Consider the following 72,089-nt stretch of genomic DNA (forward strand, 5'->3'; position numbering starts at 1 on the left):
ACTTCTTCTATCACACCGAGCTGATTGTTGGTTCGGACAAGCGGAAAAATGAAATCTAGAATTTGATGTAGTATGTAGTCGTGACGAGACACTCTGGATATGAGAGAGAAAATGGTGTTTCAGATAGGTTCGCTGGTAAGTGCTTCAGGTTCTTCGCCAAGAGGGCAATGTGGCGGATGGAAAGGATCACCTTCTTCTTGTCTCCAATGATTGAGGAGGCTACGAACCCATCCCCAATTCATCCAAAATAGATGATGGCTGATTGGTTGATCCATTCCGATCAAACTGCTCTCAGAGCTTAGAGTGAGATTCCATTTCGGAATCTGAGGGACTTGAACTAATGGCGAATTCCATTTCGTACGATTTGAACAAGTGATTGATTTTTGAATATTGGATGGTACTCTAACTATATAGAATATCTAGATATATAGAGCAAAAGGTTTCGTAGATTACGGCGGAATTTACGAGATATGTCAGGCAAAGTTTACAGTAATAGATACGATAAGATATGATTTAGTAGATACGCTAAGATATGAATTTTGTATATACACTATTCATGCAATCAATGCAGCAAGATGTGTCTAGACTAAGAATGATAAGCAGATAATTTTTGACACCAAATGATAAGCAAAACTTTTTGACATGCAGACCAGGTTCAAGTCCAGACTTATTAATATAACCTAACAACTACTAAGTCGAAGTCCAGACTCATTAATGCATCCTAACGACTTATAAGTTAGACACACTAATGCAGACCTGGTTCGCTAAGACCACCGCTCTGATACCAATTGAAGCGACCCGTCCTAATCCATCCAGACGAAGTCCATATCGATTATAAATGATTCACAACAGTTGATTACATAGCGAGGTACTTGACCTCTATATGATACATTTTACAAACATTGCATTCGTTTTTGAAAAGACAATCTTTCATTACATCGAAATTTGACGGCATGCATACCATTTCAAAATATATCTAATTATAATTGACTTAATAATAATCTTGATGAACTCAATTACTCGAATGCAACGTCTTTTGAAATATGTCATGAAGGACTCCAAGTAATATCCCTAAAATGAGCAAATGCACAGCGGAAGACTTCTTTCGTACTTGAGAATAAACATGCTTAAAAGTGTCAACCAAAAGGTTGGTGAGTTCATTAGTTTAACATAAACAATCATTTCCATCATTTTAATAGACCACAAGATTTTCATTTCTCATAAATATACGTCCCATGCATAGAGACAAAATAATCATTCATATGGATTGAACACCTGGTAACCGACATTAACAATATGCATATAAGAATATCCCCATCATTCCGGGATCCTCCTTCGGACATGATATAAATTTTGAAGTACTAAAGCATCCGGTACTTTGGATGGGGTTTGTTAGGCCCAATAGATCTATCTTTAGGATTCGCGTCAATTAGGGTATCTGTTCCCTAATTCTTAGATTACCAGACTAAAAAGGGGCATATTCGGTTTAATAATCCAGCCATAGAATGTAGTTTCATTTACTCGTGTCTATTTCGTAAAACAGTTATAAAAACAGCGCATGTATTCTCAGCCCAAAAATATAAAGGGTAAAAAGGCAAATGAAACTCACCATACAATATTTTGTAGTAAAAATATTCATACAACGAAATGGAACAATGCAGGGTTAGCCTCGGATTCATGAACCTATATTCAATTATGTATATTAATACACGTAATGGTAATCGAACAATTATGTATATTATTAGTGATGTCAATTTTATATTATTAACTTTTATTTTATTTATTTTTATTATTTATATATATATATATATATATATATATATATATATATATATATATATATATATATATATATATTAATAAATTAAGTATATTCATTTTATATATAAAAATATCAATATTGTTATGTATTAAGTTTAGTTTTATATATCTAATAGTTATTTGATAAGATAATGTTATTAATATTAACTAGAAAGTTATATTATTTTTATAATAATAATAATATTAGTTCATGCCATTAATAATAATAATAATAATAATAATAATAATAATAATAATAATAATAATAATAATAATAATAATAAATAACATTAACTCTTATCAATAATAAATCTTATACATATTAATAATAACAATGATGATATTCGTATTATTTGTCATACAATACATATAATAACAATAATTTTAATAATTATAATAACATTAATATTAATAATAATAATAATAATAATAATAAGAATTAGAATAATATAATATAATAGTTATAATAATAATTATAATTATAGTTATATTTATATTTATACCTAATAAAGGAGCAATTTGGGGATTTCTGTGTCGGCTACAAAACAGATCGAAGAAGCAGACTCCAAACCATAGGCAAACCTCACGGTTCTTGGCTTTTGATTCTTCAATCGATCAAGCAACAATCAATGGAATATAATCGGCCATCTATGCATCATCATCATCGTTTCATCATCTTCATAATTCATCACCATAACCGCGACAGAGAAGTAACCAGGGTTAGCAACTGATTAGTAGCAATCAACATCTTCAATCAACCTATGATTCGAGCATCAGGGAAAGAGATGATCCTGTTGGTGACGGGATTCGTTGATCAGGAACACAATTGCAGGTAATAGTCCGGTTATGATTATGGTTATGTTTATAGTTTAAGAACAGAAAGTAAAAAAATAGCACCTGACGATAATTTGATATTGTAAATTTTCAATTTTTAGCAATCTTAATGGTTTGGTTTTAAATGTTTACCGACTAGCCTGCAACAGGATCCAATGAATTGGATTTCGAGTGATTGATGATCGATGGGTGTTGTTTGAGAGCTAATGGTGATGATTGTTGATGAGATTGTGGTGGTTCAATGGTTGCAAACAGAATCGATAATAAGTACAGCAGGTTTGCAGCAGTAGTTTACGATCAACAAATTAGTACAAAGGCAGTTGCAGTGTCAAAGAACAAAAGCAAAAGGAGGATCAAAAAGGCGACAGGTTAGTGGTGATCAAAATAGAAAACACAATAGATATTGGAATAGTGAGTAGTATAATTAGATTCAAACAATAATATGGTTCGTGATTGGGTTTTATTTGCGGATATAATAGTTGTAACAGCAGAGACAAATCGATGGGTTATTGTGGTTTCGATGGCAATGGAACACGAGTAACAACTTTAACAGCTTTGAGTTCGGGCAAGAAGAAATATGCAGGTAACATGATGATTTTCTTGTGTTGAATCACGAATGAATGAAACAAAAGTGGTTGTTTGATTCATCTAAATATAATTAGAACTTGTATAGTTGTAGTAGTCATCATAAGATATTATTCTTGTTGTAGCTGTAGGTAATCGTTTGGAGTGATGGTGATTTCAATGGTCAGCTGGTACAGAACAGAATTTTAAAGCAGTTGCAGGTTTGGTAATAGTTTGATTTGAATATGTATATCAGTAGAGCTTTCAATTGGTGATATGTGTATGTAATTGTATATGTGTGCTGTTGATGGTACTTTAAGATGGTAGTTTGTGTGTATCTAACAAGAAAAAGGTTGGTGATGATTATCAGGGAGCAAAAGGAGAAGGGAAATAATACTCGTTGTTGTTAAGATGAAGTGGTGATGATGCAAACGTAACAAGAACTGTCACCAAAGGTGGTTTGGTTTGCTAGTTTTGTCAGAATCAAAGAGACAAGGTGATGGAAGATGGTGTTAAAAGATGGTGATTTGGTTACTGATAATGCTAAAAACGAACATATATTTCATAGCATTATTCCTCAAGAAAGACAAGCTTTTAGTTGCAATTGTTCTATTTACAAGTGATATTCGTTTAAATAATAAAAGGTGAAGACAAAAGACAGATTCGACGAATTGAAGACGCAAACGACCAAAAAGCTCAAAAGTACAAATCACAATCAAAAAGGTTCCAATTATTGATAAGAAACGTCTCGAAATCACAAGAGTACAAGATTCAAAACGCAAAGTACAAGATATTAAATTATACGCGAGGACGTTCGAAAATCCGGAACCGGGACCAGAGTCAACTCTTAACGCTCGACGCAACGGACTAAAAATTACAAGTTAACTATGTATATAAATATAATATAATATATAATTAATTATATTAATTATATATATATTATATTTATATATATAAAACCGTCGGCAGAGAAAACTCCAAGGACTGAGCTGTAAATACTATCTCCGCGACTCGCGGAGTTTAAAGGGGATTTTGCCGCGAGTCGCGGAGCCCCAAAATTCAACTCTGGCTATAAAGCAAACCGAATTCTGATCAAATTTCATATCTTATTTCTATCTCTCTCTCAATATATACGTAATATATATATATATATAATTTATATTTTAATTTTAATTTTAATTTTAAATCCTAATAATAAGGGTATGTTAGCGAATGTTGTAAGGGTGTAAGTCGAAATTCTGTCCGTGTAACGCTACGCTATTTTTAATCATTGTAAGTTATGTTCAACCTTTTTATATTAATGTCTCGTAGCTAAGTTATTATTATGCTTATTTAAAACGAAGTAATCATGATGTTGGGCTAATTACTAAAATTGGGTAATTGGGCTTTGTACCATAATTGGGGTTTGGACAAAAGAACGACACTTGTGGAAATTAGACTATGGGCTATTGATGGGCTTTATATTTGTTTAACTAAATAAAAGTTTGTTAATGTTAATATAAAGATTTACAATTGGGCGTCCCTATAAATTACCATATACACTCGATCGGACACGATGGGCGGGGTATTTATATGTACGAATAATCGTTCATTTAACCGGACACGAGAATGGATTAATAGCCACTAGAATAATTAAAACAGGGGTGAAATTACATTCAAGGGTAATTGGTGTAATTGTTAACAAAGTAGTAAAACCTTGGTTTACACGCAGTCTATAACCTGGTGTATTCATTAAACAAAGTATTAAAACCTTGTTACAATTCGAATCCCCAATTAGTTGGAATATTTAACTTCGGGTATAATAATAATTTGACAAGGACACTTGCAATTTATATTTATGACTGATGGACTGTTATGGACAAAAACCAGACGGACATATTGAATAATCCAGGACAAAGGACAATTAACCCATGGGCATAAAACTAAAATTAACACGTCAAACATCATGATTACGGAAGTTTAAATAAGCATAATTCTTTTATTTCTTATTTAATTTCCTTTATTTTATATTTAATTGCACTTCTAATTATCGCACTTTTATTTATTGTTATTTAATCGCATTTTTAATTATCGCAATTTTATTTTATCGCATTTTTATTATTCGCAATTTCATTATCGTTATTTACTTTACGCTTTAATTTAAGTCTTGTATTTATTTTATATTTTACATTAGGTTTTAACTGCGACTAAAATCTTAAAATCGACAAACCGGTCATTAAACGGTAAAAACCCCCCTTTATAATAATAATATTACTTATATATATGTTTGTATTTTTATAAAAGTAAACTAATATAGCGTTGAGCTTTGTTTAAAGATTTCCCTGTAGAACGAACCGGACTTACTAAAAACTACACTACTGTACGATTAGGTACACTGCCTATAAGTGTTGTAGCAAGGTCTAAGTATATCCATTCTATAAATAAATAAATATCTTGTGTAAAATTGTATCGTATTAAATAGTATTTTCTGCTAAAATTAATAACTATTTTATATACACCTCGCTTCACATCAAGTATTTTTGGCGCCGCTGCCGGGGACAAACTCTTAAACGCCGGAAGCGCAACGCTAATATATAAAAAAAAAAAAAAAAGATTTTTTAGTTTACTTTTATTAAAAGTCGTTTTTGTAAAAATACGTTTTAATTATTCAAAAATATAAAAAGAAAAAAACAAAAATATAAGCATTTTTAAGATTTTGTTAAATATTTAAGTTTTATAAGTTTCTTTATTTCTATTTTAGTTTATAAAAATATAAGTTTTATTTTAAAATCTTTTATTTATTTTAAAAAAACAGAAAACATAAAATAAAAAAAAATAAAATAAAGAAAAACGCGTAAAAATTGAAAGCTGTCAACTGAATTTCTGAACCCCGCGACTCGCGGGGTTTTCTTCTTTAATTGCCGCGACTCGCGGAGCTACTCTGACACGCGAACAGATGCCCTAATTCTGCATTAATTACGGGATATTATTAATTATAATTATTATTTAACCTAATTATTATTATTATTATTATTATTATTATTATTAGTTTTAGTTTTATTTTTACTTTTTATTTAATTTATGTATTTTGTTTAATTAGTTTTATTAATTTGTAAAATTAATAGTTTTATAAAATAAAAATAATATTTTTATAAAAATTGTACTTTTTACAACTTTTTGTATATTTTAATATTTTGTCCCTTTTTAATCGTTGTAGCGTAATATTTGTATTTTTTAGCTCATATTTAATTCTAAACTTAGTTTTTGCTATAGTTATTTTTACTCCTAGATTTTTAGGCTTTGCCGTAGAATTCCTTAAGTGCTTTTTCTTTAGACTAAGATTTAGGTGCTTTAGAATTTTGCGACGCCTTTTTAAGTTTTAGTTTCTTTTTAAGTTATTTCCATTTGGAATTTAGTTTTTCCTGTAAGCTTTAATATTTTTAGACCTTTTACTATGTATCAATTATCATTCCAATTAGTAATTTCAATTTGCGATTATAATTTTAAGTTAGTTGTAGTAATAAGGTTAGGTTAGTCAACTATTTTTAAGTTTTTATAAGTTTCTTTTATTTTTCCGTCACCTTTTATTTTTCAACCATTTTTTTTCTTTTTCGACCTTTTTCGACGAACTCTTTGTCTTTCTTATTTCTCGCTATTCTAGTTTTAGGACTTAGAATTTTTTCTACTTCTTATCTAAATTTCTTAAAATTACGAAAATTTATTTTGAGTGGTTAAATTGATAGACATCAAAATTTTCTGGTTCGTAGTAATAGTTGGATTTGTACGTAGACCGGGTTATTGGAGCCAAACAGTCCTCAATTATATTGAGACCAAACGAATCCTGCCCCTCTGCTGCATCTTTTGGCTATTCGAAACGTGGGCAAAATCAAAAAAGTCTATTGATTGGATAACTTATTGTAATTTTTCTTTCCTTTTAAAAACTAATAGGATATTCAGTGAATGCACCGAGCAAGACGTTCATCACCTTTTGTACGTTCACCACCTGTAACTCGATCAAGACATCGTTTAACAAATATAACCGCCGTTGATTTTTCTTTAGAATCGTCATCCAGTCGACTAAGTACTTCAGTTCAAATTTCCGATAATCCATTTTTTGAACCCAACCTCACAATTGAGAATCCAGAAAATATTCAGGAACGGTTCATAGATCCTGAACCATTAAACTTTCCTCCGGAACCACCAATCATTCAAACAGAGATTGTTGAGGAACGAACCATTAAATCAGAATCATCTAGTGATTCCGATTCAACAAATTCAATTATGGAGAATCTGGAACCTTTAAGTATGGAAGACCGAATGAGAGCTAAACACACTGGCCAAGGTCACGCAATTACTCATCCAGACATTAATGCGCCAGATTATGAAATCAAAGGACAAATTCTACACATGGTGACTAATCAATGCCAATTTAGTGGTGCGCCGAAGGAAGATCCAAATGAACATCTACGTACCTTTAATAGGATCTGCACACTATTTAAAATCCGAGAAGTGGAGGATGAACAGATATATCTCATGTTATTTCCCTGGACTTTAAAGGGAGAAGCCAAAGATTGGTTGGAATCGTTACCTGAAGGGGCGATCGATACATGGGATGTTTTAATTGACAAATTTCTTAAACAATTCTTTCCTGCATCTAAAGCCGTAAGACTTCAAGCAGAAATTGTTACGTTCACACAGAAGCCAAATGAAACTCTATATGAGGCGTGGACAAGATATGGAAAGTTATTAAGAGGATGTCCGCAACATGGTTTAGACACCTGTCAAATAGTACAAATATTCTACCGAGGATGTGACATCACTACAAGAAAAGACATAGATATAGCAGCTGGTGGTTCTATTATGAAGAAAACCGAAACTGATGCTTACAAAATTATTGATAATACTGCTTCCCACTCACATGAGTGGCACCAAGAAAAAGATATCATTAGATCATCTAAAGCAGCTAGAGCCGATTCTAGTCATGACTTAGATTCCATTTCCGCAAAGATAGATGCTTTCGAGAGACGAATGGAAAAGATGACTAAGGATATTCATGCTATACGAATTAGTTGTGAGCAGTGTGGAGGACCACATTTGACAAAAGATTGTCTCAGTATTGAATTAACAATGGAACAAAGAGAGAATATTTCATACATAAACCAAAGGCCTGGAAATAATTATCAGAATAATTATCAACCGCCAAGACCTATTTACAATCAAAACCAGAATTATAACCGAAATATTCCATACAACAACCAACAAGGTCCTAGCAATCAACAAGTATCCAATAATACTTACAATCAGCAAAGACCTAATTTTCAAAACAAACCACCACAACAAACCGATGATAAAAAGCCGAATTTAGAAGATATGATGACGAAGCTAGTTGAAACTCAAACACAGTTTTTCACATCTCAGAAACAAACCAATGAACAAAATGCTCAAACATTTAGAAATCAACAAGCTTCTATTCAAAATCTGGAACAAGAAGTAAGTAACCTAGCAAGGTTAATAGGTGAAAGAAAACCGGGAAGTCTACCTAGTGATACAAATGCTAACCCCAGGAATGAAACAGCTAAAGCAATTACCACAAGAAGTGGTACAACACTTAAACCACCTGAAATACCTGTAACTTCTGATGAAACTATTCCTACTCCACAAGAACCACAACCTGATCAAGATAAGGAAAAAGAACCGGTAGTTGAAAAGGTTAATGAAAATAACACAGTTAAGGATAAACCTTATGTTAAACCATACCAACCACCACTTCCTTACCCGAGTAAAATGAAGAAAGAGAAACTTGAAGCCGAGCAATCCAAATTCTTGGATATGTTTAAACAGATAAATGTAAATCTTCCTTTCATTGATGTGATTTCAGGAATGCCTAGATATGCTAAATTCTTGAAAGATCTAATCTCAAATAGAAAGAAAATGGAAGAACTCTCGGCTGTTACTATGAATGCTAATTGTTCAGCAGTGCTGTTGAATAAGATACCAGAAAAATTATCTGATCCAGGAAGTTTCACAATTCCATGTTTTCTGGGTAGTCTTAGTTCAATAGAAGCATTGGCAGACTTAGGTGCTAGTATAAATCTAATGCCGTATTCACTATACGCTAAACTAGACCTTGGAGAATTGAAACCAACCAGAATAAGCATACAACTAGCCGATAGATCAATAAAATATCCTAGAGGGATAATGGAGAACATGCTAGTTAAAGTTGGTACTTTAGTATTTCCAGTAGATTTTGTTGTTTTGGACATGGAAGAAGATTCTCAAGTTCCTCTCATATTAGGAAGACCATTCTTAAACACGGCTAAAGCAATGATAGACGTGTTCGGTAAGAAACTGACCCTAAGTATAGAGGAAGAGAGTGTTACCTTTTCAGTTGATAGAGCAATGCAACAACCACAATCTGCAGATGATACATGTTATTATATTCAAACTATAGATGCACATGCAGAATTATTAGAAGAATTTCCAGAATTACAAGGAACAGGAGAATGTTCTTTAGGAGAAGGTAATGAACCAATTGATGAAGCTGAAATGGTAGCTACACTTATAGCTAATGGATATGAACCAACAACAGAAGAAATTCAAATGCTAAAAGAAGAAGACAGATATCGATATAAATCATCGATAGAAGAACCTCCGAAATTAGAGTTAAAGCCACTTCCAAACCATTTGGAATACGCTTATTTACATGGTGAATCTGAATTACATGTAATAATATCGTCTTCTCTTACTGAAAATGAGAAATCACAACTCATTTCTGTGTTGAAAGCTCATAAACCAGCCATTGCATGGAAGATTCATGATATTAAAGGAATAAGTCCTTCGTATTGCACACATAAAATCCTTATGGAAGAAGGTCATAAAACGTATGTGCAACGCCAACGAAGACTAAATCCTAATATGCAAGATGTAGTTAAGAAAGAGATTATTAAACTGCTAGATGCAGATTTGATATATCCAATCTCTGATAGTCCATGGGTAAGCCCAGTTCAATGCGTACCAAAGAAGGGTGGCATGACTGTCATCACAAATGAGAAAAATGAGCTTATTCCTACTAGGACTGTAACAGGATGGCGTGTATGTATTGATTATAGAAAATTAAATGACGCCACCAGAAAAGATCACTTTCCCTTACCTTTCATAGATCAAATGTTGGAAAGATTAGCCGGAAATAGTTACTATTGTTTTCTAGATGGATTTTCCGGATATTTTCAAATTCCAATAGCACCCGAGGACCAAGAGAAAACCACATTCACGTGCCCTTATGGTACTTTTGCTTACAAACGCATGCCATTTGGACTTTGTAACGCCCCTGCAACCTTTCAAAGGTGTATGATGGCAATTTTTCACGACATGATAGAAGAATGCATGGAAGTATTCATGGATGACTTTTCAGTCTTCGGTGATACATTTAAATCATGTCTAGTAAATCTGGAACGAATGCTAATTAGATGCGAAAAATCAAATCTAGTACTTAATTGGGAGAAATGCCATTTCATGGTTAAAGAAGGCATCGTTCTTGGACATAAAATTTCAAAAGAAGGAATTGAAGTGGATAGAGCTAAAGTAGATGTAATTGCTAAACTTCCACATCCCACCAATGTTAGAGGAGTTAGGAGTTTTCTAGGGCATGCCGGTTTTTACCGACGTTTCATAAAAGATTTTTCTAAAATTGCCACTCCTATGAATAAACTCCTAGAAAAGGATGCTCCATTCATCTTTTCAGATGAATGTATCAAATCTTTTAATATTCTTAAAGAAAAACTCACTAATGCACCGATCATGATAACACCAAATTGGAATTTACCATTTGAACTAATGTGCGATGCAAGTGATTTTGCAATGGGAACCGTTTTAGGACAAAGGATTGAAAAACGATTTCAACCTATATATTATGCTAGTAAGACATTACAAGGAGCACAAACGAACTATACAACTACTGAAAAAGAACTCCTTGCTATTGTCTTTGCTTTTGACAAATTTCGATCATATCTCGTTCTAGCAAAAACGGTGGTCTATACCGACCATTCTGCACTTAGATACCTATTTTCAAAACAAGATGCTAAACCAAGATTAATCCGTTGGATCTTACTCTTACAAGAGTTTGATATTGAAATCCGAGATAAAAGAGGAGCAGAAAATCTCGCCGCTGATCATCTTTCTCGTCTTGAAAATCCCGAATTAGAAGTTCTAAATGAATCGGCCATACAAGACAACTTTCCTGATGAATATCTATTGAAGATAGATTATAAAGAAATCCCATGGTTTGCAGACTATGCAAACTACTTAGTTTGTGGATTCCTTGAAAAAGGATTATCGTACCAAAGACGAAAGAAATTCTTCAGTGATATAAAATACTATTTCTGGGAAGATCCACATCTGTTTAAAAGTTGTCCCGATGGAATAATACGCCGATGTGTATTTGGAGATGAAGCTAGTAAAATATTAAACCATTGTCACACAGGACCAACAGGAGGGCATTATGGGCCTCAACTAACAGCAAGAAAAGTTTATGAAGCTGGATTCTATTGGCCTACAATTTACAAAGACGCACACCTTCTTTGCAAATCCTGTGATGCATGTCAAAGGGCCGGAAAAATAAGTCAACGTGATGAAATGCCACAAAATGTCATCCAAGTATGTGAAGTATTTGACATTTGGGGTATTGACTTTATGGGTCCATTTCCAAAATCTCATAATAATTTATATATACTCGTAGCCATTGATTATGTATCTAAATGGGCGGAAGCACAAGCTCTCCCAACTAACGATGCACGAGTTGTAGTCAACTTTTTAAAACGTCTTTTTGCAAGGTTTGGAACACCGAAAGCTTTAATAAGTGATCGGGGTACTCATTTCTGTAATAATCAACTTGAGAAAGTTCTTAAAAGATATGGAGTAACTCATAAAATCTCCACCGCATATCATCCACAAACAAGTGGACAAGTTGAAAACACCAACCGAGCTTTAAAACGTATTCTAGAGAAAACCGTAGGATCAAATCCGAAGGAATGGTCCATTAAATTGGAGGATGCACTCTGGGCTTTTAGAACAGCCTACAAAACTCCAATTGGAACCACACCTTTTAGACTTGTTTATGGAAAAGCATGTCATCTTCCAGTAGAAATTGAACACAAAGCATTTTGGGCTTTGAAGACATGTAATCTTGATTTACATGAAGCCGGACGTCTACGATTAAGTCAACTAAACGAATTAGAAGAATTAAGACATGAAGCATACGAAAATTCGTTAATCTATAAAGAAAGAACGAAGAAATGGCATGATAAAAGAATCAAAAGTTCAAAAGAATTTAAAGAAGGAGACAGAGTTCTTCTTTTCAATTCACGATTCAAGCTATTTCCTGGAAAATTGAAATCAAGATGGTCTGGACCATTCATAGTCAAAAGAGTTTTCCCATACGGAACGATAGAATTGATAAATTCAAATGGGATTGAATTTAAAGTTAATGGTCACAGAGTTAAACATTACATACATGGTCCGATGGAAGTCGACAACGAAGTTAATCACAATTTCGACAACACAGCTAACTAAGTATGGGGAGAATCAAGTCTTTAAAGGATAATATGTATTTCTGTTAAAGTTAGATTGTCTGTTTTCGTGTAGTTCTCGAAAATGGAACACGTATGGTCTTTCCCTAGCAGACCCTAAAGAACTAGTCTTCTCCCCCCATTCTGAATTTTTATTTTTTTTAGGTTTTTACAAAATGAAGACTGCCTGTGAACTAAACCATGGTCTAATGCTACACGCTTTGATCACTAAACGTAATAATGACATACTACCGAGTGAATTAGTATCAGTAATCAGAGAAAGAATGGACGGAGTTAGAAAAGGATCCAGATGCGAAGATAATAAGTTACAATTTGGTAAAGGAAAATCAAAATCCGCAGCGAAAAGAAGAGCACGACACCTAGAACGATGTCACAAATGCGGAAAATGGTCACACGGAGGTAAATGTTCAAATAATCAAACCTATTCAAATACCGAATTTGTTACTTTATGCAGAGACGGACCGTTCATATGTTTAGAAGAAAAGATACTGAATGCTCGAGGTTACGCCTATGCAGCCATGGAAAATCAATTAAACCGACTATCTTATGAATGGAATAGATCATATAACTAAGAAATCTATTTCACATGTATGTCTGTACAGTTTTTATTTTTATTTTTATTTTTAACCTTTTGATAATAAACGCTAATTTGTTCGCTAAAAAGTATTAAATTGGTATTGAATAAAATTAGGTTTGGCGACCGAAATTATTGATATCGTTCAAAAATTTATTACATCACTGCGAAATTTAACGTTTATTCTTAAGGTATAAATATCTTTAATCAATCAACCCAAAATATTTTAAAAATTCGTCATGAGTTAAATTAGGTCTTGGAACCGAAATTACTTTACCGAAAAGAGGGGCGCATATTTTTGATAATATTTGATTGATTAAAGTGGGATAAAAAGACAAAAAGATTTTTAATTTTATTTTTACCATGTTTTTAAAATTAATATAAATATTAAATTAATATTGTAAACTTTGTAAAAACAATATATTTAAAATTGTAAATATTTGAAAAATTAATATAAGTTTGGTGTGAATTTATAATGTGAATTTTTAAATTAAGTTTGGTGTGAACTTTTAATTTTTAAAAATATGAATTTTTAATTTTATGCATTTCAAATTTTAAGTTTGGTGTGAATTTTTAAATATTAATTTTGAATTTTATATTTAAGTTGTGTGAATTTAAAAACAAAAATTTACTTTATCTCATTAAGTTAAGAATATGATTTTTAAAATTCGTCGTAAGTTGAAGACTAGGTCTTTGAACCGAAATTGCTTTACCCAAGGGAGGGACGAGAACTTTTATTATCATTATTTTTAATCTTATTAATTTAAAGTATGCCAAAAACATTAAAAAACCCAAAAATCTTAGCTTTTAAAACAATCGCTACAAAAAGACAAATTTTAAAATTTTGTCGAAGGACGGACTAGGACATCGATCCGAAACGACCTCGTCCTAAATAACAAGGGAAACAAAATTTTAAAATTAATTACTAAATTGTTTTAATAAGTTAAAGATTATAAAAAAAAAAAAAAAAAAAAAGAGCAAACTCCGCGACTCGCGGAGTTTGAAGTACAAAACCTCCGCGACTCGCGGAGGGACCGAAAATCAGAAAAAAAAAAATATAAGGAGCTGCACGATCAGTCACTCCCCCACACACAAAACAGAAAAAAAAACTGCTGCGATATACTGCCGAAAAAACCCGAAAAACACCCCCAAAAATCCCAATTTTTAACCGTTAATCACCAAATTTTTTGCTAAAATCATGTTGAGAAGGATGCTATCTAAGAATTACTCAAGAAAAACGGTAAATTTCTACACCTAAACACCATTTAATTCGAAATTTGGTGTTCTTGAGCTATTTTTTCCCCAATTTGATTTTGATGCTTTTTAGTGTAATTAGACTTAAATTGTTTATGTATTATGCTTGTATAACCTAGATTGATGCTGTTTAACATGATTAGAAGCCTTAAACTTCAAATTTTAAATAATCTAGGGTTTGTGTTCTTGAGCAAATTTGGGGCTTTTTGATATAAACAGGTTATGGCCGATTTTTGTCATGAATTGTTGCTAAATTGAGTAGTGTAACATGTCTAGGTAGTTAAATGATCCAAACTTTGAGCCTAAACATGATTTTGATAATTAAAGTGGACTTTTTCAAGTCTAAAATTCATGAACTTGATTTTTGAAAGATAATGCCATTTGAGACTTGTTTAATTGCTAGTAATGATTATTTTGACATGTTATTTGAGTTGAATGCTTATGAACTTGGCGAAAATTTTCGTATATGCTTATTTGAAAAAGTGTAGATTTGATAAAAATGTGAAAATGAGCTTAAGTTTGATATAAATTGATAATGTCATTGTAATTATTTTGATTGATGATTTTGCTGACACTAATGCATATTTGGATGCACAAAATTTGTGTTTGATGTGTTTTGCAGAATGAAAGGGGTGAATCTTCATCCCAAGCCCGCAATGCTCCTGCCGAGAATTTGGAACAACAGGAGGTGGATAACTACTACAAGCAGGATGTACCTCATCCAGTCATGACCTTTTCCGATATGCATTTGGAAGAGTTGCACCCGAACCTGAGATTTGACAGACTTTGGATAGATTATCCAAAATATCAACGGGGTTTGCATACTCTTCATTCCAAGGTTGTTGAGGTACCGAGGGTCATAGAATGGGGACCCTTAGAAGCTGTAGAATTGGCCGGGCCAATTAGGGAATTACTTGTACAAAGGTATGGTAATTCTTCTTTTAATGACTGGATATGTTTATTCACCATACGCAGACCTGTATATAAAGTATGGTGTGAAGAGTTGTTATGTAGTATAGAGTTGAATGATCGGGTAGCTAGTTTAACCGATCGTTCTTTTATTAGATTTTTGTTAGGCGGTTCGATGCGCCACATGTCTTTACTGGACATGGCTCAGGCTTTACGTATATATACGCCTGAGGAGTTAGCGTCTGCCGATTGTAGAGGATTGATACTAAACGGTAGAAAGATAGATGAGAATTTTGATACACACGGTGTGTGGAGTCAAATGACAAGCCATCACCGTTTCAAAGGGGGAAACTACTCTTATTTGGATATAGATAGAGCCGAATTAAGAGTGATACATAGGTTTTTAGCTAATTCGATTACACAGAGGGGTAAGAACAAAGAAAAAGTAAATGAACAAGATTTGTTTTACCATATGTGTATTCGAGACCCACAGAGCGCTGTAAGTATACCATATTGTGTGGGTTATTATTTATCAGCTATGGTTCGGGGGATGCGTCCACATAGCATAATAGGAGGTGGTATTTTTATTACTTTGATTGGTGAATATCTCGGTGTGGATATAAGTCGGGGGGGATTATTACTAGAAGAGCCGGAACCCCGCGACACTATAGGTTTAAATGTATACCATGGTGCGAAAGTTTTGAAGAGGCGAAATAACGCCGCAGTACGATACCATGGTAGACATCCACAGGTGGAGAGAAACCAGCAACAAGGTAATGTAGGAGGGGGGGAATGAGATGCAAGAAATGCATAGGTTTATAGCTTCTCAGGAATACAAAAATGCTAGACAGAGAGCATTTGAAGATTGGCAAGTTCATCAGAACCAGATCATAGCGCATTGCCAACATATAGGTAGAAACTATATTCCTACACCGAAACCCGTCTTCCCTCCTTGGTCGATAGAGATGCAGCCACCATATCCTACGTATGACCCTGCCGAAGCATTCTATAGCACTTATGGTTATGCCTGGAACCCCTATTGGTACCAATATCATCCTTAGTTTACTTATTAATTTTTTTTTATTTTGTAATTTGTAATTATTGATACGTTTAATACTCTTGTTAATATTATAATCATTTTTATAATTATCTAACTTTTATTCTTAGATTTTAATAATTTTTGAATGTGGGGTAATATACCAAACTTCAAAAATATGTATATATGTTTGCAGTTTATCTTATGTACACAACAGGGTAAAACAACGCATTTTCAAAGACTGGCATTAAGTTCAGCAAAAGCAACTAATTTTGACGACAAGATGCAAAATATATGTGAAATAACAACAAGACGGAATGAACAAATGATGTGCACCATTTATCATTCAGCAAACAAACGCCAATATATTTGGAAACTTTGGTAAAAATTTAATCATTTTCACACAAATCACCCTCAATAATTTAAATTGTTACTGATTTCTTGTAAATGAGGGCATTGCAAGATCTTAAGTGTGGGAAGGGGTTAAATTCTTTCGGATTTTAAAAATTTTTACTTTATACACTTGGTTACCATTAAAAATACTAGTAAAGCAGTAGTTGTATTAGAATCTAGTGCTCTCTGATAAAAAAGAACAGCCCTAGTCTTATATACTGACTACCCAATTCTAGTAAAATTTTTCAAAATTTTCAATTAAATGAATTCAAAATCATGTTTATACATATTTATGAACGATAAAACTAGGTTTTAACACCGAAATTATTGTTACCTCGGAAAGGACATAAATTGAGAAACAAACAAAAATGTTAAAATTCATTTAAAATGGAATAGAGGACGATAAAAAGGAAAATAAAAGCCAAGTGTGGGAAAATTTACCAAGTTATTTTAAACATATGTCACATATATCTGTAACAAATAACTGAAAATACTTTTGCTTTGGACTAAACTAAACTGTTTTACCCAATGAAAGAAAAGAAGAGATGGATCTACACGATGAATCAATTCCATCATTAAAAGGAAGTAAAGTCTTCCGAAAAAGACACGCGCTTCTTGATTTAGGTCATGAAGTTGTCGTCCAGACCAGCTGTAGGTTGACGAAAAATCTAGAAAAGTCATCTCTAAAATCAGCAGGAAATCCACGGACCTCAGCATTAAACAGGGTCGCCAAGTGGTCAGATTTATCCTAACCATGAGAAGGATTTATCTCGTATAATGGGGGGGGGGGCACCATGCAAATTAGCTGGATAAGACTAATGAATCAGATCCCCAGAAAGGATAATCTCCTTAAAGATTAAAAATCAGCTTTTAAGACTGATATTACTCAATCCTAGAGATTGACCTTAAAGATTGAGAATTACAAACTCATGGAATTCAATGATATCTAAACTCGAGCTTAAACGAGAAAATATTTTGATCAAAATTATAAACCAATTTGTTTTCTGAAAACCCTATTTTCAATGCGTTCATTACCATTGAACGTAAAATCCTAGGAATTCACCTGGAATTCATTAGGTCACCTGAACTAAATCGGGTGTCAACCGTAAGAACGGTGGTTGCATAGTGGTCAAAGACAGGACCTTGTGCCAGACCGAAAAATTATAAGGGTGAGCTTTACTATTGCTCCTACCAAGGATAGTAATTGCGTCCGACACGTTATAGACCATAATTAAAAGCATGTCACGGGACATTGCCTTAACAGTTGCTTGTTCAACGCTTTCCTTTACAACCGGACGGTAGTTTGCCAAAAGGTAATATACGGGACAAGTAAACTGGACGTGTTGCTTTCCAAATACAAGGTTAGCAAGTGGGTGACACAAAACCGCAAGTTTTGAGCTAAAATTTTCAAATCTAAAACCCACCAAACCCACAAAAATATTTTGCAAACACCGGTAAAGGGTTATTCCGGAAAACTTATCTAGGGTAAAAACTAGATTTCAAAAGATCAAATGTTTTCATAAAGATCCAATTTCCTTAATGGATCTAAATTTTTATAGTCATGTGGGACTGTAAACCATATCGTTACTACCATTGTTTATACCGCCGTATAGAAATCACTGATGTACAAAGTGTGAAGAATAAAGAAGTGATTCTAGTATTTCAAGACGATATTGCTTGAGGACAAGCAACGCTCAAGTGTGGGAATATTTGATAATGCTAAAAACGAACATATATTTCATAGCATTATTCCTCAAGAAAGACAAGCTTTTAGTTGCAATTGTTCTATTTACAAGTGATATTCGTTTAAATAATAAAAGGTGAAGACAAAAGACAGATTCGACGAATTGAAGACGCAAACGACCAAAAAGCTCAAAAGTACAAATCACAATCAAAAAGGTTCCAATTATTGATAAGAAACGTCTCGAAATCACAAGAGTACAAGATTCAAAACGCAAAGTACAAGATATTAAATTATACGCGAGGACGTTCGAAAATCCGGAACCGGGACCAGAGTCAACTCTTAACGCTCGACGCAACGGACTAAAAATTACAAGTTAACTATGTATATAAATATAATATAATATATAATTAATTATATATATATTATATTTATATATATAAAACCGTCGGCAGAGAAAACTCCAAGGACTGAGCTGTAAATACTATCTCCGCGACTCGCGGAGTTTAAAGGGGATTTTGCCGCGAGTCGCGGAGCCCCAAAATTCAACTCTGGCTATAAAGCAAACCGAATTCTGATCAAATTTCATATCTTATTTCTATCTCTCTCTCAATATATACGTAATATATATATATAATTTATATTTTAATTTTAATTTTAATTTTAAATCCTAATAATAAGGGTATGTTAGCGAATGTTGTAAGGGTGTAAGTCGAAATTCTGTCCGTGTAACGCTACGCTATTTTTAATCATTGTAAGTTATGTTCAACCTTTTTATATTAATGTCTCGTAGCTAAGTTATTATTATGCTTATTTAAAACGAAGTAATCATGATGTTGGGCTAATTACTAAAATTGGGTAATTGGGCTTTGTACCATAATTGGGGTTTGGACAAAAGAACGACACTTGTGGAAATTAGACTATGGGCTATTGATGGGCTTTATATTTGTTTAACTAAATGAAAGTTTGTTAATGTTAATATAAAGATTTACAATTGGGCGTCCCTATAAATTACCATATACACTCGATCGGACACGATGGGCGGGGTATTTATATGTACGAATAATCGTTCATTTAACCGGACACGGGAATGGATTAATAGCCACTAGAATTATTAAAACAGGGGTGAAATTACATTCAAGGGTAATTGGTGTAATTGTTAACAAAGTAGTAAAACCTTGGTTTACACGCAGTCGATAACCTGGTGTATTCATTAAACAAAGTATTAAAACCTTGTTACAATTCGAATCCCCAATTAGTTGGAATATTTAACTTCGGGTATAATAATAATTTGACAAGGACACTTGCAATTTATATTTATGACTGATGGACTGTTATGGACAAAAACCAGACGGACATATTGAATAATCCAGGACAAAGGACAATTAACCCATGGGCATAAAACTAAAATTAACACGTCAAACATCATGATTACGGAAGTTTAAATAAGCATAATTCTTTTATTTCATATTTAATTTCCTTTATTTTATATTTAATTGCACTTCTAATTATCGCACTTTTATTTATTGTTATTTAATCGCATTTTTAATTATCGCAATTTTATTTTATCGCATTTTTATTATTCGCAATTTCATTATCGTTATTTACTTTACGCTTTAATTTAAGTCTTGTATTTATTTTATATTTTACATTAGGTTTTAACTGCGACTAAAATCTTAAAATCGACAAACCGGTCATTAAACGGTAAAAACCCCCTTTATAATAATAATATTACTTATATATATGTTTGTATTTTTATAAAAGTAAACTAATATAGCGTTGAGCTTTGTTTAAAGATTTCCCTGTGGAACGAACCGGACTTACTAAAAACTACACTACTGTACGATTAGGTACACTGCCTATAAGTGTTGTAGCAAGGTCTAAGTATATCCATTCTATAAATAAATAAATATCTTGTGTAAAATTGTATCGTATTAAATAGTATTTTCTGCTAAAATTAATAACTATTTTATATACACCTCGCTTCACATCAGTTACATACCCTTCTCGATGCATATCTATGTATCTGTATATATAATTTAGAGAGATAGATATAGACATGTAAGAGAGATAAAGGGAGATAGTGTAGACAGGTAAATCAAATTTAGATAGTGACATATAACAAATTCGGATATTGGTATTGACTTTGTTTAAGATTCTAAGTAATTGTAGGTAGTAAAATAATAGCATGTGTAAAGTTCTTACACCATGATTATAATACAACAACTTAGTTGAACGATTTGCAATTGTGTAAATATGAGGATCCAGTTCATTTTATTATATGCTATGTATAGGAATATATATATATATATATATATATATATATATATATATATATATATATATATATATATATATATATATATATATATATATATATTATTAGTTGATAAATGATGTTGGACATGTAACTAACCAAAAACATTTCACTTTCTCTTTGCATCATTAGTCAACAATAGGTACATAAACATATATATAAATAATAGATAGTGATTAGAGAGGAATTGAGTGGGAACAATGAATGTAATAATAATAATATATCAATTGGAATTAAACTTGTAATTACATTTAATACATTAATATTTTAATTTAATTAATTATGTAATATTTAATAGTTATATAATACATTATACTTTTATTGAACATTTATTATTTATAAATTTTATTATATTATACATATCATAGTAATTATAGTAATCATATATATATATATATATATATATATATATATATATATATATATATATATATATATATATATATATATATATATATATATATATATATATATATATATATATATATATATTTTAAATTACACTTAATTACTTTGTATCCTATTTTAAATATTTAATTCAAATGTTAAAATTATATTTTATAATTTCAAATTATTAATATATACATACATTTATATATTTATGTATACATATTTATTTACAAGTAATTGTTCGTGAATCGTCGAGAGCAGTCAAAGGTCAAATGAATTCATGTAAACAGTTTCAAAATTTTGTAACTCAATATCACAGACTTTGCTTATCTTTTTGAAATCATATAAGATTTAAGTTTAAATTTGGTCAGAAATTAGCGGGTCGTCACATCTGACTCCTTGGATGCGCCTCATGGATCAGAAACCCCGCATCTAAAACTTTCGGCATTTTTTGGTCATGGATGCGCCGCATCTAAAGCAGATGCGCCGCATCTACCTCTGAATAATAGTAATTTTCCAACATGAGTTTTTATAGCTCCGAGTTACGGACGTCTGGGCTCCAGATTCACCCTTTTTCGAGTTCGTATGACCGAGTTATGGCAAAAACGGTGCAGGTGCGCAGAATCTTCTAAAATCAGCAATATTTTCCATAAATCTTCGCTTCAACACTCGCAACGGATTGTACACACATTTTAAATTATTATAATACACAAGTACAACAATTACATACAAAATGATACAAAATCGGATCGAAATAACGACAACAAATATGTATAATTTTGGCGTTATCAAAAATCCCCACACTTAAACCTTACTTGTCCTCAAGCAGGACTTACAAAAACTAAAATATATTACAATGAACACACACATTTCTGAAAACACACACGAATCACACTCACACTTTTTATTTATTTTACAATGTAACACACGCACGCGTTTTGAGTATATACACACCTTTTGAGTACTCACGCGAATTGAAATCACACCAAAGTCGAAAGGTTGGTTTTAAAGTCCACATTTCTTGAAAATTTGTGTCCTTAGGGAAATTAGGACCTTTGCGAAAAACCTTTGATATTTTGAAAAATAGTCATGTTAGTTTTTACACTAACAAGTTTTCCGATTTTAACCTCAAAGTCCGGTTGAGGGTAACTGAAAACCGAAGCCTCAGTCGGCGCTTAGCAAGCTACTCGCTCCCATAATTAAAGTATCATGGAACTTGTAACAGGATGTCCTAAAAATAGTTTTACACAATATAGTTCATAAAATAGTATAAGTTTAGAAGAAAACTATATCATGTCCAAATATCATCGGTGAACAATGAGTTTGTACACCTCAATTCGTTATGGCATATGTATGTTGACCGCGGTCAAACATAGATGCGGTTGATCTTTACGGAGATCATCCATCTGGGGATTAGATTCATTAGTCTTAAAAGCTAATTTGCATTGTGCCCCCCATTGTACGAGACAAATCCATCTTATGGTTAGGATTAGTCTGACCACCAAAAACCCTGTTTGATGTTGAAGTGAGGTGGATTTCCAGCCGATGATAGAGATGATTTTTCAAGATTTTTCATCAACCTACAGCTGTTCTGGACTACATCTTCTAACATAAGTTAGCAAGTGTGTCATTTTGGAAGACTTGACTTCCTTCACAATCATTACATTGATGAGCATTGGATTAGATTGTTAGAACAACAAAGTACTTGATGATTATTTCCATTAAGAATGTGGTATAACATGTTGATTATCTCTTTTATATGACTACCAGTTTTATGATTTTTAACAAAATAAACTCAATCATTTAATTGTTTCTAAATTTGTTTCGTGATAATAATTTCAGTGTAAAGACTTAGTTTTAAAATCTACAAATTTTTAAACAAAATTTGAATTTATGAAGATAAAAGTTCAAAAATTTTCACCATTTTAAGCCATTTTATCCAAAATCAAAACCCGAAAGAATTTATAACCTCCTCCCCACACTTGAGTTTATGTATCGCCCTCGTTACATGAAATTAGAAAATTTAAATTCGAGAGGGTTAAATAGTGTATAAGAGTTTATTACTTTCAAGGTTTAAAACCGAAGTTCAAGGGATGATAGCGCTGAACTGAATGCCAGCATAAGAACATCGTCCACTTCTTGCTACCACAAATCATTCATTAATCAAGTATGTGCTGAACTTACTGCCAGTCTTTGAAATTTGCAGCAATTAGCACAATGCTCACCTGTCACAAACAAAACAAATATCTCACACAAACAAATGGGGTGGTAATCCATGTACCAAGCAACCCCACTTTAAATTACCTAAGGAAGCTAAATTATCCAAATTATAATAATTGAAGTTACCATCATCCTAATACACACTAAACATAAAGATAAATTGTTTTGAAACATAACAAACATAATTCAAATCATTAAACAAAGCACACGAGGGGGACTATATACAATTTGTGAAGTTTATTAGTGAGTCATTCATGCGACTCCACCGCGATTTTAACTAACGTCGGGGTGATAAACATCACCCTTCTTTACTCCAATAGAACCATTACCGCAACCATTCTCACCACTAATTTTTGACAATAACCAAGAGTCCGAAAATCTTGACTCTTCAACCAATTTTTTCAACTTATCTTTCTCAAATTTCGATAAGTTTGACACCAATCTCATTCTCAAATGTTCATCTTTTTCCGACATAGCATTTCTAACCCTACCATATAACTTCTTCATGGTTTTCTTAACAACACAATCATTGGGTGGTTTACTATCAAGCTTTTCTTTACCGCCCTCCCCACACTTAGCTTGTTGACTAATGGGTTTAGCATGATCAACAATATTCACTGAAACTATCGGTGAGGGTGGTGGGTTCATACTAAACTCAGTTTGATAGGTTGCACTCTTGCATCTATCCTTCAAAACTAGTTTTCCTGTTTTCCAATCTGTTACAGCACATGCAGTTGCTAAAAATGGTCTACCTAAAATGATAGGTACAAACTTATCTTCCTTCATGTCTACAACTACAAAGTCAGCTAGAAACTCAAGTTCACCTGTTTTTACTATTAAGTTTTCAGCAATCCCTATAGGTTTATTAACCGACTGATCAATGAATCTAATGCCTGAATTGGTCGGTTTAAGTTCACCTAAGTTCAAACGCGAGTAAATGGAATAGGGCATGAGATTTATACTTGCACCTGAGTCAGCTAATGATCTAATAGTTTCAGATTCATTAAGCTTACAAGGTACTATGAATGATCCGGGATCACCTAACTTAGGTAGCAACTCATTCTTCTTCACCATAGCAGCACATTCTGCTTCAAGAAACGCAGATGATGTCTGCTCACACACTCCTTCTTTTATCATCAAATCATTCAAGAATTTCCCATAGTTTGGCATACCTGCAATAACATCAACCAAAGGTACATTTACACAAATATTATTCGTATTTAAAGGCTTACAATGATTCTCCTTTGGTTTTTCGGATGCAAGTGCTTGCGGGTATGGAATATGTGGTTTGTAGTCTTCCACTTTAGGTGCTTGCTTCACCGTATCTTTCGCTTCTTCCTTGATCATCTTCAAATTATCATCAACCCTAAACTCGGAAGGCTCGGTGGTTTCCATTTTCTTCACTTTCGCATGATTTCCCGACACCAACCTCATCAAATAGTCACCATGCTCGGGAGTTATGTCACCAACACTGATCCCTTCATTTTCACACGTTATACTCTTCACACTTTCAACTCGGATACCATCAATCTCTTGATAAGGAGTGTAATCTGTCATATTGGATAAATCAGAAAATATAAACTCGTCACACTCTTCATCATCATCTTCACACCCAAGAGTAAAAATAGGACTATGCTCCGGTGTCTTGAAACTTGCTTCATCCTCACAGAAACTATAAATAGCATTCACTTGTGAATACGCTGGAGCTTGAGGATCCTTCTTCTTTAGTATAACCGGAGGGTTACTTGCACTTGGTGGTCTAGGTTGGTTCATGCCATGACTAGGATTCACTTGCGTATTCGATGGAAGAGTGCCCGGTGGCATCTCCCCTAGTAATTGTGATATCCTGCCCACTTCTCTTTCAAGAGTTTGAATCGTAGTTTGTTGACTTTGTATTTGTTGTTGTACAAGATTTCCACTTTCTCCTTGTTTTACCATGAAATCCCTAAGTAAATCTTCTAAACCTAGGCTAACATGAATTTGATTTTGCTGTTGTGGGAATTGATTTTGATTCTAGGATGGTTGATTTCTGTTGTTAAACCCTGGTGGTCCATTTTGATATGAAAATTTTTTCGAGTTGTTTTGATAACCCGAATTTCTCCCTTGGTAATTATAATTGTTGGACCCCGAAGCTCCTTCTCTTTGATAACCATTAGAACCTTGATTCCCTGAGTAACCAATGAAATTAGCTTGCTCCTCCATTGAACTTCGATCGCAATCCTTAGTAAGGTGTTGTCCTTGACATAATTCACAACCTACTTTTATAGCATGCATTTCTTTAGTCATCTTCTCCATTTGTCTCTAGTTGGACTTTCACCACTCCAATTTCATCACTACATTTGGCACTAGAAACGATTGATGATCTAGAGAACTCCATCTCTTGATGCCAATCATGTGAATGTGCTGCTATATCGGCAATGATGGTGTGAGCTTCTTCAGGTGTTTTCTTCATAATTGAACCTCCTGCTGCAACATCAATATCTTTATGAGTAGCTATATTAACACCTTTGTAAAATATTTGGACCTTTTGGAATGTGTTCAACCCATGTTGAGGACACACTCTTAAAATTTTATTGAATCGGGTCCAAGCTTCATAAAGTGTCTCATTAGGCTTTTGCCTAAAGTAATTAATGTCGCTCTGTAACTTTGCTGCTTTTGAAGCAGGGAAAAACTGTGACAAAAACTTGTCCATCATATCATTCCAATCTTCGATATCACCTTCTGGTAACGAGTCTAACTAATCTCTTGCATCATCCTTTAACGACCATAGAAAGATTTTTAAACATGCGACATCATCGATGACATCTTTGATCTTGAATAGCTTGGAAATGCTTACAAACTTACAAAGATGCTCGTTAGCATCCTCATTCAGAGCTCCACCGAATTGGCATGTATTAGTCACCATGTGGAGAAATTGACCCTTTATTTCAAAACCGTCAGACATCGTGGGTTGAATAATTGCGTGGCCTTGACCTATTCTTGTTGCCCTCATTAATGCATCCATTGTTTGATTTGTAGCAGCCATCTCTTCCTCTTCTTTAATAACTAGCTTTATGACTGGTTGAATAACTGGTTCAGAGTTAGAATCCAATGAAAGTGATTCTAAACCCTGAGCAAGAGATTCTACTTCTTGAGCTCTTAAGCGTTCGTGAAGCTCTCTTTCAGGTTCAGGATATGAAGGAGTTAAATCAGAGTTGGAAGAACGTAGATTCATGCATCAATACCTATTCTACAATCACAATACCACAAACAAACCAATTTCAAAAACACAAGCTTACAATAAAAAGTAACTTTTATAGGAATTGAATTCCTACAAAAGGATCGAATAATTCAAAGTTTATTAAAATCTTTTAACAAAACCGCTCCCCAACAGCGGCACCAAAAAGTTGATGTTTCAAGACGTAACCTTTAAAAATGTAGACAATATGCTCAATAATTAACACATAATACAGGCAACTAAAACCCGATCATGCAGTAACTGTAGCGACCCGACCAAATCATGTTTGACGGCACCGTCTACGTAGGTCCCATTACATGGTCATAAGTCTTTAAGACAAAGTTTGACCGAAAAAAAAATATGTCGCAATCATTTCATAAGTGTGGATGTTTCAAAGTTTACAAAAGTAGTTTCCATAACTAGTACATAACGATGTTTAAAGTACAAATGAAACACGTGCGACACAGTTTAAAGTAGTCAAAAGACGCTCCACATATGCAAGTATACTCGACATCCAAAGCAAGTATCAAAAAGAATGTGCGGAAGCATGTATCACCTAATGTTCAAGGACCCGAGAAAAACATAGAAATCTGTCAACGAAAACGTTGGTAAAATCATAGGTTTAAGTAAGTAAGTATGTAAAAGTAAGTCGAACCACAATATTTGCATCATTGATAAATAGTAATACATTCTAAAAGTTAATATTCTCGAGCACCCAATTATCAAGGCTTAACGTTTCCTTCCATAGTACCCCATCACAATAGTGTTAGAACATACACCGTTTCCCGAAAATATATTTCATCCGCATAACGGTAGCGAACCGTCCGAATGAGGGTTTATCAAACCCATATGGCCATACAACATAAGTTCACGCCTACACTTACACCCTGCAAGTGTAACTAATGATAATCGAATTGAGGCTTTCGTTCTAAACTCGTATGTAGAATGTTTGTTTTCATGTACTTGTGTTCACTTAGTTTACAAGAAACGTTTATGTTTTCTCATCCCAAATATAAGTTCAAAAGAGTAAAAGTGGGACTATGATCTCACCTTGAGCGCAAGAGTAAATAAGTACTTCGACAAGTAACGTGTGCAAAGAACAATGCTAGTCTTGACCTAAACAAATAGGTCGTATCAATAACGGTAAACACGATAGGTCAAAGATGTTCAATTAGTCCTATGGCTCGTCACGACTCGATTATGTAGCATGTGAATCAAATTATCAAGTTTCATGCAAGATACAAGTATAGAATCATGTTAGAAAGATTGCATAATCATTTGGCTAAGTTTAACAAAAAGTCAAACTTTGGTCGGCCAAAGTCAACAAAAAAGTCAACGCATTCGGGTCGGGTCCCGAACTATTTTTCTGAGGTTTTTAATCATATATGAGCATGTTAGAACAAGTTTCATGTGAATCGGAGGTCCATAGCATGCCAAACATTGTTCGTATTTTGGACATGGAGGTCAGAACCTGACCACGTTATATGTCGCGCCGCGACCCAAGACTGCCGCGCCGCGGCATATAACGGGTGCTGGTACCTGGTCAGTTTCAATTTGTTTAAGTCTTTTTCCGAACTTTGATCGAACACAAATCACAAACCGTAAACACTTATGATTCGCATTTATATTGTTGGAAAGCTCTTTTGATAAGGAACACAACTAAACACATTACACCAACCGAAAACATTATTTGCAATAACCGACAATTCAAATCAAAAGATCAATCAATGCACACATTTAATACAAGTGCACATTTATGATTCGGGCATTTAATGCATACATACAACACGCCGTTTTGTAGGTAATCGAGCATACAATACAACTAACTACTTACTAACAATAATTCATGGCATTCAATGCATCAAATATTCATTTTAAGCTTATCAAACCCTAACCCAAATTCACCAAAATCACTAATCAAGTTTATGGAGTTTTCTCAAGCAACCTAAACATCAAATTGAAGCTAGTGAAGTTAGGAACACATTTAATACATGCATTTATAACATTTAACAACATTCAAACAACCAAATCACCAAATCAAACACACCAAAGTTCATACTCAAGCTAGTTACTTCAAATAACAAAATCGAGCATATAAATCATATATTCATGTTAGACTTGAGCCATAGACACTAATTAACAACTTTGTAAGTTAAAAACATCAAGAACACAAAATCTAGTGATTTTAGAAAGTTACCCAAATGAGATGTAATCGGTATGGAATAGAAGAGGAAGTTGCAAGGATTCCAAATATGTAATTTGTTTAGATTGAATCTTGCTAGATTTTGATTAGATGATGAATCTTTGAAATGGTGTTTGAGAGAATTTGTGAAAGTATTAGAGAAAAATGGAAAAAGAAAAGAAATAATGAATGGAGGAGGAAGAGTGTTGACTCTTTGACCTAGTCACCTCTTTGCTCCTTTGTCAAACTTAGTCCCTCAACTTTAGAAACGGGTGCGTGAATTACCTAAACGAGATAATTTAAAACGCGTATTAACGGGAGATGTTATAAACATATAACGGAGTTTAAAATAGCATAACGGAAAAGTAAATGGAAAAAGGCGGGATGTTACATTACCTACTCCTTAAAAGAAATTTCGTCCCGAAATTTAAGTAGGCGTAGTAGTCGTTGTTTCTTCCTCGAAATTTTGCGTTTTCGGAATCGAGAACAAATGAGGGTATTTCTTTTGCATTTGATCTTGCCTTTCCCAAGTAAACTCGGGTCCTCTTTTGGCATTCCAACGAACCTTGACAATCGGGATTCGGCTTTGTTTCAATGTCTTGACGGAGGTGTCCACAATTTCAACCGGTTCTTCCACAAAATGAAGTTTGTCATCAATAGTAAGTTCCTCGAGAGGGATGACGATATCGGGTTCGGCAAGACACTTTTTCAAGTTAGATACATGGAAGGTAGGATGAACGGAGTTCAATTGAGGCGGAAGATCTAAACGATAAGCAACGGTCTCAATACGCTCCAAGATTTCAAAAGGGCCAATATACCGCGGATTTAGCTTCCCGCGTTTCCCAAAATGGATTACGCCCTTCCAAGGTGCAACTTTTAACATTACTCGGTCACCGACTTGAAATTCGAGGTCGTTGCATCTTTTGTCGGTGTAGCACTTTTGACGACTCCGGGTCGTCCTAAGCCTATCTCGGATTTGTACGATCTTCTCGGTGGTTTCGTGAATGAGTTCGGGTCCGGTGATTTGCACGTTGCCTACCTCGGCCCAACAAAGAGGTGAACGACATTTTCGGCCATATAGCGCTTCAAAAGGTGCGACATTAATACTCGCGTGATAACTATTGTTGTAAGAGAACTCGGCGAGAGGTAAGTGCTTGCCCCAAGCTTTTCCAAAATCAACCACGCAAGCTCGTAACATGTCCTCCAAGGTTTGAATCGTGCGTTCGCTTTGTCCATCGGTTTGAGGATGATATGCGGTGCTCATGTCTAAACGCGTTCCCAATGCTTCTTGCAAGGTACGCCAAAATCTAGAAACAAAACGGCCATCTCGGTCGGAGATAATTGATAAAGGTACACCGTGTCGGGCTACGATCTCCTTGATGTAAAGTTGTGCAAGTTTCTCCATTTTGTCTGTTTCTTTCATGGCAAGGAAGTGTGCGGATTTGGTGAGACGGTCAACAATAACCCAAATAGTATCATAACCGCCCGACATTTTTGGTAGCTTTGTGATAAAATCCATCGTTATCCTTTCCCACTTCCATTGCGGGATTTCGGGTTGTTGAAGTAATCCGGACGGTCTTTGGTGTTCGGCTTTGACTTTGGAATATGTCAAACACTTGGAAACATACGTAGCTACGTCCCTTTTGATGTTCGGCCACCAGTATTGTTGTTTAAGGTCGTGGTACATCTTATTGGCACCGGGGTGGATCGAGTATCGTGACCTATGGGCTTCATCTAAAATAAGACTTCGTAGGTCCCCATATCTAGGCACCCAAATCCTTCCGGCGAAATATCGAAGTCCGGTCTCCCTAACTTCGAATCGAGAGACGAGAATATTCAAGAGCTCGTGTGAAACGTTTTCATCCTTGAGAGCCTCGTCTTGGGCTACCCAAATTTGGCTATTAAGGTTTGTGTGAATGGTAATGTTTAAAGCTCGTACAGGAAGAGGCACCGCTCTTTCTTTTCGACTTAAGGCATCGACTACTACATTTGCCTTTCCGGGATGGTAGCGAAGCTCGCAATCGTAATTGTTTAAGGTTTCAATCCACCTTCGTTGTCTCATGTTTAGTTGCTTTTGATCGAAGATGTGTTGGAGACTTTTGTGATCGGTAAAGATAGTACTCTTGGTTCCATAAAGATAGTGTCTCCACATTTTTAGTGCAAAGATAACGGCTCCGAGTTCGAGATCATGTGTCGTGTAGTTTCGTTCATGAATTTTGAGTTGTCGAGAAGCATAAAAAATGACTTTCGTTCGTTGCATAAACAAACACCCAAAACCATGTTTCGAGGCGTCTCAATACATAACAAAATCATCGTTGCCTTTGGGAAGTGACAGTATAGGAGCGGTGGTTAGCTTCGTTTTCAAGATTTGGAATGCGGATTCTTGTTCGGTTGCCCAAACGAATTTTCTTCCCTTATGAGTTAACGCGGTTAGAGGATGAGCGACCAAAGAGAAATCTTTGATGAATCTACGGTAGTATCTGGCGAGACCCAAGAATTAACGAATGTGAGTTAGAGTAGTAGGAGTCTCCCATTTACTTATGGCTTCAATTTTCGATGGATCGACTTTAATACCTTGGTCACTTACAACATGGCCAAGAAATTGAACTTCCTTCAACCAAAATTCACACTTGGAGAATTTGGCATAGAGTCGTTCTTGTCTCAAGAGTTCAAGCACAAGTTGGAGATGTTGTTAGTGCTCTTCTTCGCTTTTAGAAAAAACCAAAATATCATCGATGAATACAATAACGAATTTATCAAGATACGGTTTGCACACGCGGTTCATAAGATCCATGAACACCGCCGGTGCGTTAGTGAGACCAAATGGTATGACAAGGAATTCATAACTACCATAACAAGTTCGGAAAGCGGTTTTGGAGACATCTTCCCCCTTAACCCTTAGTTGATGGTAACCCGAGCGGAGATCGATTTTCGAATATACACACGACCCTTGTAGTTGATCAAAGAGGTCATCGATGCGAGGAAGAGGATATCGGTTCTTAACCGTCAATTTGTTTAGTTCACGATAATCAATGCACATTCGTAGGGATCCGTCTTTCTTTTTAACAAACAAAATCGGAGCACCCCAAGGTGAATGGCTAGGTTGGATAAAACCACGATCAAGTAGTTCTTGGATTTGACTTTGCAATTCTTGCATTTTGGATGGAGCGAGTCTATATGGTGCACGTGCTACAGGTGCGGCTCCCGAAATAAGATCGATTTGGAATTCAACCGGTCGATGAGGTGGAAGACCCGGCAATTCGTTGGGAAATACATCGAAAAAGTCACTAACAATGGGTACATCATCGATGTGCTTCTCATCGGACTCGACTTTCTTAACGTGAGCAAGGATCGCAAAACAATCCTTACGGAGCAGTTTTCTAAGTTTAATGCATGAAACGAGGTTGAGTCCGGTGCAACTCTTATCGCCATAGACGATCAAAGGTTCGCCGTTCTCGATAGGAATTCGGATTACGTTAAGATCACAAAGGATGTGAGATTTCGTTTTGGCTAGCCAATTCATACCGATTATTACATCGAAGCTTCCTAGTTCCATGGGTATCAAGTCAATTTCAAACTCATTACCTAAAATGTTTAACGTACACCCCCGGTAATATGTGTCGGCACTCAATAGTTTCCCGTTGGCCACTTCAATGGTATAAGTGGTATCTAGTGGGAGTGGTGGAGTGCTAAAAGAATGAGTCAAGGTCTTGGATACAAAACTCTTATCGGCACCCGAATCGAATAAACAAGTAACATAAGTGTTGTTGAGAAGAAACGTACCCGTGACTAATTCATTGTCATATCGGGCTTCCTCGGTGTTGATGTTAAAAGCTCGGCCGCGCGTATTGGGGTTATCTTTCTTCTTCGGGCATGCGTTTCTATAATAGCCCGTTTGGCCACATTCATAACAAGTGACCGTTTTTGGAGGATTGGGCCCCTTTCGAGCGACGGGGGCGGCGCTTGTGCAATTGTTGGCCTTATGACCAACTCCTTGGGATCGGTGACAAATTAGCTTACCACATTCACCAAAGTGATGTTTGTTGCATTTGTTGCAAAGAGGTAGGTTCCCGGTATAACCCTTCTTGCCGTCGTTGGTGAAGGGTGTAGTGACCCGAACTTTTCCATGTTTATATATATATTAATTGAGATTGATATTTACATGATTAAATGTTTCCAACATGTTAAGCAATCAAACTTGTTAAGACTTGATTAATTGAAATATGTTTCATATAGACAATTGACCACCCAAGTTGACCGGTGATTCACGAACGTTAAAACTTATAAAAACTATATGATGACATATATATGGATATATATATATATATATAGTTAACATGATACTATTATAAGTAAACATATCATTAAGTATATTAACAATGAACTACATATGTAAAAACAAGACTACTAACTTAATGATTTTTAAACGAGACATATATGTAACGATTATCGTTGAAAATACATTTAATGTATATATATATATATATATATATATATATCATATTAAGAGATATTCATACATGATAATATCATGATAATATAATAATTTAAAATCTCATTTGATATTATAAACATTGGGTTAACAACATTTAACAAGATCGTTAACCTAAAGGTTTAAAAACAACATTTACATGTAACGACTAACGATGACTTAACAACTCAGTTAAAATGTATATACATGTAGTGTTTTAATATGTTTTCATACACTTTTGAAAGAATTCATTACACTTATCAAAATACTTCTACTTAACAAAAATTCTTACAATTACATCCTCGTTCAGTTCATCAACAATTCTACTCGTATGCACCCGTATTCGTACTCGTACAATACACAGCTTTTAGATGTATGTACTATTGGTATATACACTCCAATGATCAGCTCTTAGCAGCCCATGTGAGTCACCTAACACATGTGGGAACCATCATTTGGCAACTAGCATGAAATATCTCATAAAATTACAAAAATATGAGTAATCATTCATGACTTATTTACATGAAAACAAAATTACATATCCTTTATATCTAATCCATACACCAACGACCAAAAACACCTACAAATACTTTCATTCTTCAATTTTCTTCATCTAATTGATCTCTCTCAAGTTCTATCTTCAAGTTCTAAGTGTTCTTCATAAATTCTACAAGTTCTAGTTACATAAAATCAAGAATACTTTCAAGTTTGCTAGCTCACTTCCAATCTTGTAAGGTGATCATCCAACCTCAAGAAATCTTTGTTTATTACAATAGGTTATCATTCTAATACAAGGTAATAATCATATTCAAACTTTGGTTCAATTTCTATAACTATAACAATCTTATTTCAAGTGATGATCTTACTTGAACTTGTTTTCGTGTCATGATTCTGCTTCAAGAACTTCGAGCCATCCAAGGATCCGTTGAAGCTAGATCCATTTTTCTCTTTTCCATTAGGTTTATCCAGGAACTTAAGGTAGTAATGATGTTCATAACATCATTAGATTCATACATATAAAGCTATCTTATTCGAAGGTTTAAACTTGTAATCACTAGAACATAGTTTAGTTAATTCTAAACTTGTTCGCAAACAAAAGTTAATCCTTCTAAATTGACTTTTAAAATCAACTAAACACATGTTCTATATCTATATAATATGCTAACTTAATGATTTAAAACCTGGAAACACGAAAAACACCGTAAAACCGGATTTACGCCGTCGTAGTAACACCGCGGGCTGTTTTGGGTTAGTTAATTAAAAACTATGATAAACTTTGATTTAAAAGTTGTTATTCTGAGAAAATGATTTTTATTATGAACATGAAACTATATCCAAAAATTATGGTTAAACTCAAAGTGGAAGTATGTTTTCTAAAATGGTCATCTAGACGTCGTTCTTTCGACTGAAATGACTACCTTTACAAAAATGACTTGTAACTTAATTTTCTGACTATAAACCTATACTTTTTCTGTTTATATTCATAAAATAGAGTTCAATATAAAACCATAGCAATTTGATTCACTCAAAACGGATTTAAAATGAAGAAGTTATGGGTAAAACAAGATTGGATAATTTTTCTCATTTTAGCTACGTGAAAATTGGTAACAAATCTATTCCAACCATAACTTAATCAACTTGTATTGTATATTATGTAATCTTGAGATACCATAGACACGTATACAATATTTCGACCTATCATGTCGACACATCCATATATATTTCGGAACAACCATAGACACTCTATATGTGAATGTTGGAGTTAGCTATACAGGGTTGAGGTTGATTCCAAAATATATATAGTTTAAGTTGTGATCAATACTGAGATACGTATACACTGGGTCGTGGATTGATTCAAGATAATATTTATCGATTTATTTCTGTACATCTTACTGTGGACAACTAGTTGTAGGTTACTAACGAGGACAGCTGACTTAATAAACTTAAAACATCAAAATATATTAAAAGTGTTGTAAATATATGTTGAACATACTTTGATATATATGTATATATTGTTATAGGTTCGTGAATCAACCAGTGGCCAAGTCTTACTTCCCGACGAAGTAAAAATCTGTGAAAGTGAGTTATAGTCCCACTTTTAAAATCTAATATTTTTGGGATGAGAATACATGCAGGTTTTATAAATGATTTACAAAATAGACACAAGTACGTGAAACTACATTATATGGTTGAATTATCAAAATCGAATATGCCCCTTTTTATTAAGTCTGGTAATCTAAGAATTAGGGAACAGACACCCTAATTGACGCGAATCCTAAAGATAGATCTATTGGGCCTAACAAACCCCATCCAAAGTACCGGATGCTTTAGTACTTTGAAATTTATATCATATCCGAAGGGTGTCCCGGAATGATGGGGATATTCTTATATATGCATCTTGTTAATGTTGGTTACCAGGTGTTCACCATATGAATGACTTTTATCTCTATGTATGGGATGTGTATTGAAATATGAAATCTTGTGGTCTATTATTATGATTTGATATATATGGGTTAAACCTATAACTCACCAACATTTTTGTTGACGTTTTAAGCATGTTTATTCTCAGGTGATTATTAAGAGCTTCCGCTGTCGCATACTTAAATAAGGACGAGATTTGGAGTCCATGCTTGTATGATAGTGTGTAAAAACTGCATTCAAGAAACTTATTTTGTTGTAACATATTTGTATTGTAAACCATTATGTAATGGTCGTGTGTAAACAGGATATTTTAGATTATCATTAGTTGATAATCTACGTAAGGCTTTTTAAACCTTTATTGATGAAATAAAGGTTATGGTTTGTTTTAAAATGAATGCAGTCTTTGAAAAACGTCTCATATAGAGGTCAAAACCTCGCAACGAAATCAATTAATATGGAACGTTTTTAATTAATAAGAACGGGACATTTCAGTTGGTATCCGAGCGTTGGTCTTAGAGAACCAAAATTTTACATTAGTGTGTCTTATCGAGTTTGTTAGGATGCATTAGTGAGTCTGGACTTCGACTGTGTTTACTTGAAAAATGATTGCTTAACAAATTTTGTTGGAAACTATATATTTTTAACATGTGAATATTATGTGATATATTAATCTCTTAACGCGTTTGATATTATGTGATAGATGTCTACCTCTAGAACAAGTCCCATTGACTCACCTAATAATAATGAAGAGTCAAATGTAAATTGGAATGATTCGTGGACTGATTCACAAGTTCCCGAAGAGGAACCGGAAGAAGAGTCGGAACCGGAAGAAGAATCAGAACCGGATGAAGAAATAGAACCGGTGGGGGAAATAATAAAACAGTTAAGTAAAAGAAAATCCTCAACCAACCGACCAAGGTTAATTATGGTCAATGGTGTTTCCGCCAAGGAAGCAAAATATTGGGAGGATTACCAATTCTCTGATGAATCGGATTCCGACGAGAATTCCGATGATGTTATAGAAATTACCCCAACTGAATTTAAAAAGGCAAAAGAAAATAATAAGGGAAAGGGCATAAAAATAGAGAAATCTAATTCCAACCCCGATGAACTTTATATGTATCGTCAACCCCCGAAGTCCTTAAGTTGTAACAATGACCCGGGAACCTCTAAACCACCAGGTTTTTCTAAACCAATGTGGAAAACGGCGGCTCGTATTAGGGGAACATCATATATCCCTAGAAACTTGGCAAAACGAACCAAAATCGAAGAAGAAGAAACAAGTGAGTCGGAATAAGATAGTTGTATTCGTGTGGTGTAATATATGTAATATAGTGTGCTTATGCTTTATGATATATGTAAAAATTGCTTGTATTAATAAGTATTTTTTTTATGAATCTAACTCTTGTCTATTTTACAGTATAAAAACACAAAATGGATAGACAACCCAATATTTTAAGAGACCTACCCGGAGACATGATTGATGAAATCTTGTCTAGAGTCGGTCAGAATTCTTCGGCACAATTATTTAAGGCGAGATCAGTTTGTAAGACATTCGAAGAACGTTCTAAGAATGCCTTGGTTTATAAAAGGCTTTCGTTCGAAAGATGGGGGATATCACATTGGGAAATCCATAAGATACGATGTGTTTACTTTGACGCATATATTGCGGGGAACCCAAATGCTATTTTACTCAATGGGTTAAGAAATTATTTTGACTCAATATATCCGAATATTGGACTTCGTGATTTAGAAAAAGCGGCTAACATGCAACATAAAGAAGCATGTTATGCTTACGGATTAGTAATGTTCGCTTCTCACCAAAGTGAGAACAAGAACATCGGGCTACAACTATTAAACAAAACGTTCCCACAAGTGACGGAGTCGGTAATTGGGGTAAGAAATGAGGTTTTTAGATTGTTACGGGACTGTTGGACATTACGTAACCCTCGTCCCTTTGACGACGTTACAACACGCTGTCTTATCAACGGCCATAACGGTTATGTTCCACAAGACCAAGGATGGGAAGTAATCCTAGTAAAACCAGAATGCATGACTTGTTTCTGAACGTATGAATTACGTGTCTTTATTGCCTTTGCTGAACGACTTGTGTACTAGCTAGAATTATCTTCACAACCATCTTGTATCAAATTTATTGTGTGCTATATTTCATGCTATATGTAAAATAAGCGGTATTGTAAGTTTGTAAAATATTGTGTAAAAGTTTGAACGCGAAATATTATTATAATCAGTTTTTCATATAGAATTGTAGTAGTTGAATTGTATATTAGCTACTAAGTATGAACTTAACGGGTAGGTACTACCCGAATTTAAACTTATAAAATGCTAATATGAAGAAAAAGCTTTTATAAATGAGTTCATATTATGCTACGAAATACTATTAACTACTCTTAATATTCTGTATGATTAACTTGTTCCATTTGATTATTTTGAAGGAAATGGCACCGACTACTCGACACACCGTGAATATGAATGAAGAGGAATTCCGTACTTTTCTAGCTTCAAACATAGCCGCAGTACAGGCTGCGCTACATACCAACAATAACCTTGGATCTAGCAGTACAGGAAATCGTGTAGGATGCACCTACAAAGAATTCACTGCCTGCAAACCTTTGGAATTTGATGGAACCGAAGGACCGATCGGATTGAAACGGTGGACCGAGAAGGTCGAATCGGTGTTTGCCATAAGTAAGTGTACTGAAGAGGACAAAGTGAAGTACGCTACGCATACCTTCACAAGTTCTGCGTTAACATGGTGGAATACCTATCTAGAGCAAGTGGGACAAGACGATGCGTACGCACTACCGTGGTCAGCATTCAAGCACTTGATGAACGAGAAGTACCGTCCCAGAATCGAGGTCAATAAGCTCAAGACAGAACTTAGAGGGTTACGAACCCAAGGATTTGATATTACCACGTACGAAAGACGATTCACAGAATTGTGCCTATTGTGTCCGGGAGCATTCGAAGATGAGGAAGAGAAGATCGACGCGTTTGTGAAAGGATTACCGGAAAGAATCCAAGAAGATATAAGTTCACACGAGCCCGCCTCCATACAACAGGCATGTAGAATGGCTCACAAACTAGTGAACCAGATTGAAGAAAGAATTAAAGAATAGACTGCTGAAGAGGCCAATGTGAAGCAAGTCAAAAGAAAGTGGGAGGAAAACGGTGATAAGAATCACCAATACAACAACAACAGCAATTACAACAATAATCGCAACAATTATCCCAACAATCGCAACATCAATCGCAACTACAACAAACGGCCCAACAACAACAACAACAACAACTACAACAATCATCCCAACAACAATAATAACCGCAACAACAACAACAATCAGAAGCAGCTATGCCAAAGGTGTGAAAAGTATCACTCGGGGTTCTGCACCAAATTTTGTAACAAGTGTAAAAGAAATGGTCATAGCGCGGCGAAGTGTGAGGTCTACGGACCAGGGGTTAATAGAACGAAAGGAACAAATGGTGTCGGAACGAGTAATGGCGAAGCAAGTAGTGTCGGAGCAAGTTATGCCAATGTAGTTTGTTATAAATGTGGAAAACCGGGCCACATTATTAGAAATTGCCCGAACCAGGAGAACACGAATGGACAAGGCCGCATAAGAGTTTTAAATATTAATGCGGCAGAGGCACAGGAAGACCCGGAGCTTGTTACGGGTACGTTTCTTATTGACAATAAATCTGCTTACGTTTTATTTGATTCGGGTGCGGATAGAAGCTATATGAGTAGAGATTTTTGTGCTAAATTAAGTTGTCCATTGACGCCTTTGGATAGTAAATTTTTACTCGAATTAGCAAATGGTAAATTAATTTCAGCAGATAATATATGTCGGAATCGAGAAATTAAACTGGTTAGCGAAACATTTAAGATTGATTTGATACCAGTAGAGTTAGGGAGTTTTGATGTGATAATCGGTATGGACTGGTTGAAAGAAGTGAAAGCAGAGATCGTTTGTAACAAAAATGCAATTCGCATTATACGAGAAAAAGGAAAACCCTTAATGGTGTACGGAGAAAAGGGCAACACGAAGCTACATCTTATTAGTAATTTGAAGGCACAAAAACTAATAAGAAAAGGTTGCTATGCTGTTCTAACACATGTCGAGAAAGTACAAACTGAAGAAAAGAGCATCAATGATGTTCCCATTGCAAAAGAATTTCTCGATGTATTTCCGAAAGAATTACCGGGATTACCCCCACATCGATCCGTTGAATTTCAAATAGATCTTGTACCAGGAGCTGCACCAATAGCTCGTGCTCCTTACAGACTCGCACCCAGCGAGATGACAGAACTGCAAAGCCAATTACAAGAACTTTTAGAGTGAGGTTTCATTCGACCAAGCACATCACCGTGGGGAGCTCCTGTTTTGTTTGTCAAGAAGAAAGATGGTACATTCAGGTTGTGTATCGACTACCGAGAGTTGAACAAACTTACCATCAAGAACCGCTACCCACTACCGAGAATCGACGACTTATTTGATCAACTACAAGGCTCGTCTGTTTATTCAAAGATTGACTTACGTTCCGGGTATCATCAAATGCGGGTGAAAGAAGATGATATTCCAAAGACTGCTTTCAGAACACGTTACGGTCATTACGAGTTTATGGTCATGCCGTTTGGTTTAACTAATGCACCAGCTGTGTTCATGGACCTTATGAACCGAGTGTGTGGACCATACCTTGACAAGTTTGTCATTGTTTTCATTGATGACATACTTATTTACTCAAAGAATGACCAAGAACACGGTGAACATTTGAGAAAGGTGTTAGAAGTATTGAGGAAGGAAGAATTGTACGCTAAGTTTTCAAAGTGTGCATTTTGGTTGGAAGAAGTTCAATTCCTCGGTCACATAGTGAACAAAGAAGGTATTAAGGTGGATCCGGCAAAGATAGAAACTGTTGAAAAGTGGGAAACCCCGAAAACTCCGAAACACATACGCCAGTTTTTAGGACTAGCTGGTTACTACAGAAGGTTCATCCAAGACTTTTCCAGAATAGCAAAACCCTTGACTGCATTAACGCATAAAGGGAAGAAATTTGAATGGAATAATGAACAAGAGAAAGCGTTTCAGTTATTGAAGAAAAAGCTAACTACGGCACCTATATTGTCATTGCCTGAAGGGAATGATGATTTTGTGATTTATTGTGACGCATCAAAGCAAGGTCTCGGTTGTGTATCAATGCAACAAACGAAGGTGATTGCTTATGCGTCTAGACAATTGAAGATTCACGAACAAAATTATACGACGCATGATTTTGAATTAGGAGCGGTTGTTTTTGCATTAAAGACTTGGAGGCACTACTTATATGGGGTCAAAAGTATTATATATACCGACCACAAAAGTCTTCAACACATATTTAATCAGAAACAACTGAATATGAGGCAGCGTAGGTGGATTGAATTATTGAATGATTACGACTTTGAGATTCGTTACCACCCAGGGAAGGCAAATGTGGTAGCCGATGCCTTGAGCAGGAAGGACAGAGAACCCATTCGAGTAAAATCTATGAATATAATGATTCATAATAACCTTACTACTCAAATAAAGGAGGCGCAACAAGGAGTTTTAAAAGAGGGAAATTTAAAGGATGAAATACCCAAAGGATCGGAGAAGCATCTTAAAATTCGGGAAGACGGAACCCGGTATAGGGCTGAAAGGATTTGGGTACCAAAATTTGGAGATATGAGAAATGGTACTTAGAGAAGCTCATAAAACCAGATACTCAATACATCCTGGAACGGGGAAGATGTACAAGGATCTCAAGAAACATTTTTGGTGGCCGGGTATGAAAGCCGATGTTGCTAAATACGTAGGAGAATGTTTGACGTGTTCTAAGGTCAAAGCTGAGCATCAGAAACCATCAGGTCTACTTCAACAACCCGAAATCCCGGAATGGATATGGGAAAACATTACCATGGATTCATCACTAAATTGCCAAGGACTGCAAGTGGTTTTGATACTATTTGGGTAATAGTTGATCGTCTCACTAAATCAGCACACTTCCTGCCAATAAGAGAAGATGACAAGATGGAGAAGTTAGCACGACTGTATTTGAAGGAAGTCGTCTCCAGACATGGAATACCAATCTCTATTATCTCTGATAGGGATGGTAGATTTATTTCAAGATTCTGGCAGACATTACAGCAAGCATTAGGAACTCGTCTAGACATGAGTACTGCCTATCATCCACAAACTGATGGGCAGAGCGAAAGGACGATACAAACGCTTGAAGACATGCTACGAGCATGTGTTATTGATTTCGGAAACAGTTGGGATCGACATCTACCGTTAGCAGAATTTTCCTACAACAACAGCTACCATTCAAGCATTGAGATGGCGCCATTTAAAGCACTTTATGGTAGAAAGTTCAGGTCTCCGATTTAATGGAGTGAAGTGGGGGATAGACAGATTACGGGTCCGGAGATTATACAAAAAACTACCGAGAAGATCATCCAAATTCAACAACGGTTGAAAATCGCCCAAAGTCGACAAAAGAGCTACGCTGACATTAAAAGAAAAGATATAGAATTTGAAATTGGAGAGATGGTCATGCTTAAAGTTGCACCTTGGAAAGGCGTTGTTCGATTTGGTAAACGAGGGAAATTAAATCCAAGGTATATTGGACCATTCAAGATTATTGATCGTGTCGGACCAGTAGCTTACCGACTTGAGTTACCTCAACAACTCGCAGCTGTACATAACACTTTCCACGTCTCGAATTTGAAGAAATGATTTGCTAAAGAAGATCTCACTATTCCGTTAGATGAAATCCAAATCAACGAAAAACTTCAATTCATCGAAGAACCCGTCGAAATAATGGATCGTGAGGTTAAAAGACTTAAGCAAAACAAGATACCAATTGTTAAGGTTCGATGGAATGCTCGTAGAGGACCCGAGTTCACCTGGGAGCGTGAAGATCAGATGAAGAAGAAATACCCACATCTATTTCCAGAAGATTCGTCAACACCTTCAACAGCTTAAAATTTCGGGACGAAATTTATTTAACGGGTAGGTACTGTAGTGACCCGAACTTTTCCATGTTTATATATATTAATTGAGATTGATATTTACATGATTAAATGTTTCCAACATGTTAAGCAATCAAACTTGTTAAGACTTGATTAATTGAAATATGTTTCATATAGACAATTGACCACCCAAGTTGACCGGTGATTCACAAACGTTAAAACTTGTAAAAACTATATGATGACATATATATGGATATATATATATATATATATATATATATATATATATATATATATATATATATATATATATATATATATATATATATATATAGTTAACATGATACTATGATAAGTAAACATATCATTAAGTATATTAACAATGAACTACATATGTAAAAACAAGACTACTAACTTAATGATTTTTAAACGAGACATATATGTAACGATTATCGTTGTAAAGACATTTAATGTATATATATATATATCATATTAAGAGATATTCATACATGATAATATCATGATAATATAATAATTTAAAATCTCATTTGATATTATAAACATTGGGTTAACAACATTTAACAAGATCGTTAACCTAAAGGTTTCAAAACAACACTTACATGTAATGACTAACGATGACTTAACGACTCAGTTAAAATGTATATACATGTAGTGTTTTAATATATATTTATACACTTTTGAAAGACTTCAATACACTTATCAAAATACTTCTACTTAACAAAAATGCGTACAATTACATCCTCGTTCAGTTCATCAACAATTCTACTCGTATGCACCCGTATTCGTACTCGTACAATACACAGCTTTTAGATGTATGTACTATTGGTATATACACTCCAATGATCAACTCTTAGCAGCCCATGTGAGTCACCTAACACATGTGGGAACCATCATTTGGCAACTAGCATGAAATATCTCATAAAATTACAAAAATATGAGTAATCATTCATGACTTATTTACATGAAAACAAAATTACATATCCTTTATATCTAATCCATACACCAACGACCAAAAACAACTACAAACACTTTCATTCTTCAATTTTCTTCATCTAATTGATCTCTCTCAAGTTCTATCTTCAAGTTCTAAGTGTTCTTCATAAATTCTACAAGTTCTAGTTACATAAAATCAAGAATACTTTCAAGTTTGCTAGCTCACTTCCAATCTTGTAAGGTGATCATCCAACCTCAAGAAATCTTTGTTTCTTACAGTAGGTTATCATTCTAATACAAGGTAATAATCATATTCAAACTTTGGTTCAATTTCTATAACTATAACAATCTTATTTCAAGTGATGATCTTACTTGAACTTGTTTTCGTGTCATGATTCTGCTTCAAGAACTTCGAGTCATCCAAGGATCCGTTGAAGCTAGATCCATTTTTCTCTTTTCCAGTAGGTTTATCCAAGGAACTTAAGGTAGTAATGATGTTCATAACATCATTCGATTCATACATATAAAGCTATCTTATTCGAAGGTTTAAACTTGTAATCACTAGAACATAGTTTAGTTAATTCTAAACTTGTTCGCAAACAAAAGTTAATCCTTCTAACTTGACTTTTAAAATCAACTAAACACATGTTCTATATCTATATGATATGCTAACTTAATGATTTAAAACCTGGAAACACGAAAAACACCGTAAAACCGGATTTACGCCGTCGTAGTAACACCGCGGGCTGTTTTGGGTTAGTTAATTAAAAACTATGATAAACTTTGATTTAAAAGTTGTTATTCTGAGAAAATGATTTTTATTATGAACATGAAACTATATCCAAAAATTATGGTTAAACTCAAAGTGGAAGTATGTTTTCTAAAATGGTCATCTAGACGTCGTTCTTTCGACTGAAATGACTACCTTTACAAAAAAGACTTGTAACTTATTTTTCTGACTATAAACCTATACTTTTTATGTTTATATTCATAAAATAGAGTTCAATATAAAACCATAGCAATTTGATTCACTCAAAACGGATTTAAAATGAAGAAGTTATGGGTAAAACAAGATTGGATAATTTTTCTCATTTTAGCTACGTGAAAATTGGTAACAAATCTATTCCAACCATAACTTAATCAATTTTTATTGTATATTATGTAATCTTGAGATACCATAGACACGTATACAATATTTCGACCTATCATGTCGACACATCTATATATATTTCGGAACAACCATAGACACTCTATATGTGAATGTTGGAGTTAGCTATACAGGGTTGATGTTGATTCCAAAATATATATAGTTTGAGTTGTGATCAATACTGAGATACGTATACACTGGGTCGTGGATTGATTCAAGATAATATTTATCGATTTATTTCTGTACATCTTACTGTGGACAACTAGTTGTAGGTTACTAACGAGGACAGCTGACTTAATAAACTTAAAACATCAAAATATATTAAAAGTGTTGTAAATATATGTTGAACATACTTTGATATATATGTATATATTGTTATAGGTTCGTGAATCAACCAGTGGCCAAGTCTTACTTCCCGACGAAGTAAAAATCTGTGAAAGTGAGTTATAGTCCCACTTTTAAAATCTAATATTTTTGGGATGAGAATACATGCAGGTTTTATAAATGATTTACAAAATAGACACAAGTACGTAAAACTACATTCTATGGTTGAATTATCAAAATCGAATATGCCCCTTTTTATTAAGTCTGGTAATCTAAGAATTAGGGAACAGACACCCTAATTGACGCGAATCCTAAAGATAGATCTATTGGGCCTAACAAACCCCATCCAAGGTACCGGATGCTTTAGTACTTCGAAATTTATATCATATCCGAAGGGTGTCCCGGAATGATGGGGATATTCTTATATATGCATCTTGTTAATGTCGGTTACCAGGTGTTCACCATATGAATGACTTTTATCTCTATGTATGGGATGTGTATTGAAATATGAAATCTTGTGGTCTATTATTATGATTTGATATATATAGGTTAAACCTATAACTCACCAACATTTTTGTTGACGTTTTAAGCATGTTTATTCTCAGGTGATTATTAAGAGCTTCCGCTGTCGCATACTTAAATAAGGACGAGATTTGGAGTCCATGCTTGTATGATATTGTGTAAAAACTGCATTCAAGAAACTTATTTTGTTGTAACATATTTGTATTGTAAACCATTATGTAATGGTCGTGTGTAAACAGGATATTTTAGATTATCATTAGTTGATAATCTACGTAAGGATTTTTAAACCTTTATTGATGAAATAAAGGTTATGGTTTGTTTTAAAATGAATGCAGTCTTTGAAAAACGTCTCATATAGAGGTCAAAACCTCGCAACGAAATCAATTAATATGGAACGTTTTTAATTAATAAGAACGGGACATTTCAAAGGGCTTTTTGGTGAAGGTGTTGTTGTTATAGTTGTTTGATGGAGTGGCTTCCCATTTTCTCTTATTGCCACCCGATTTGTCCTCGGCCTTAGGAACCGGCACTACGACTTCATCAACCGTTTCAATCAATTGGCGGGCCATGTTCAAAGAGGCTTGGTGATTAGCGGGTTTGGAGGACATCACACCTTGTTTGATGCTCTTTGGAAGACCATCCATATAGAGTTCAACCCTTTGAGATTCGGGGTTCACGAGATTAGGACACATCAAGGATAGTTCGGCGAAGCGTTGGTTATAGGCCTTGAGATCATTTCCGACCGCCTTCAAAGTTCTTAGCTCTTGTTCGAGATTTCGGGTTTCTTCGCGAGGGAAATATTCAACAATCATCTTTTCCCTTAAATCGGCCCAAGAGAGGGCATGAGCTTCATCGATACCCACTGATTGAACATATGTGTTCCACCAAATGAGGGCGACACCGGCGAAAGTGTGAGAGGAGTATTTGACCTTGTCTTGGTCCCGACAACCGCTTATGCTAAAGACGGCCTCCGTTTGTTCGAATCATCAAGTAAGAGTAACCGGTCCCCCGGTTCCATCATAAGTGTGAGGTTTGCACCCCATAAAAGCCTTGTAGGAGCACCCTTTGCTAGAGTTACCGGCTCCTTAGTTGTTGTTGTTGTTATTGTTATTGTTGTTGGTGGAGTGATCGGCCATGGTCGCCTCTACGGCGGTGGCTATCATTCGTTGTAGAGCTTGTTCGGGAGTCTCATGGCGTGGCACACGACGAGGAGGCATTATTCCTTCAAAAACAAGAGAATACCGTTGGTTAGTATTCTAAATAATACTAACCGTGATATGGAATAAAGATAGAGAGAAAATTATCCTTGACTCGCCTTAAATTCTTTATGTTACAATGTCGGAATGTTCATATGAGTCACCGTAATATAATCCCGGAAATTATATTACCCTAATTCATATGTGCATTCGACATTACTTCATATAGTCAAAGTGGCGCGTCAATAAAATTTATCAACTTAAGATTAAGAACGAATACGAGTTAGATATGATAGAAGAGTTCGAGTATAAATGCATAAGTAGTCAAGTAATTCCTACTTCGAGTCTATATGCCGGTTGTAGTCTAGATTCACTAATGTACCCTATGACTCGGGGTTAACACCAATGAACTCTAAATCCCTACAACCAATGCTCTGATACCATCTGTAGCAATCCGACCAAATCATGTTTGACGGCGCCGTCTACGTAGGTCCCATTACATGGTCATAAGTCTTTAAGACAAAGTTTGACCGAAAAAAAATATGTCGCAATCATTTCATAAGTGTGGATGTTTCAAAGTTTACAAAAGTAGTTTCCCTAACTAGTACATAACGATGTTTAAAGTACAAATGAAACACGTGCGACACAGTTTAAAGTAGTCAAAAGATGCTCCACATATCCAAGTATGCTCGACATCCAAAGCAAGTATCAAAAAGAATGTGCGGAAGCATGTATCACCTAATGTTCAAGGACCTGAGTAAAACATAGAAATCTGTCAACGAAAACGTTGGTGAAATCATAGGTTTAAGTAAGTAAGTATGTAAAAGTAAGTCGAACCACAAGATTTGCATCATTGATAAATAGTAATACATTCTAAAAGTTAATATTCACGAGCACCCAATTATCAAGGCTTAACGTTTCCTTCCATAGTACCCCATCACAATAGTGTTAGAACATACACCGTTTCCCGAAAATATATTTCATCCGCATAACGGTAGCGAACCATCCGAATGAGGGTTTGTCAAACCCATATGGCCATACAACATAAGTTCACACCTACACTTACACCCTGCAAGTGTAACTAATGATAATCGAATTGAGGCTTTCGTTCTAAACTCGTATGTAGAATGTTTGTTTTCATGTACTTGTGTTCACTTAGTTAAAAAGAAACGTTTATGTTTTCTCATCCCAAATATAAGTTCAAAAGAGTAAAAGTGGGACTATGATCTCACCTTGAGCGCAAGAGTAAATAAGTACTTCGACAAGTAACGTGTGCAAAGAACAATGCTAGTCTTAACCTAAACAAATAGGTCGTATCAATAACGGTAAACACGATAGGTCAAAGATGTTCAATTAGTCCTATGGCTCGTCACGACTCGATTATGTAGCATGTGAATCAAATTGTCAAGTTTCATGCAAGATACAAGTATAGAATCATGTTAGAAAGATTGCATAATCATTTGGTTAAGTTTGACAAAAAGTCAAACTTTGGTCGGCCAAAGTCAACGAAAAAGTCAACGCGTTCGGGTCGGGTCCCGAACTATTTTTCTGAGGTTTTTAATCATATATGAGCATGTTAGAACAAGTTTCATGTGAATCGGAGGTCCATAGCATGCCAAACATTTTTCGTATTTTGGACATGGAGGTCAGAACCTGACCACGTTATATGTCGCGCCGCGACCCAAGACTGCCGTGCCGCGGCATATAACGGGTGCTGGTACCTGGTCAGTTTCAATTTGTTCAAGTCTTTTTCCGAACTTCGATCGAACACAAATCACAAACCGTAAACATTTATGACTCGCATTTTATATCGTTGGAAAGCTCTTTTGACAAGGAACACAACTAAACACATTCCACCAACCGAAAACATTATTTGCAATAACCGACAATTCAAATCAAAAGATCAATCAATGCACACATTTAATACAAGTGCACATTTATGATTCGGGCATTTAATGCATACATACAACAAGCCGTTTTGTAGGTAATCGAGCATACAATACAACTAACTACTTACTAACAATAATTCATGGCATTCAATGCATCAAATATTCATTTCAAGCTTATCAAACCCTAACCCAAATTCACCAAAATCACTAATCATGTTTATGGAGTTTTCTCAAGCAACCTAAACATCAAATTGAAGCTAGTGATGTTAGGAACACATTTAATACATGCATTTATAACATTTAACAACATTCAAATAACCAAATCACCAAATCAAACACACCAAAGTTCATACTCAAGCTAGTTACTTCAAATAACGAAATCGAGCATATAAATCATATATTCATGTTAGACTTGAGCCATAGACACTAATTAACAACTTTATAAGTTAAAAACATCAAGAACACAAAATCTAGTGATTTTAGAAAGTTATCCAAATGAGATGTAATCGGTATGGAATCGAAGAGAAAGTTGCAAGGATTCCAAATATGTAATTTGTTTAGATTGAAGCTTGCTAGATTTTGATTAGATGATGAATCTTTGATATGGTGTTTGAGAGAATTTGTGAAAGTATTAGAGAAAAATGGAAAAAGAAAAGAAATAATGAATGGAGGAGGAAGAGTGTTGACTCTTTGACCTAGTCACCTCTTTGCTCCTTTGTCAAACTTAGTCCCTCAACTTTGGAAACGGGTGCGTGAAGTACCTAAATGAGATAATTTAAAACGCGTATTAACGGGAGATGTTATAAACATATAACGGAGTTTAAAATAGCATAACGGAAAAGTAAACGGAAATAGGCGGGATGTTACAGTAACTAGAAAGTACATTGACCAGTTCGTACCACAGGGAGCAGTTTGTTTTCAAGGACTTTAAACAATTAATCATTCAAAAAGGGGATTTGTATTTGAAGTTGGAATTCGTTTAATACTACAATAATCAAGATATAGTAAATAACAGGAATGAGAAGGCGGTGTTTATTTCTGTGCTTGATAAATGACAGGCATTGTTCTTTTGTAATTAAAACGGTTATTTCATAGTTACAAGTAATTAGTTTATATCAATTTCACAATATCTATAAACTTAAGAGCTATGTTTAATCAACAAGATTCTTCCGTGGTTGAATTCACATAAAACCTAGTTTACTAAGATCACTCTAAGTAAACTACATGATTGTATATCCTAGATATCATTCAATTAACATCCTATACTCACATATAGGTGGCTAAATCACGAGGTGTTGAAGTATAAGCTATGACCTTTGATAAAATCACATAAACCAAGTCATAACTTACATAATTGAACTAGGATACAAGGATGGTTACAACAATGGATCTTTTGAAAGAACATGGTGATTTAGATTGATTAACTAACTAGACCCAACCCGGTTAAACTCACGTGAAACCTAAATTACAACAATCACTTGAGGTAATTTCATAACTATATTGCTTTGGAACTTATTCAATTACCGAATTAAACACATAACAAAATCACTTAAGCTTATGCATCTAATCGTCTAGATTACTAGGTGTATTGAAGTATAGATTGTTTTCCTAGTTAACTCACATTAACAGGTCTGCAATCTATATAATTGAAGTAATGAACTAAGCAAGCATAACAATGGTTCCTATGGTTGAACTAGATTAATAAATTAATCAAAACATACTTGTAACTTATAATATCAAAATATAGAACAATCCCAAGCCATAAATCTTACATTGAAGTAAACACACAAGGTTTTTAGTTAGATATGATTAAAACAAGAACAATACAACAATTCATATACTTGAAATTCATAAACATAACAAGAAGTGAATGAAAACAAGAATACCAATCGAAATAGATGAACTAGCTTCAATCTTGGTATTGAAAGAGTGTTACTTCCTTCTTGACAAGCCTTAGAACCCCTCTTGAGCTTCCTAATACGAGCTATTTACTGATATATGATGTGTCTTTGAGTACAAGGGATAACCATCATTAAATAGGATCAAAAGTTAGGTAGAATAGTGTACTGGAGAGGGATGCGTCGCATCCCTTTAGTGATGCGCCACATCTCTTTAGGCACAAGTGTTTTCCACCTCGTTTAGCACTCAGGAACTGTCAGCAGGCACGGGAAGTGCCGCATCCCCTCACAGATGCGCTGCATCTGACTCCTTGGATGCGCCTCATGGATCAGAAACCCCGCATCTAAAACTTTCGGCATTTTTTGGTCTTGGATGCGCTGTATCTAAAGCGGATGCGCCACATCTACCTCTGAATAATAGTACTTTTCCAACATGAGTTTGTATAGCTCTGAGTTACGGACGTCTGGGCTCCAGATTCACCCTTTTTCGAGTTCGTATGACCGAGTTATGGCCAAAACGGTGCAGGTGCGTAGAATCTTCTAAAATCAGCAATATTTTCCATAAATCTTCGCTTCAACACTCGCAACGGATTGTACACACATTTTAACTTATTACAATACACAAGTACAACAATTACATACAAAATGATACAAAATCGGATCGAAATAACGACAAAAAATATGTATAATTTTGGCGTTATAAGAGATTGACATGGAAACCCCCATGGTTGTTTTATACATTCTTTGAATATTGGCATAAACAACCCCGATGGTTGCGGATATTATGATTGTTGGTAAAACAATGAATGATTGGTAACAATTATAAAGTCATTTAACGGGTGATGATAATCCGTTAGAAAAGTCAAAACAATCCTTAATGATTGTGAGGTGACTGTTTTGTTATCAAGTAAAATGTCCATGAAATATTTATTCATTGATGAGGTATGTCCATAATTATTTGATGATTTATCAAATTGGTACAAGTTGGAGAAACTAATATGTTTTAATATGAAATAGGATTATATGTTGTTTAATTGTTTCTAATTACTGGTATGCTATAGAAATTGGTGGTATGATGTATGTGACTACATCAAGTGACTAATTTAGCATGGTGTTAGAAAGATTAAACATAGTCTAAGTGGTATTCATTGTGATGGGACTTAAAGTATTTTAATACTTGTAAAAGTCAACCATGAGTTATGGTTTAATTCATAATATGGAATCCTTAAAGCATATTAACATTGTATTGAATTTACTATTGATCAATAAGATGATACATCTACAAGTTGTTGGATTTACACTTGGTATAGATGGGGTATCTTGGATCAAAAGATTGATGTTGAGATTATTGACACTATAAACTTATTGTCATTTCTTCTTGGTCATAGAAGTGGATTGACAAATGTGCGTTCATAATTATAATCTCACTATCCAATGTAATGGTAATAATTGTGTACACAGGGATAATGGGGATACATTATCAAGGGTGTATAAATTATATGTTTACATTGATGATTTGTGAAAAGTGGACATATGCAAGAACTAATCAATCAATTGATTTGAGTACTCATAAGTTTTTTATGGTATAGTAAGAACTTGGTAAATCCTTGGTTTAAAAGATTGCAAAAGAAAGGAAATTGATTAAAGTCATAATGAATGAGATGAAAGTTCATGGTGATCCCTAGTGATGGGATGTCTTTGACTAAGACATGTATTTGAAACAAGTGAAAGTCTAGCTAGACACTTATGCCTTAGACAAATAGTGTTTCGTGAGGTTCATTACGAATGAAGTGATGTTTGTGCATTTTGTTGGGTCACAACAAAGTTTGACTAAATCACTTGAGAAAATCATTAGCCGGTAGTGCTCACAAGTTGGCTAATGTTGTGGGATTGAAGTCCATTTAGATCTTCCATAGTGGGATACCCAATTCCCTTCTAGTACAATGATAGGAGTTGAATTCAATGAGGAAAGCCCACTATCTAAAGATTGGAACACATTTAATATATGATCCCAAAGTATGTGTTCGGACCCGTGAGATAAAGAAGGTTAAAGTTAAATACTTCTTAATAGTTGTCTTAAAAAATTGCATCGCGGGAGCAAGATTAAAGAAACTACCTATGTGAACATGAGGTTAAGCCGCCTCAAGAAAGCTTGGGACTTAGCTTTTGATATGTTCATGAGAGGATTGGGACATAAGGCTTATAAAAGTGTCGGGTTAATTGTAGAAAGTATGGAACTAGTGTGTGTATTATCGACAGGTTTTCAAATGAATTGATGGGTTCAAACTATTAGAGCACCCTGATTTTCGAATTCTTGCACGTGTAATATACTATGTGTAAATTCAATCCATGTGACATTTATACTTACACACTAGTTATCTGTTTGTTTGTATTTTAGTAATCAAGGATCCTACTAAAATGGGGGGAATTGTTGGTGATTTTAGCATGATCCAACGTCATTTTAGTTGATTGGATTGCTAAGTTGAAAGTGCTCGAACCATTGAAACGCTACACGGATTTGGGGAGTGTGGAGTACATGTTCGTAAAGTGTAAAATGGTTTGAGGATATGTTAGTGAGCTTGGAAATAATATTTGGAACATAAGGAATGCGAAACACGACTTGAAAGAATGTGAAATGCGACTTGAAAGGCTAAACACACTTGAAAATAAGCTTAAACTTGATTTTGTTGTGCAGTAGCTTTAAGCCGTGGCGCGGCTCATGGGCCCGCGGCGCGGCTTAAAGGGTGATTTTGAGTTCGAGAGTTTTGGCATTTTTTGAAGTGTTGTGCTTTGTTAGCCCGCGGCGCGGCTTAACACTGAACTCGCTGAAAAGGTACATTTTCAACCCAAAAGGCACATTTGAACCCTAAACGTTATGGGGTTGTTCCAGGACATTTATGAACGGTTTTTTCATGTATTTGGACTTGTTTAAGCACAAATACATGGGTGTGACATTCCAAGAATTATGTGAGTTCATATGAAAAGGTGTGACTCTTCAAAGACACATTTTGACCCATTATAAATATATAGATTCATTTCCATATGAAGGGTTAGACACTTAACACAATGTTCCAGATTTTGAACATGTCTAACACACTTTCAACACAAAATGTGACGACCCGAAAATTTTCGACCAAATTTAAACTTAATTCGTATTTGATTTCGACATGATAAGTAAAGTTTGTAATGTTGAAATCTCAAAACTTTGAACTGTGTTCATGTAAACATCTAACCTTTGACGACTTCCAACGATTCACGAACAATTGCTTGTAAATAAATATATATATATATATATATATATATATATATATATATATATATATATATATATATATATATATATACATAAAAATGTAAGTATATAATAGTTTGAAATTATAAAATTTATATATAAGTACTAAATAATAAAAAGGTGTTAGTATGTATATTAGGTGTTATTATATACTTAATAATATGTAATAACAACATATTAAATTACAAGAAGATAAAAATATAATTGCTATATTTATAGTACTTTCACTATGATAAAGACTTATATTAATATCATTATTAATACTATTTATAATATGAGAAATGATACATTTGATTTGTTATGTTATTATTATTATTATTAGAGTTATTATTGTTAATATCATTATTATTATAACTAGTAATAAAATTATAATTTTTATTAATGTTAATACTAGATATTATTATTATCACTAATAATAACTATTATAATTACAAATTATTATTAATATCATCTATTTAGTATTATTTGATAATATCAATATTATTATTATTATTATTATTATTATTAGAATTTCAATTACTATTAATATAATTATAATTATTAGTTATTAATAATATTCATATAAAAATCATATAATTAGATTGGGATCAGAAATTTGTTTGATGACATTATCTAAATTATCTAATTTATCTACTTAATTGAATCAAATCCCAAATACAAGACAAACGTCAGTACCCATCGACTTTTCATTTTGTTTGTTACTTATTTTTTTTATTTTTGTTTGTTTTCTTTTCTTCTTTGATTAATATTTCTCTGCTCCTGATGGAAGGTGTCGACCACTACACCCACTACAAAACAACTGCATTTGATTCCTTTGTTAAATAATTTTCGCTGGCATATCATATATCTACATATCACTGAAAATTGTATTTGGAGAGAAAAACTTTATAAAAAAAAAATTGAAGTCGTTTACTCTGTTCGTTATCTTTTTTTAAACCTTGAATTCAAATAAAATCTCAAAAAGTAATATTGCAGTTTGGTTAGAAATCCTTCACCCAATCTATCTGTAAATTATCAGGTTTCAATTCTTCCAATCAATTTCGAATTTTAGAGTCAAAGTTTTCACTTAAAAAGTCAAACGGGTGTTCTAAGATCAAATTGAAGTTTTAGAGACTATCTCTGTTAAAATTAACGATTTCTAAAGTTTCTAAGAGTGATTGAAAACACATTTCATTTTGTAATTATCATCTAAAGATGTTTAAATTTCAAAATTAAGATTTGAGTTCCATGGGTGTTCTTAACGGGTCAATTTTTTTTTATTTAATTATGTTTTAATTAATTCCATCGATCACTTATTGTTTTCTGTTTCAAATTAGATTTCAAAACCAAACGTAATTCGATGTTAAGGTAATTACTAATCACTGGTCGACTAGGTTTTATCAGAAGAAGAAAGAAAGAACAGAATATAAAGACCGGGTTAAATAAATAATGATGAGGTTTTAATTCAAAAAAATAGAACTGGAGGGATGGTTAAGTGATGGTGTCGGGTTTCGAGTGGTCTCGGGTTCAATCCCTGCCGGGTGCAATTTTTTTAAAATGAGCTTATAAGGTAGTTTATTTATCATTTATTATTTTTATCATTAATATTACAATTATTATTGTTATTGTATTTTGGTTATTGTTATTATTATTATTGTTATTATTATTATTATTATTATTGTTATTATTATTATTATTATTATTATTATTATTATTATTATTATTATTATTATTATTATTATTATTGTTATTGTTATTGTTATTGTTATTGTTATTGTTATTGTTATTGTTATTGTTATTGTTATTGTTATTGTTATTGTTAGTTAAGACACTTATTATTATTATTAATACAAGCATTATTATAAAGATTATCATTTATGATTATAAGTATTAATATGATTTTAACAATTATAAAAGAATGATTATCATTAGTATTGTTATCATTAATATTATTATCATAAGTATTATTATCATTATTATTATTACCATTATTTTTATTACTAGTATTATCATTATTATTATTTTTGCAACAAATAAATATTATGCATATAAAATTATACATATAATAATATTACATATAATAAACATATTTTTTATATAAATATTCATATATAACAAATGATGTATTTTTAATATAATATTAATCATATATAAATATTAATATAACTATATAAATATTAGTCATTTTAAAGATACATACAAATTAAATATATATAATATATAATTTAAGATATAATAAATTTGTTCGATTACAAATATATGTATAAATATATATACAAATGATATAGGTTCGTGAATCTGAGGCCAACCCTTCACTTGTTCAGTGCCTTCGTATGCATATTTTTACTACAAAATATCGTATAGTGAGTTCATTTGATTCCCTTTTACTCTTTACATTTTTGGGACTGAGAATACATGCGCTACTTTTACAACTGCTTTATTAAATGCTTTTGAAATACATTTTGAACTGTGAATACATGAAATGCTTTTATAAATGTTTGACGAGATAGACACAAGCAAAACATTCCTCGAATGAATTATGTGGACTTGATAATTGCCACCATTGAATTATGTGGACGTGATAATTGCCACAATTGATATGAATATTTTTTCCCTGATTATTATTGCTTGGTAACCTAAGAATTAGGGAACATCACTAATTTTGAGAATTAGTGCACGCCTAATTGACGCGAATCTTAAAGGTAGCTACCGGGTTTAACACCCCCACCCAGAATGTTCACTAGACGGAAGGGCTAGTGGGAGTGGTGTTTAGTACTTCGAAGTTTATATGATTATTATACATACGAGATGTTCTGTTTTGGGGATATTATTATGCGCATTATATATTAAGGTCGGTTATCAAGCCAAGCTATGAAAGCAATGAAAAGTGAATGTTATGTATCGAGAAAATGATTTTATACACAGGTTATGTGTATGTTATTTTTGTGCACAAAATATGTGTACGGTTACTAAGATTTATGAAAGATGATTTCGTACACGAAAAAGGTGTACTGTATTTAAAAGATATCGCATGTACATTACAGGTGGGTATAGGATTCGGGCTCATTTGTACCATGCAGGATTTAAATCTTGTGGTCTATCAAAATGATGAATTTTATTGTTTTATGATAAACCTATGAACTCACCAACCTTTTGGTTGACACTTTAAAGCATGTTTATTCTCAGGTATGAAAGAAATCTTCCGTTGTGCATTTTCTCATTATAGAGATATTACTTGGAGTCATTCATGACATATTTCAAAAGACGTTGCATTCGAGTCGTTGAGTTCATCGAGATTATTATTAAGTCAATTATAGTTGGATATATTATGGAATGGTATGCATGCCGTCAACTTTTGATGTAATGAAAGTTTGTCTTTTAAAAACGAATGCAATGTTTGTAAAATGTATCATATAGAGGTCAAGTACCTCGCGATGTAACCAAATGTAATGTATTCGTCCGGATGGATTAGGACGGGTCATTAGAGTTGGTATCAGAGCGGTGGTCTTAGCGAACCAGGTCTTGCATTAGTGTGTCTAACTGATAGTTGTTTAGATGCATTAGTGGGTCTGGACTTCGACCGTGTCTGCATGTCAAAAGTTTTGCTTATCATTTCGTGTCGAAAATTACTTGATTATCATCCTTAAGTCTAGACACGTCTTACTGCCTCTATTGCATAGACAGTGTATAGATAAATTCATATCTTAGCGTATCTGCTAATCCATATCTTAGCGTACCTGTTACTGTAAACTTTGCCTGTCGTATTCCGTAGATTCCTCCGTAACTTATGGGATTTGAGTATTATATATGCATATGTAAATTATGTATTGCACGGTACTAATCTACATCCTATAATCTAGTTCTTATTGAAAATCCTTCATCAGATCGTACGAGATGAATCCCTCAACCAGTTTGAATTCCTCGGATTCCGACAGCTATTTCGATATGGAGTTTCGCCTAAGCTCCGAAAGCAGTGTCACCGGAATGAATCAATCAATCAGCCATCCCCAATTCATCTGATGGGTTCGTAGCCTACTTAATCATTGGAGGCAAGAAGAAGGTGATCCCTTCCATCCACCATATTGTCCTCTTAGCGAAGAACCTGAAGCACTTACCGGCGAACCTGTTCGTAATACCATTTTCTCGTTCATTTCCAGAGTATCTCGTCATGATTATATTCTATCCACAATTCTAAACCTTATTCATCCACTCGTTCCGACCGACAATCATCCCGGAATAATAGAAGAAGTCAACCAACTTCGCGCTCAAATAATCAATCTGGAAAATGTGGTACAAAACCTATCAGCTTCAGCAACAGCACCGATAACACCAGTACCATCAACAACAACATCTGCAGCACAAACCACAACATCTTATTCTGTACCTCGAGTATAATCATCGTTCTACATGACGTTCTACATCATTTATCTTCGTTCGACATGGCGATTTTGTAATCTCTAATATTTTAGAGATTATATATTCTGTTCTAACGGTAAATCAAAAGAGTTTAATATCATATTAACTCATTAAATCCATGATTACATCTGAAGAAAATATATATGTATATATGTTTTCATAAAGATTGTAATTAAAAATTCTTTTATACAAACTGTTAATGGTGAAAATATTTTAACGTGAAATGTCCCGTTCTTATTGATTAAAAACGTTCCATATTAATTGATTTCGTTGCGAGGTTTTGACCTCTATATGAGACGTTTTTCAAAGACTGCATTCATTTTAAAACAAACCATAACCTTTATTTCATCAATAAAGGTTTAAAAAGTTTTACGTAGATTATCAAATAATGATAATCTAAAATATCCTGTTTACACACGACTATTACATAATGGTTTACAATACAAATATGTTACAACGAAATAACTTTCTTGAATGCAGTTTTTACACAATATTATACAAGCATGGACTCCAAATCTTGTCCTTATTTAAGTATGCGACAGCGGAAGCTCTTAATAATCACCTGAGAATAAACATACTTAAAACGTCAACAAAAAATGTTGGTGAGTTATAGGTTTAACCTATATATATCAAATCGTAACAATAGACCACAAGATTTCATATTTCAATATACATCCCATACATAGAGATAAAAATCATTCATATGGTGAACACCTGGTAACCGACATTAACAAGATGCATATATAAGAATATCCCCATCATTCCGGGACACCCTTCGGATATGATATAAATTTCGAAGTACTAAAGCATCTGGTACTTTGGATGGGGTTTGTTAGGCCCAATAGATCTATCTTTAGGATTCGCGTCAATTAGGGTGTCTGTTCCCTAATTCTTAGTTTACCAGACTTAATAAAAAGGGGCATATTCGATTTCGATAATTCAACCATAGAATGTAGTTTCACGTACTTGTGTCTATTTTGTAAATTATTTATAAAACCTGCATGTATTCTCATCCCAAAAATATTAGATTTTAAAAGTGGGACTATAACTCACTTTCACAGATTTTTACTTCGTCGGGAAGTAAGACTTGGCCACTGGTCGATTCACGAACCTATAACAAATATGTACATATATATCAAAGTATGTTCAAAATATATTTACAACACTTTTAATACATTTTGATGTTTTAAGTTTATTAAGTCAGCTGTCCTCGTTAGTAACCTACAACTAGTTGTCCAACGTTGGATGTACAGAAAAAAATTGATATATATTATCTTGAATCAATCCACGACCCAGTGTATACACGTCTCAGGCTAGATCACAACTCAAAGTATATATATTTTTTGAATCAACCTCAACCCTGTATAGCTAACTCCCACATTACTGCATATAGAGTGTCTATGGTTGTTCCAAATAATATATACACACGGGTCGATATGATATGTCAAAACATTTACATACGTGTCTATGGTATCTCAAGATTACATAATATATTAGAATACATGTATAATACAATATAAGTTAGCTAGGATATGATTAATATAGATTTGTTACCAATTTTCACGTTGCTACAACAAGAAAAGTTATCCAATCTTGTTTTACCCATAACTTCTTCATTTTAAATCCGTTTTGAGTGAATCAAATTGCTATGGTTTCATATTGAACTCTATTTTATGAATCTAAATAGAAAAATTATAGTTTTATAGTTGGAAATATAAGTTACAAGACATTTTTGTAAAGGTAGTCATTTCAGTCGAAAGAACTACGTCTAGATGACCATTTTAGAAAACATACTTCCACTTTGAGTTTAACCATGATTTTTGGATATAGTTTCATGTTCATAAGAAAAATCATTTTCCCAGAAGAATAACTTTTAAATCAAAGTTTATCATAGTTTTTAATTAACTAACCCAAAACAGCTCGCGGTGTTACTACGACGGCGTAAATTCGGTTTTACGGTGTTTTTCGTGTTTCCAGGTTTTAAATCATTAAGTTAGCATATCATATAGATATAGAACATATGTTTAGTTGATTTTAAAAGTCAAGTTAGAAGGATTAACTTTTGTTTGCGAACAAGTTTAGAATTAACTAAACTATGTTCTAGTGATTACAAGTTTAAACCTTCGAATAAGATAGCTTTATATGTATGAATCGAATGATGTTATGAACATCATTACTACCTCAAGTTTTCTGGATAAAGCTACTGGAAATGAGAAAAATGGATCTAGCTTCAAAGGATCCTTGGATGGCTTGAAAGTTCTTGAAGCAGAATCATGACTCGAAAACAGTTCAAGTAAGATTTTCACTCGAAATAAGGTTGTTATAGTTATAGAAATTGAATCAAAGTTTGAATATGAGTATTACCTTGTATTAGAAAGATATATTACTGTAAATAAGAAAGATTTCTTGAGGTTGGATGATCACTCTACAAGATTGGAAGTAAGCTAGCAAACTTGAAAGTATTCTTGATTTTATGAAACTGGAACTTGTAGAATTTATGAAGAACACTTAGAACTTGAAGATAGAACTTGAGAGAGATTAATTAGATGAAGAAAATTGAAGAATGAAAGTGTTTGTAGGTATTTTTGGTCGTTGGTGTATGGATTAGATATAAAGGATATGTAATTTTGTTTTCATGTAAATAAGTCATGAATGATTACTCATATTTTTGTAATTTTATGATATATTTCATGCTAGTTGCCAAATGATGGTTCCCACATGTGTTAGGTGACTCACATGGGCTGCTAAGAGCTGATCATTGGAGTGTATATACCAATAGTACATACATCTAAAAGCTGTGTATTGTACGAGTACGAATACGGGTGCATACGAGTAGAATTGTTGATGAAACTGAACGAGGATGTAATTGTAAGCATTTTTGTTAAGTAGAAGTATTTTGATAAGTTTCTTGAAGTCTTTCAAAAGTGTATGAATACATATTAAAACACTACATGTATATACATTTTAACTGAGTCGTTAAGTCATCGTTAGTCGTTACATGTAAGTGTTGTTTTGAAACCTTTAGGTTAACGATCTTGTTAAATGTTGTTAACCCAATGTTTATAATATCAAAAATATTTTTAAATTATTATATTATCATGATATTATGATGTACGAATATCTCTTAATATGATATATATACATTAAATGTCGTTACAACGATAATCGTTACATATATGTCTCGTTTCAAAATCATTAAGTTAGTAGTCTTGTTTTTACATATGTAGTTCATTATTAATATACTTAATGATATGTTTACTTATCATAATATCATGTTAACTATATATATAACCATATATATGTCATCATATAGTTTTTACAAGTTTTAACGTTCGTGAATCACCGGTCAACTTGGGTGGTCAATTGTCTATATGAAACTTATTTCAATTAATCAAGTCTTAACAAGTTTGATTGCTTAACATGTTGGAAACACTTAATCTTGTAAATAACAATTTCATTTAATATATATATAAACATGGAAAAGTTTGGGTCACTACATAACGGGTAGGTAATACCCGAGGAATATTTAGATTTCACATTAATAAATTACACTGTACATTATTCGAAGCTGATTCAACATTCATTCACTATCCTACTTACAACCACCGATATACGTATCTGTTCACCGCAGAATAACCATTTTCATCCAATTTTATATTTGGATTTTGATTTACCAGAATCCAACAAGTGGCATAATGAAGAAAACATTGGACAAAAATAAAACTTGTTAGAAACAAACAATTTAAGTATGAGAAGAATTTTGATAAGAATCCACGCTAACTGTTCTTAGCTAACTGATTAATTCCATATTACATTTAATTATCGCAATTTATTTATCGCAATTTAAATTCTCGCAATTTTATTTGTCGTCATTTAATTTCTGTTATTTATTTTATGCACTTTAAATATCGGGACACGTATACAAGGTTTTGACATATCATATTGACCCATCTATATATATTATTTGGAATAACCATAGATGTGATGACTCGGGAGTTTCCGATCAAATTTAAACTTTAATCTTTATATGGTTCCTACACGATAAGCAAAATCTCTAATGTTGAGTCTCGAAAGTTTTGAAATCTATATTAATGTAATCAATTTCCCTTTGACTATGCTCGACAATTCACGAACAGCCATTTATAAATAGACATATGTATAAATATATATATACGATAAGTTGGAATATTAATTATTAGAATTAAATAATTATTAGAATTAAATACATAAATAACTTGCACGTGTATTTAAGACGTGTTTATAGATATTAGATATATATATACGAATTCTATGTATAAATATTATATATATGTATATAGTAATTTATATATATAATGTATAAATATTCAATTATATATTATATAATTAGTAACTACGATTAATTGACAAATTATGATATTAATATATATTAAATGTAATTACAAGTTAAAATAAAGATGTTATATCAATACTATTGCTATCATAACTATAAAAATTACTATTAATATTAAAATCAGTAGTAAGGATATTATTATGAAGTGTGATGAATAAATGGTTATTATCACTAATGTTATTATTACTAATAATGTAATTAATAATAATATAATATTAGTAACATTATAATTAATAATATTATTATTAACAGTATTGTTATGGATGTTATTATCATCTATAATAATATTATTATTATATTACCATAAAATGTTATTATTTTTATTTATAACATCAAGAGTATTATTATTATAATTATAATTATTTATTAATAATATTAATTATAATCTATAAAAAAATAAAAAAATATAATAGATATACATTTTTTAAGATAGATATATATACAAATACATATAATATATATACACGTAGTTACATACAGATATATATAAATAATTATAAACACAAATATATGCATAAAAACTATATAAATATGAAGAACTCGTACGAAATTTGTTAACCATAGCCATCAAACTATTTTCAATTTTGTTTATGTCGGTGGTTTGTTACCTGTCTAATTCATTTACAGTATCAAACAAATTCCTTCAACACATCTATAACTTGTCCACCTGTGATTGATTTATTAATGAGTCATTGCTTTTGAATTTAACTATCACAAAAGTCTTATATACATGTACATATGATATGCATATATTGTGTCTATTAACCGAACACCAACCATCTTCCTTTTGGTATCCTGTTTCGATTCAAGAATTAAACCACCATCGATACCCACTTTCCTTCTTTAATCACCGGCCATCTTCACCCATCCGCCACCACGAATAACGGACCACCACCATCATCTTAGTAGCTTCGTTTTTTGTTTCTAATGAAATCCCAAAACCGCCACCATCTTGATCACCAAAGTAACTCAACACCATCTTTGTACCCCCATCAAGCTACATCGAACCACCATCGTTCACCAACTTCACCACTTTATTCTTCATTCATAGACCACCCTCTTCAATTTTGGTCAAGCACCTATACAACCGTCTCCACCATTACAGTCTTCTTCTACCACCCGTTCACCACCTCTATGCCACCATTTCACCTTGATAGAACACCAAACAACACCACCTTAAAACCATCACTCACCTCACCGGTTCACTCATCCTTCACCCATATGAACCACCGAAATCGCCACCCTCAGACAATGATCAAACCATCATCATTTCACTTATATTTGGCAGCTCATATCAGTTGTTTCCACTTCAAACGCACCACCAAACACCCTTGTGAATTTATGAAGTTGCTACGCTACTACAGGACATTTTTTTCTTTTATGTGAATTAACATAATAAATGCAAGTTGTGACCCACAGTTAGTGGATTTATATGCTGGCACATTTCATTTGTAAAAAGGGAATGATGAGTGTGGTCATATGCAACTTGCCTTTCCTGTTTTATTTTTTTAAAAGAATCGAACCCCACCCCCCAGTAACCTCTCGTTCCATTTAAATTCTAAAACATGTAATTGGGCTGTGATAGTTATTGTTGGGCCGAAAACTGCTTCATTTATTGGGCCATCAGTTTATGATTTATTTGTTGGGCCTTGAGAGATTTATCTGATTGGATACTGCAGCAGCCCAAACTGCTACTGCAGTGTACGTGGTTGTTTATTGCAGCCGTTGTGGATTAAGTATACCCATTACACCACCATCCGCCACCCTAGAGCAACCAGCCACCATCGAAACAATCAAAACCCACTTCCTCTTCGACAACCCATCACCACTTACGACTACTACTGCAACTGCAGTTTATATTTTTTTCTTCTCTGAAACAGTGAATACGAAGGAGATAAACGATAATGATACGGGCTATATGAAACGATGATATTATGGTATTTGATAATGATTACGATCACGATATAGTAATAAGAAGTTAATGAAGATGAATAAATGGGTCTTGTTGCAAAGAAGAAGATAAAAAGGGAAGTAAAGATATATCGGGTTATATATATTCAAGTCGATATGTATTTCAGAAAAGTAGGAACAGCAGGATTGTTTAAGGTGTTAGAGGGTGTGCGAGAGGTCGCGGGTTCGAGTCCCGCTGGTGGCATTTCTTTTTAAAAAAAACCCCATTTATATGAGGTAGTTTCCTAATTATTTATTATAATTATTATTATTATCATTATTATTATTGTAATTATATTTATTATTATTGTTATTATTATTATTATTATTATTAAGTATTATACATATTAGTGTTATTATGAAAAATGATAATGATTGATATGTTTTGATGACAAAAATATAAGTATGATATGAATATGAATATAAATATAAATATGTAAATAGGATTAGGGATGAAGATAATAATAAAACTTTTATTATGATACAAACTTGATATTATAAAACGATAATAATTATATTAGGAATTGATTAAGTGAAATTATAATGTTATGAATGAGATTATGGTAATATGAGTAATACTAATATTAGTATCATTATTATTAACATAAGTATTATTATAAATATCATTATTATTATTATTATTATTATTATTATTATTATTATTATTATTATTATTATTATTATTATTATTAACATTATCATATTACCATTACAAATATCATTTTAGTATTATTATAACTATTAGTTTTAACAAACAAACGATATATATATATTTTATACATTAAACACAACAAAATTTATATTTTCATAAACAAAAGAAATACATGAAACATATATATATTTTGGATATAAAAATGATATAACTAACAAATTTATATATATATATATATATATATATATATATATATATATATATATATATATATATATATATATATATATACATACATACATACATATTGTTCGATGTTAATGTATATATAAATGATATAGGTTCGTGAATCCGAGGCTAAACCTGCATTGTTCAGTTGTTCAAAATAGTCATATGTATTTTTACTACAAAATACATTAGGTGAGTTTCATTAATCCCTTTTTAAATGCTTTTGCAATATATATTTTTGGGACTGAGAATACATGCGCTGCTTTTATAAATGCTTTACGAAATAGACACAAGTAATCGAAACTACATTCTATGGTTGGATTATCTAATCGAATATGCCCTTTTTATTAAGTCTGGTAATCTAATAATTAGGGAACAGACACCCTAATTGACGCGAACTCTAAAGATAGATCTATCGGGCCCAACAAGCCCCATCCAAAGTACCGGATGCTTTAGTACTTCGAAATTTATATCATGTCTGAAGGAGGATCCCGGAATGATGGGGATATTCTTATATGTATATTGTGAATGTCGGTTACCAGGTGTTCAATCCATATGAGTGATATTTTTGTCTCTATGCATGGGACGTATGTTTATGAGAAATGGAAATATGAAATCTTGTGGTCTATTAAAATTATGAAATGATTATTTATGTTAAACTAATGAACTCACCAACCTTTTGGTTGACATTTGAAAGCATGTTTATTCTCAGGTATGAAAGAAATCTTCCGCTATGCATTTGCTCATTTTAGAGATATTACTTGGAGTCATTCATGACATATTTCAAAATACGTTGCATTCGAGTCATTGAGTTCATCAAGATTATTATCAAGTCATTTATAGTTTGATATATTAGGAAATGGTAGGCATGCCATCAACTTTTGATGTAATGAAAGTTTGTCTTTTAAAAACGAATGCAATGTTTGTAAAATGTATCATATAGAGGTCAAGTACCTCGCGATGTAACCAAATGTAATGTATTCGTCCGAATGGATTAGGACGAGTCCTTTCAGTTGGTATCAGAGCGATGGTCTTAGTGAACCAGGTCTGCATTAGTGTGTATAACTGATAAGTCGTTAGGATACATTAGTGAGTCTGGACTTCGACCGTGTCTGCATGTCAAAAATTTTGCTTATCATCTTTGTCGGAAATCATCAGTTTATCATCCTTAAGAAATTACCTGCTTATCATTCATAGTCTAGACACGTTTTACTGCATTGACTGCATGAATAGTGTGTAGATAAAAATTCATATCTTAGCGTATCTGTTACTGTAGATCTTGCTTGATATCCCTCGTAAACCTCTCCGTAATTTAAGGGATCCTGGTACTATATATATCTATGCATATTATGCATTGAGGATACATCCAACTATCAATTATTGTCACTAAACTCTCCATACCAAAAATCTTTTCTGTGATCGCGTAAGATGGCCTCTACGAATTGACCAAGTTCCTCTGACTCCGAAGACAGCGTGACAGGAGCGCACCAATCAATCAACTATCGTGATTACTGGAGAAAATGGGGGTAGGTTCGTGACATACTCACCCTATGGAGAAGGGAAGAAGGTACTCCATATCATGAATCGAATCTACCACCTAACCTTGGAGTACTCGACCCGCTCACCGGCGAACCTGTTCGCAACACCGTTTATACCCTTTTTACAAGAATTTTTTGTCTTGAGACTACCATTAACGGAACTAGAGAAGATATCCGATCTCTACCTCACACTGATAACCAACCAGGGTTAGTAAAAGAAGTTAAAGAACTCCGAGCTCGAGTGTTAACTTTAGAGAACACGGTACACAAATTGCAAGCACCAGCAGTGTCATAACCCGACCTTAACCATAAGGACGATTACAATAACATATGATTTCATCACGAGTTATTGACCTCTATATGCAACATTTTTCAAAAACTGCATTCGTTTTTACAATACAAACCATAGCTTTTATTACAAATACAAGGTTTAAACAACTTAATAATGATTATCGTTTAGCGATAATCTTAGACTTACAAACTTTACATGTGATAATAACAATACGACTTCCAACATATTTTACATTACAAATCCTCCGATATGCAGTTTTATTTTTGACACAAATATGCATACTCAAGATCTTGCTTAAATTCAACATGTTGCAGCGGAAGCTTTTAGTTATCACCTGAGAATAAACATGCTTAAAACATCAACATAAAGTTGGTGAGATATAGGTTTAATGCCGGCAGCGTTATAAATATAGACCTCAAGATTTCATATATAAACGTTTTAATAAAAATATTCTAAGTTGTTGAGCACTTGATAACCATACTTAACATTTAATCAACGTCGCATATTCCCTTTATTATGAAATCTTACTATACCGTATCAAGTGTAGTTACCGAAATGAAGTACTGTGCAACCGTTGAATACTGGTCGTCCAGTCCGGTTGGGGTTGTCAGGCCCGATAGATCTATCAACAGGATTCGCGTTTACAATACCACATGTAAATAATAGTTACCAAGTTACAGGGAAGTATGCCCGTGGTACAACTCAACGTAGAATATATATTTTTAATCACTTGTGACCATAACGTAAATCATAAAATGCATGTATTCTCATCCCGAAATATTTAGAGTTTAAAAGTGGGACTATATACTCACTTTTGTCTTGAAGATATATAACATGACTTGGTCTCCGATTGATATCACGAACCTAACCATATATATAATATATCAATATATTTTCTTTTTAAGTAATCGTTACATATATATATATATATATATGTATATATATATATATATATATGTATATCTATATATGTATATGTATATATATATATGTATATATATATATGTATATATATATGTATATATATATATAAATATATATATATATATATATATATATATATATATATATATATATATATATATATATATATATATATACTTTTAATACTTTTAATATTTTCTTAGTCCGTAGTTAGCAGTCCGATGTTAGTGGTCCACAATTAGTTGCTTAAATAAAATAAATAAAGACCCCATCGTATTCGTATTGATCAGAATTAATCTCGACCCATGGTACCATGTTGTCAAGTGACGTGTTGCGTACATAAAGTACCGTGTTGTCAAATGACGTGTTGCGTACAATCATGAGGTCTTATGATTAATCTTCTCGTGTTGTTTAAGGGTGGTCCTGAAATATATAAAATCAAATCATAAGTAAATATATATGAAATATCATATTAATTAGAAATATATGATTAATTTAATTTTTCTCCAAATATTTGCGTAGCTAAACTAGCTTCGGATACCCGATCTTGTTTTAGTCGTAGTTTCTTCATTACAACTCCGTTTTTGTTGGTTCAACTTGCCACTTCCTTGGATCAAGTCAAATTTTAAGAATATGAACTTAAAATACCTTAGGTTGTATTTGAAATCACAGGTTATAGGTCAAACTTTGGTGAAACTTATGAAAGTGATCATTTTCCATCATAAAAACAACATTTAATGATCATTTTTCTAAAAATACTTACACTTTGAGTTAAACCATGAAATTTTTATGTGTTAACATATTCATAAGAAATATCATTTTTCCAGAACATGAACTTCCAATTCAAAGCTTAAGATGGTTTTTAATTATCCAACCCAAAACAGCCCCCGGTTGCACTCCGACGACGTAGATTCAGTTTTTAAGATGTTCTTTGTAAAACCAAGTTATATCTTGTTAAGTTAGCATATCATTATGATATATTACAGGTCTTGAAGTGTTTTAAAAGTTAAGTTAGAAGGATCTATTTAGTTTGCAAGCAAGTTTGAAATCATTCAAACTATGTTCTTGTTGTTAAAATTTTACAACACAAAATAAGATAGCTATATAAATATGAATCGAATAAGGTTATGAACAAGGTTACTACCTCAAGTTACTTGGACAAAGTTACTGTAAAAGATGAGAAAAATCTTAGAACCAAAAGAGTGGTGGAGTTGGATCAAAAGGTTGGAAGTAAACTTGTATTTTTGGAAGGATTATTGAAGTTTTCTTGTAAGGAATTTATTATGATGATTAAGGCTTGTTTTTGAAGCTAGATCTTCATGGTTATTTGCTGAGATTGTGAAGAACACTTAAGGTTCCTAAGAGTGTGTTTTTGGTTAGAGAAAATGTGTAGTAAAAATGAAATTGGAATGGAGTATAAATGGTGGTGAAAAGATGTATAAATTTGTAATATTGTGCAAAAGTCTTGTAATATGCCAAATTGATTAATCATGCATGCTAAGATCCAAAATTGGCTGACTCATGGCTGCTAATAAAGTGATTGTGATGTGTATATACTAATAGTAAATACGTATAGGAGCTGGGTATGATACGAGTACATATACTCTAGGTATACGTGTAGAAATTTTGAGGAAACGGAACGAGAATTCAAATATAGCCATCTTTCGTAAATATACTTATATTGTTTTATGTATATAAGCCCTTTAAAAGTGATTAAATACATATTTATACGATACTTGTATAAGTATTATAGGTTAAAGGTATATATGTCAAATAACGTTACGTATAGTTATCATTTTGAAAACTTAAGTTAGTAGTCTCAAAGTATACTTATAACTTATTGTTATTAGTACAAAATAAGATGTTAAACCATTCTTAGATCATGTTAAATATATATAAATACATATATATACACAAACGTATAATTATCGTTTGTTATATAGTTCGTGATATCATCGGTCAAATTGGACGGTCAAACGTTGTGTAAAACTCTTTTTAAAAACATAAATCTCAACAATTTAGATTACTTATCATGTTGGTAAGGTTTAATTTATGTAAATATTAATCTCATAGGTATAAAATGATCGGAAAAATCCGGGTCGTTACAGTACCTACCCGTTAAATAAATTTCGTCCCGAAATTTTAAAATTGTACCTATTTTGCGTTCTCGGGAAACAAATGTGGGTACTTTCATTTCATCTGATCCTCTCGTTCCCAAGTAAACTCGAGACCCCTTCGAGCATTCCAACGAACCTTAACGATCGGTATGTTGCTCTGCTTGAGTTGTTTAACTTCACGGTCCATGATTTCGACTGGTTCTTCTATGAATTGTAGTTTCTCGTCGACTTGGATTTCTTCAAGAGGAATGGTGATATCTTCCTTTGCAAGACATTTCTTAAGGTTTGATACGTGAAATGTATTATGTACTCTGGCGAGTTGTTGCGGTAACTCAAGTCGATAAGCTACCGGTCCAATGCGTTCGATGATCTTGAACGGGCCTACATACCTTGGGTTCAGTTTACCCCTTTTACCGAAACGTATTACACCTTTCCAAGGTGACACCTTTAACATAACCATGTCACCGATCTGAAACTCTAATGGTTTCCTTCGGACATCGGCGTAGCTCTTTTGGCGACTACGGGCTGTTTTCAATCTCTCCTTGATTTGTACTATCTTCTCAGTCGTTTCGTGTATGATCTCGGGACCAGTTAATTGTCGATCTTGTGAAGACCCGTCCTAATCCATCCAGACGAAGTCCATATCGATTATAAACGATTCACAACAGTTGATTACATCGCGAGATACTTGACCTCTATATGATACATTTTACAAACATTGCATTCGTTTTTGAAAAGACAAACTTTCATTACATCGAAAGTTGACAGGCATGCATACCATTTCATAATATATCCAACTATAATTGACTTGATAATAATCTTGATGAACTCGACGACTCGAATGCAACGTCTTTTGAAATATGCCATGAATGACTCCAAGTAATATCTATAAAATGAGCAAATACACAGCGGAAGATTTCTTTCGTACCTGAGAATAAACATGCTTTAAAGTGTCAACCAAAAGGTTGGTGAGTTCATTAGTTTAACTTAAACAATCGTTTCCATCATTTTAATAGACCACAAGATTTCAGATTTCCATTTCTCATAAACATACATCCCATGCATAGAGACAAAAATATCATTCATATGGATTGAACACCTGGTAACCGACATTAACAATATTCATATATAAGAATATCCCCATCATTCCGGGATCCTCCTTCGGACATGATATAAATTTCGAAGTACTAAAACATCCGGTACTTTGGATGGGGCTTGTTGGGCCCGATAGATCTATCTTTAGGATTCGCGTCAATTAGGGTGTCTGTTCCCTAATTCTTAGATTACCAGACTTAATAAAAAGGGGCATATTCGACTTCGATAATCCAACCATAGAATGTAGTTTCACGTACTTGTGTCAATTTCGTAAAACAGTTATAAAAGTTGCGCATGTATTCTCAGCCCAAAAATATAAAGGGTAAAAAGGCAAATGAAACTCACGATACTGTATTTTGTAGTAAAAATACATATGACGTCATTGAACAATGCAGGGTTGGCCTCGGATTCACGAACCTATATCAATTGTGTATATATTAATACGTATAATGTAAGTTACAAAATTTCA

The sequence above is a fragment of the Rutidosis leptorrhynchoides genome, chromosome 2 (assembly GCF_046630445.1).
Source record: "Rutidosis leptorrhynchoides isolate AG116_Rl617_1_P2 chromosome 2, CSIRO_AGI_Rlap_v1, whole genome shotgun sequence".
In the NCBI taxonomy this organism is placed as follows: domain Eukaryota; kingdom Viridiplantae; phylum Streptophyta; class Magnoliopsida; order Asterales; family Asteraceae; genus Rutidosis; species Rutidosis leptorrhynchoides.